We start from the raw sequence: 69,270 nt of genomic DNA on the forward strand, positions 1-69,270 counted from the left end.
GACTGGTGACGGAGGACAACCATTGGGCAGGACTGGCTGCTCCCTCAGAGCTGTGGCTCTCAGCAGAACCGTCTCATTGCTGAGGATGCACCTGTCCAGGAAGAGCATTGCAGAGGAGTAGGAGTCCAGCTCATTGCAGTAAGGGAATGGCTGAGGGATGTTTCCCAGGAGCAACTTTGCTGGAGGTGCCAGTTCCAGTCCGTGGCTCGCAGGATGCTGCAGCACTGCCATAGGAGAAGGGGTTTTGCATGGTGCTAGAGAAGATCCTCGAGCAGCAAAGGCAGGTGTTTGCAGCTCCAGGGAATACCCTGACGTCAGCAGTGGAGTAGCAGGATGAGGAAGATGTCCACGCTTGGGCTACTTGTGGCAAGAGCCTCCATCCCTGCCCTTGCCTGAGTGAGAGTTGCCGGAGCGCAGATGGAGGAAGGCCTTTGGACAGGTGCAAGGTAAGAATGATGCATGGTCGGCAGTCGTGGTGTAAACAGAAACATTTCTTGCAATCATCCTTACTGTTAGAGTAGTTTCACTTTCCGGTTTGAATAGCGAGAGCCTGGAAAGCCAATAGTCTAAATGTTCAGATGTCTGGTTCCCAGTAGTAGACATGAACTCAAGTCTCTCATAGAAACATGAGGTTTTTTCCTTAAGCCAAGTGCTGGGAAGGGAATTTCTTCTGCAAAACTACTGTGCTTCTGCTGCTTGTTCCATTTTAGAAAGTTTCCTCCCTTGGCCCTGCCTTGATTGAATAGTCCTTTGTCTTCTATCTAGGAGCTCCAGGTTTTCTTCTTACAAGTTGTCTTTGTTTTCTTTGTCCACAGACAGGAGTCCCTGCTCTCCCAGAGCCATGTCGATCATCAGAAGCTGCTTGTGGCTGCGGATGCAGATGGCCACGAAAGGCCTAGAAGTAAAAACTGGAGCAATGTCGTGTCCAAGAAGATTTTCCCAGAGAAAAGCATCCTAGGAGCAGAGAGTGTCCTGTAGCTGCCAGTTTCCAGTATATGACTCTCAGGATGCTGTGGCGCTGCCAAAGGCGAAGAGGCTCAGAGAGCTGCCAGACACGATCCTCGAGCAGGAAAGGCAGATTTTAGGAGCTCCAGGGAATTCCCTGACGTCAGCAGTGGAGGAGCAGGATGAGGAAGATGTCCACGCTTGGGCTACTTGTGGCAAGAGTGTCCAAGGCTCCCAGTGCCTCCGTGGGAGCTGCAGGAGTGGAGTCAGAGGAAGGCCTTTGGACAGGACTCGCTGCTCCCTCAGAGCCATGGCTCTCAGCAGAACCGTCTCATTGCTGAGGATGCACCTGTCCAGGAAGAGCCTTGCAGAGGAGTAGGAGTCCAGCTCATTGCAGTAAGGGAATGGCTGAATGATGTTTCCCAGGAGCAACTATGCTGAAGGTGCCAGTTCCAGTCCATGGCTCGCAGGATGCTGCAGCACTGCCATAGGAGAAGGGGTTTGGCATGGTGCTAGAGAAGGTCCTCGAGCAGCAAAGGCAGGTGTTTGCAGCTCCAGGGAATACCCTGACGTCAGCAGTGGAGTAGCAGGATGAGGAAGATGTGCACGCTTGGGCTACTTGTGGCAAGAGCCTCTATCCCTGCCCTTGCCTGGGTGAGAGTTGCCAGAGCGCAGACGGAGGAAGGCCTTTGGACAGGTGCAAGGTAAGAATGATGCATGGTCGGCAGTCGTTATGCGAGCAGAAACATTTCTTGCAATCATCCTTACTGTTAGAGTAGTTTCACTTTCCGGTTTGAATAGCGTGAGCCTGGAAAGCCAATAGTCTAAATGTTCAGATGTCTGGTACGCAGTAGTAGACATGAACTCAAGTCTCTCATAGAAACATGAGGTTTTTTCCTTAAGCCAAGTGCTGGGAAGGGAATTTCTTCTGCAAAACTACTGTGCTTCTGCTGCTTGTTCCATTTTAGAAAGTTTCCTCCCTTGGCCCTGCCTTGATTGAATAGTCCTTTCTCTTCTAACTAGAAGCTCCAGGTTTTCTTCTTACAAGTTGTCTTTGTTTTCTTTGTCCACAGACAGGGGTCCCTGCTCTCCCAGAGCCATGTTGATCATCAGAAGCTTCTTGTGGCTGAGAATGCAGATGGCCACGAAAGGCCTAGAAGTAAAAACTGGAGCAATGTCGTGTCCAAGAAGATTTTCCCAGAGAAAAGCATCCTAGGAGCAGCAAGTGTCCTGGAGGTGCCAGTTGCCAGTATATGACTCCTAGGATGCTGTGGCGCTGCCAAAGGCGAAGAGGCTCAGAGAGCTGCCAGACACGATCCTCGAGCAGGAAAGGCAGATTTTAGGAGCTCCAGGGAATTCCCTGCCGTCAGCAGTGGAGGAGCAGGATGAGGAAGATGTCCACGCTTGGGCTACTTGTGGCAAGAGTGTCCAAGGCTCCCAGTGCCTCCGTGGGAGCTGCAGGAGTGGAGTCAGAGGAAGGCCTTTGGACAGGACTCGCTGCTCCCTCAGAGCCATGGCTCTCAGCAGAACCGTCTCATTGCTGAGGATGCACCTGTCCAGGAAGAGCCTTGCAAAGGAGTAGGAGTCCAGCTCATTGCAGTAAGGGAATGGCTGAAGGATGTTTCCCAGGAGCAACTATGCTGAAGGTGCCAGTTCCAGTCCATGGCTCGCAGGATGCTGCAGCACTGCCATAGGAGAAGGCGTTTGGCATGGTGCTAGAGAAGGTCCTCGAGCAGCAAAGGCAGGTGTTTGCAGCTCCAGGGAATACCCTGACGTCAGCAGTGGAGTAGCAGGATGAGGAAGATGTCCACGTTTGGGCTACTTGTGGCAAGAGCCTCTATCCCTGCCCTTGCCTGTGTGAGAGTTGCTGGAGCGCAGACGGAGGAAGGCCTTTGGACAGGTGCAAGGTAAGAATGATGCATGGTCGGCAGTCGTGGTGTAAACAGAAACATTTCTTGCAATCATCCCTACTGTTAGAGTAGTTTCACTTTCCGGTTTGAATAGCATGAGCCTGGAAAGCCAATAGTCCAAATGTTCAGATGTCTGGTACCCAGTAGTAGACATGAACTCAAGTCTCTCATAGAAACATGAGGTTTTTTCCTTAAGCCAAGTGCTGGGAAGGGAATTTCTTCTGCAAAACTACTGTGCTTCTGCTGCTTGTTCCATTTTAGAAAGTTTCCTCCCTTGGCTCTGCCTTGATTGAATAGTCCTTTCTCTTCTAACTAGAAGCTCCAGGTTTTAATCTTACAAGTTGTCTTTGTTTTCTTTGTCCACAGACAGGAGTCCCTGCTCTCCCAGAGCCATGTCGATCATCAGAAGCTTCTTGTGGCTGCGGATGCAGATGGCCACAAAAGGCCTAGAAGTAAAATCTGCAGCAAGGTTGTGTGCAAGAAGATTTTCCCAGAGAAAAGCATCCTAGGAGCAGCAAGTGTCCTGGAGGTGCCAGTTGCCAGTATATGACTCCTAGGATGCTGTTGCGCTTCCAAAGTGTAAGAGGCTCAGAGATCTGCCAGACACGATCCTCGAGCAGGAAAGGCAGATGTTGGGAGCTCCAGGGAATTCCCTGATGTCAGCAGTGGAGGAGCAGGATGAGGAAGATCTCGACGCTTGGGCTACTTGTGGCAAGAGTGTCCAAGGCTCCCAGTGCCTCCGTGGGAGCTGCAGGACTGGTGACGGAGGAAGGCCTTTGGACAGGACTGGCTGCTCCCTCAGAGCCGTGGCTCTCAGCAGAACCGTCTCATTGCTGAGGATGCACCTATCCAGGAAGAGCCTTGCAAAGGTGTAGGAGTCCAGCTCATTGCAGTAAGGGAATGGCTGAATGATGTTTCCCAGGAGCAACTATGCTGAAGGTGCCAGTTCCAGTCCATGGCTCGCAGGATGCTGCAGCACTGCCATAGGAGAAGGCATTTGGCATGGTGCTAGAGAAGATCCTCGAGCAGCAAAGGCAGGTGTTTGCAGCTCCAGGGAATTCCTAGATGTCAGCAGTGGAAGATCAGGATGAGGAATATCTCCAGGCTTGGGCTACTTGTGGCAAGAGCCTCCATCCCTGCCCGAGCTTGGGTGAGAGTTGCCAGAGCGCAGACGGAGGAAGGCCTTTGGACAGGTGCAAGGTAAGAATGATGCATGGTCGGCAGTCGTGGTGTAAACAGAAACATTTCTTGCAATCATCCCTACTGTTAGAGTAGTTTCACTTTCCGGTTTGAATAGCGTGAGCCTGGAAAGCCAATAGTCTAAATGTTCAGATGTCTGGTACCCAATAGTAGACATGAACTCAAGTCTCTCATAGAAACATCAGGCTTTTTCCTTAAGCCAAGTGCTGGGAGGGGAATTTCTTCTGCAAAACTGCTCTGCTTCTGCTGCTTGTTCCATTTTAGAAAGTTTCCTCCCTTGGCCCTGCCTTGATTGAATAGTCCTTTCTCTTCTAACTAGAAGCTCCAGGTTTTAATCTTACAAGTTGTCTTTGTTTTCTTTGTCCACAGACAGGAGTCCCTGCTCTCCCAGAGCCATGTCGATCATCAGAAGCTGCTTGTGGCTGCGGATGCAGATGGCCACAAAAGGCCTAGAAGTAAAATCTGGAGCAAGGTCGTGTGCAAGAAGATTTTCCCAGAGAAAAGCATCCTAGGAGCAGCAAGTGTCCTGGAGGTGCCAGTTGCCAGTATATGACTCCAAGGATGCTGTGGCGCAGCCAAAGGTGAAGAGGCTCAGAGAGCTGCCAGACACGATCCTCGAGCAGCAAAGGCAGGTGTTTGCAGCTCCAGGGAATTCCCTGCCGTCAGCAGTGGAGGAGCAGGATGAGGAAGATCTCGACGCTTGGGCTACTTGTGGCAAGAGTGTCCAAGGCTCCCAGTGCCTCCGTGGGAGCTGCGGGACTGGAGGCGGAGGAAGGCCTTTGGGCAGGACTGGCTGCTCCCTCAGAGCCGCGGCTCTCAGCAGAACCGTCTCATTGCTGAGGATGCACCTGTCCAGGAAGAGCATTGCAGAGGAGTAGGAGTCCAGCTCATTGCAGTAAGGGAATGGCTGAGGGATGTTTCCCAGGAGCAACTTTGCTGGAGGTGCCAGTTCCAGTCCGTGACTTGCAGGATGCTGCAGCACTGCCATAGGAGAAGGCGTTTGGCATGGTGCTAGAGAAGATCCTCGAGCAGCAAAGGCAAGTGTTTGCAGCTCCAGGGAATTCCTAGATGTCAGCAGTGGAAGATCAGGATGAGGAATATCTCCAGGCTTGGGCTACTTGTGGCAAGAGCCTCCATCCCTGCCCGAGCTTGGGTGAGAGTTGCCAGAGCGCAGACGGAGGAAGGCCTTTGGACAGGTGCAAGGTAAGAATGATGCATGGTCGGCAGTCGTGGTGTAAACAGAAACATTTCTTGCAATCATCCCTACTGTTAGAGTAGTTTCACTTTCCGGTTTGAATAGCGTGAGCCTGGAAAGCCAATAGTCTAAGTGTTCAGATGTCTGGTACCCAATAGTAGACATGAACTCATGTCTCTCATAGAAACATCAGGCTTTTTCCTTAAGCCAAGTGCTGGGAGGGGAATTTCTTCTGCAAAACTACTGTGCTTCTGCTGCTTGTTCCATTTTAGAAAGTTTCCTCCCTTGGCCCTGCCTTGATTGAATAGTCCTTTCTCTTCTAACTAGAAGCTCCAGGTTTTCTTCTTACAAGTTGTCTTTGTTTTCTTTGTCCACAGACAGGAGTCCCTGCTCTCCCAGAGCCATGTCGATCATCAGAAGCTTCTTGTGGCTGAGAATGCAGATGGCCACGAAAGGCCTAGGAGTAAAAACTGGAGCAAGGACGTGTGCAAGAAGATTTTCCTAGAGGAAAGCATCCTAGGAGCAGCAAGTGTCCTGGAGGTGCCAGTTGCCAGTATATGACTCCTAGGATGCTGTGGCGCTGCCAAAGGCAAAGAGGCTCAGAGATCTGCCAGACACGATCCTCCAGCAGGAAAGGCAGATGTTGGGAGCACCAGGGAATTCCCTGACGTCAGCAGTGGAGGAGCAGGATGAGGAAGATGTCCACGCGTGGGCTACTTGTGGCAAGAGTGTCCGAGGCTCCCAGTGCCTCCGTGGGAGCTGCAGGACTGGTGACGGAGGACAACCATTGGGCAGGACTGGCTGCTCCCTCAGAGCTGTGGCTCTCAGCAGAACCGTCTCATTGCTGAGGATGCACCTGTCCAGGAAGAGCATTGCAGAGGAGTAGGAGTCCAGCTCATTGCAGTAAGGGAATGGCTGAGGGATGTTTCCCAGGAGCAACTTTGCTGGAGGTGCCAGTTCCAGTCCGTGGCTCGCAGGATGCTGCAGCACTGCCATAGGAGAAGGGGTTTTGCATGGTGCTAGAGAAGATCCTCGAGCAGCAAAGGCAGGTGTTTGCAGCTCCAGGGAATACCCTGACGTCAGCAGTGGAGTAGCAGGATGAGGAAGATGTCCACGCTTGGGCTACTTGTGGCAAGAGCCTCCATCCCTGCCCTTGCCTGGGTGAGAGTTGCCGGAGCGCAGATGGAGGAAGGCCTTTGGACAGGTGCAAGGTAAGAATGATGCATGGTCGGCAGTCGTGGTGTAAACAGAAACATTTCTTGCAATCATCCTTACTGTTAGAGTAGTTTCACTTTCCGGTTTGAATAGCGTGAGCCTGGAAAGCCAATAGTCTAAATGTTCAGATGTCTGGTTCCCAGTAGTAGACATGAACTCAAGTCTCTCATAGAAACATGAGGTTTTTTCCTTAAGCCAAGTGCTGGGAAGGGAATTTCTTCTGCAAAACTACTGTGCTTCTGCTGCTTGTTCCATTTTAGAAAGTTTCCTCCCTTGGCCCTGCCTTGATTGAATAGTCCTTTGTCTTCTATCTAGGAGCTCCAGGTTTTCTTCTTACAAGTTGTCTTTGTTTTCTTTGTCCACAGACAGGAGTCCCTGCTCTCCCAGAGCCATGTCGATCATCAGAAGCTGCTTGTGGCTGCGGATGCAGATGGCCACGAAAGGCCTAGAAGTAAAAACTGGAGCAATGTCGTGTCCAAGAAGATTTTCCCAGAGAAAAGCATCCTAGGAGCAGAGAGTGTCCTGTAGCTGCCAGTTTCCAGTATATGACTCTCAGGATGCTGTGGCGCTGCCAAAGGCGAAGAGGCTCAGAGAGCTGCCAGACACGATCCTCGAGCAGGAAAGGCAGATTTTAGGAGCTCCAGGGAATTCCCTGACGTCAGCAGTGGAGGAGCAGGATGAGGAAGATGTCCACGCTTGGGCTACTTGTGGCAAGAGTGTCCAAGGCTCCCAGTGCCTCCGTGGGAGCTGCAGGAGTGGAGTCAGAGGAAGGCCTTTGGACAGGACTGGCTGCTCCCTCAGAGCCATGGCTCTCAGCAGAACCGTCTCATTGCTGAGGATGCACCTGTCCAGGAAGAGCCTTGCAGAGGAGTAGGAGTCCAGCTCATTGCAGTAAGGGAATGGCTGAATGATGTTTCCCAGGAGCAACTATGCTGAAGGTGCCAGTTCCAGTCCATGGCTCGCAGGATGCTGCAGCACTGCCATAGGAGAAGGGGTTTGGCATGGTGCTAGAGAAGGTCCTCGAGCAGCAAAGGCAGGTGTTTGCAGCTCCAGGGAATACCCTGACGTCAGCAGTGGAGTAGCAGGATGAGGAAGATGTGCACGCTTGGGCTACTTGTGGCAAGAGCCTCTATCCCTGCCCTTGCCTGGGTGAGAGTTGCCAGAGCGCAGACGGAGGAAGGCCTTTGGACAGGTGCAAGGTAAGAATGATGCATGGTCGGCAGTCGTTATGCGAGCAGAAACATTTCTTGCAATCATCCTTACTGTTAGAGTAGTTTCACTTTCCGGTTTGAATAGCGTGAGCCTGGAAAGCCAATAGTCTAAATGTTCAGATGTCTGGTACGCAGTAGTAGACATGAACTCAAGTCTCTCATAGAAACATGAGGTTTTTTCCTTAAGCCAAGTGCTGGGAAGGGAATTTCTTCTGCAAAACTACTGTGCTTCTGCTGCTTGTTCCATTTTAGAAAGTTTCCTCCCTTGGCCCTGCCTTGATTGAATAGTCCTTTCTCTTCTAACTAGAAGCTCCAGGTTTTCTTCTTACAAGTTGTCTTTGTTTTCTTTGTCCACAGACAGGGGTCCCTGCTCTCCCAGAGCCATGTTGATCATCAGAAGCTTCTTGTGGCTGAGAATGCAGATGGCCACGAAAGGCCTAGAAGTAAAAACTGGAGCAATGTCGTGTCCAAGAAGATTTTCCCAGAGAAAAGCATCCTAGGAGCAGCAAGTGTCCTGGAGGTGCCAGTTGCCAGTATATGACTCCTAGGATGCTGTGGCGCTGCCAAAGGCGAAGAGGCTCAGAGAGCTGCCAGACACGATCCTCGAGCAGGAAAGGCAGATTTTAGGAGCTCCAGGGAATTCCCTGACGTCAGCAGTGGAGGAGCAGGATGAGGAAGATGTCCACGCTTGGGCTACTTGTGGCAAGAGTGTCCAAGGCTCCCAGTGCCTCCGTGGGAGCTGCAGGAGTGGAGTCAGAGGAAGGCCTTTGGACAGGACTCGCTGCTCCCTCAGAGCCATGGCTCTCAGCAGAACCGTCTCATTGCTGAGGATGCACCTGTCCAGGAAGAGCCTTGCAAAGGAGTAGGAGTCCAGCTCATTGCAGTAAGGGAATGGCTGAAGGATGTTTCCCAGGAGCAACTATGCTGAAGGTGCCAGTTCCAGTCCATGGCTCGCAGGATGCTGCAGCACTGCCATAGGAGAAGGCGTTTGGCATGGTGCTAGAGAAGGTCCTCGAGCAGCAAAGGCAGGTGTTTGCAGCTCCAGGGAATACCCTGACGTCAGCAGTGGAGTAGCAGGATGAGGAAGATGTCCACGTTTGGGCTACTTGTGGCAAGAGCCTCTATCCCTGCCCTTGCCTGTGTGAGAGTTGCTGGAGCGCAGACGGAGGAAGGCCTTTGGACAGGTGCAAGGTAAGAATGATGCATGGTCGGCAGTCGTGGTGTAAACAGAAACATTTCTTGCAATCATCCCTACTGTTAGAGTAGTTTCACTTTCCGGTTTGAATAGCATGAGCCTGGAAAGCCAATAGTCCAAATGTTCAGATGTCTGGTACCCAGTAGTAGACATGAACTCAAGTCTCTCATAGAAACATGAGGTTTTTTCCTTAAGCCAAGTGCTGGGAAGGGAATTTCTTCTGCAAAACTACTGTGCTTCTGCTGCTTGTTCCATTTTAGAAAGTTTCCTCCCTTGGCTCTGCCTTGATTGAATAGTCCTTTCTCTTCTAACTAGAAGCTCCAGGTTTTAATCTTACAAGTTGTCTTTGTTTTCTTTGTCCACAGACAGGAGTCCCTGCTCTCCCAGAGCCATGTCGATCATCAGAAGCTTCTTGTGGCTGCGGATGCAGATGGCCACAAAAGGCCTAGAAGTAAAATCTGCAGCAAGGTTGTGTGCAAGAAGATTTTCCCAGAGAAAAGCATCCTAGGAGCAGCAAGTGTCCTGGAGGTGCCAGTTGCCAGTATATGACTCCTAGGATGCTGTTGCGCTTCCAAAGTGTAAGAGGCTCAGAGAGCTGCCAGACACGATCCTCGAGCAGGAAAGGCAGATGTTGGGAGCTCCAGGGAATTCCCTGATGTCAGCAGTGGAGGAGCAGGATGAGGAAGATCTCGACGCTTGGGCTACTTGTGGCAAGAGTGTCCAAGGCTCCCAGTGCCTCCGTGGGAGCTGCAGGACTGGTGACGGAGGAAGGCCTTTGGACAGGACTGGCTGCTCCCTCAGAGCCGTGGCTCTCAGCAGAACCGTCTCATTGCTGAGGATGCACCTATCCAGGAAGAGCCTTGCAAAGGTGTAGGAGTCCAGCTCATTGCAGTAAGGGAATGGCTGAATGATGTTTCCCAGGAGCAACTATGCTGAAGGTGCCAGTTCCAGTCCATGGCTCGCAGGATGCTGCAGCACTGCCATAGGAGAAGGCATTTGGCATGGTGCTAGAGAAGATCCTCGAGCAGCAAAGGCAGGTGTTTGCAGCTCCAGGGAATTCCTAGATGTCAGCAGTGGAAGATCAGGATGAGGACTATCTCCAGGCTTGGGCTACTTGTGGCAAGAGCCTCCATCCCTGCCCGAGCTTGGGTGAGAGTTGCCAGAGCGCAGACGGAGGAAGGCCTTTGGACAGGTGCAAGGTAAGAATGATGCATGGTCGGCAGTCGTGGTGTAAACAGAAACATTTCTTGCAATCATCCCTACTGTTAGAGTAGTTTCACTTTCCGGTTTGAATAGCGTGAGCCTGGAAAGCCAATAGTCTAAATGTTCAGATGTCTGGTACCCAATAGTAGACATGAACTCAAGTCTCTCATAGAAACATCAGGCTTTTTCCTTAAGCCAAGTGCTGGGAGGGGAATTTCTTCTGCAAAACTGCTCTGCTTCTGCTGCTTGTTCCATTTTAGAAAGTTTCCTCCCTTGGCCCTGCCTTGATTGAATAGTCCTTTCTCTTCTAACTAGAAGCTCCAGGTTTTAATCTTACAAGTTGTCTTTGTTTTCTTTGTCCACAGACAGGAGTCCCTGCTCTCCCAGAGCCATGTCGATCATCAGAAGCTGCTTGTGGCTGCGGATGCAGATGGCCACAAAAGGCCTAGAAGTAAAATCTGGAGCAAGGTCGTGTGCAAGAAGATTTTCCCAGAGAAAAGCATCCTAGGAGCAGCAAGTGTCCTGGAGGTGCCAGTTGCCAGTATATGACTCCAAGGATGCTGTGGCGCAGCCAAAGGTGAAGAGGCTCAGAGAGCTGCCAGACACGATCCTCGAGCAGCAAAGGCAGGTGTTTGCAGCTCCAGGGAATTCCCTGCCGTCAGCAGTGGAGGAGCAGGATGAGGAAGATCTCGACGCTTGGGCTACTTGTGGCAAGAGTGTCCAAGGCTCCCAGTGCCTCCGTGGGAGCTGCGGGACTGGAGGCGGAGGAAGGCCTTTGGGCAGGACTGGCTGCTCCCTCAGAGCCGCGGCTCTCAGCAGAACCGTCTCATTGCTGAGGATGCACCTGTCCAGGAAGAGCATTGCAGAGGAGTAGGAGTCCAGCTCATTGCAGTAAGGGAATGGCTGAGGGATGTTTCCCAGGAGCAACTTTGCTGGAGGTGCCAGTTCCAGTCCGTGACTTGCAGGATGCTGCAGCACTGCCATAGGAGAAGGCGTTTGGCATGGTGCTAGAGAAGATCCTCGAGCAGCAAAGGCAAGTGTTTGCAGCTCCAGGGAATTCCTAGATGTCAGCAGTGGAAGATCAGGATGAGGACTATCTCCAGGCTTGGGCTACTTGTGGCAAGAGCCTCCATCCCTGCCCGAGCTTGGGTGAGAGTTGCCAGAGCGCAGACGGAGGAAGGCCTTTGGACAGGTGCAAGGTAAGAATGATGCATGGTCGGCAGTCGTGGTGTAAACAGAAACATTTCTTGCAATCATCCCTACTGTTAGAGTAGTTTCACTTTCCGGTTTGAATAGCGTGAGCCTGGAAAGCCAATAGTCTAAGTGTTCAGATGTCTGGTACCCAATAGTAGACATGAACTCATGTCTCTCATAGAAACATCAGGCTTTTTCCTTAAGCCAAGTGCTGGGAGGGGAATTTCTTCTGCAAAACTACTGTGCTTCTGCTGCTTGTTCCATTTTAGAAAGTTTCCTCCCTTGGCCCTGCCTTGATTGAATAGTCCTTTCTCTTCTAACTAGAAGCTCCAGGTTTTCTTCTTACAAGTTGTCTTTGTTTTCTTTGTCCACAGACAGGAGTCCCTGCTCTCCCAGAGCCATGTCGATCATCAGAAGCTTCTTGTGGCTGAGAATGCAGATGGCCACGAAAGGCCTAGGAGTAAAAACTGGAGCAAGGACGTGTGCAAGAAGATTTTCCTAGAGGAAAGCATCCTAGGAGCAGCAAGTGTCCTGGAGGTGCCAGTTGCCAGTATATGACTCCTAGGATGCTGTGGCGCTGCCAAAGGCAAAGAGGCTCAGAGATCTGCCAGACACGATCCTCCAGCAGGAAAGGCAGATGTTGGGAGCACCAGGGAATTCCCTGACGTCAGCAGTGGAGGAGCAGGATGAGGAAGATGTCCACGCGTGGGCTACTTGTGGCAAGAGTGTCCGAGGCTCCCAGTGCCTCCGTGGGAGCTGCAGGACTGGTGACGGAGGACAACCATTGGGCAGGACTGGCTGCTCCCTCAGAGCTGTGGCTCTCAGCAGAACCGTCTCATTGCTGAGGATGCACCTGTCCAGGAAGAGCATTGCAGAGGAGTAGGAGTCCAGCTCATTGCAGTAAGGGAATGGCTGAGGGATGTTTCCCAGGAGCAACTTTGCTGGAGGTGCCAGTTCCAGTCCGTGGCTCGCAGGATGCTGCAGCACTGCCATAGGAGAAGGGGTTTTGCATGGTGCTAGAGAAGATCCTCGAGCAGCAAAGGCAGGTGTTTGCAGCTCCAGGGAATACCCTGACGTCAGCAGTGGAGTAGCAGGATGAGGAAGATGTCCACGCTTGGGCTACTTGTGGCAAGAGCCTCCATCCCTGCCCTTGCCTGGGTGAGAGTTGCCGGAGCGCAGATGGAGGAAGGCCTTTGGACAGGTGCAAGGTAAGAATGATGCATGGTCGGCAGTCGTGGTGTAAACAGAAACATTTCTTGCAATCATCCTTACTGTTAGAGTAGTTTCACTTTCCGGTTTGAATAGCGTGAGCCTGGAAAGCCAATAGTCTAAATGTTCAGATGTCTGGTTCCCAGTAGTAGACATGAACTCAAGTCTCTCATAGAAACATGAGGTTTTTTCCTTAAGCCAAGTGCTGGGAAGGGAATTTCTTCTGCAAAACTACTGTGCTTCTGCTGCTTGTTCCATTTTAGAAAGTTTCCTCCCTTGGCCCTGCCTTGATTGAATAGTCCTTTGTCTTCTATCTAGGAGCTCCAGGTTTTCTTCTTACAAGTTGTCTTTGTTTTCTTTGTCCACAGACAGGAGTCCCTGCTCTCCCAGAGCCATGTCGATCATCAGAAGCTGCTTGTGGCTGCGGATGCAGATGGCCACGAAAGGCCTAGAAGTAAAAACTGGAGCAATGTCGTGTCCAAGAAGATTTTCCCAGAGAAAAGCATCCTAGGAGCAGAGAGTGTCCTGTAGCTGCCAGTTTCCAGTATATGACTCTCAGGATGCTGTGGCGCTGCCAAAGGCGAAGAGGCTCAGAGAGCTGCCAGACACGATCCTCGAGCAGGAAAGGCAGATTTTAGGAGCTCCAGGGAATTCCCTGACGTCAGCAGTGGAGGAGCAGGATGAGGAAGATGTCCACGCTTGGGCTACTTGTGGCAAGAGTGTCCAAGGCTCCCAGTGCCTCCGTGGGAGCTGCAGGAGTGGAGTCAGAGGAAGGCCTTTGGACAGGACTGGCTGCTCCCTCAGAGCCATGGCTCTCAGCAGAACCGTCTCATTGCTGAGGATGCACCTGTCCAGGAAGAGCCTTGCAGAGGAGTAGGAGTCCAGCTCATTGCAGTAAGGGAATGGCTGAATGATGTTTCCCAGGAGCAACTATGCTGAAGGTGCCAGTTCCAGTCCATGGCTCGCAGGATGCTGCAGCACTGCCATAGGAGAAGGGGTTTGGCATGGTGCTAGAGAAGGTCCTCGAGCAGCAAAGGCAGGTGTTTGCAGCTCCAGGGAATACCCTGACGTCAGCAGTGGAGTAGCAGGATGAGGAAGATGTGCACGCTTGGGCTACTTGTGGCAAGAGCCTCTATCCCTGCCCTTGCCTGGGTGAGAGTTGCCAGAGCGCAGACGGAGGAAGGCCTTTGGACAGGTGCAAGGTAAGAATGATGCATGGTCGGCAGTCGTTATGCGAGCAGAAACATTTCTTGCAATCATCCTTACTGTTAGAGTAGTTTCACTTTCCGGTTTGAATAGCGTGAGCCTGGAAAGCCAATAGTCTAAATGTTCAGATGTCTGGTACGCAGTAGTAGACATGAACTCAAGTCTCTCATAGAAACATGAGGTTTTTTCCTTAAGCCAAGTGCTGGGAAGGGAATTTCTTCTGCAAAACTACTGTGCTTCTGCTGCTTGTTCCATTTTAGAAAGTTTCCTCCCTTGGCCCTGCCTTGATTGAATAGTCCTTTCTCTTCTAACTAGAAGCTCCAGGTTTTCTTCTTACAAGTTGTCTTTGTTTTCTTTGTCCACAGACAGGGGTCCCTGCTCTCCCAGAGCCATGTTGATCATCAGAAGCTTCTTGTGGCTGAGAATGCAGATGGCCACGAAAGGCCTAGAAGTAAAAACTGGAGCAATGTCGTGTCCAAGAAGATTTTCCCAGAGAAAAGCATCCTAGGAGCAGCAAGTGTCCTGGAGGTGCCAGTTGCCAGTATATGACTCCTAGGATGCTGTGGCGCTGCCAAAGGCGAAGAGGCTCAGAGAGCTGCCAGACACGATCCTCGAGCAGGAAAGGCAGATTTTAGGAGCTCCAGGGAATTCCCTGACGTCAGCAGTGGAGGAGCAGGATGAGGAAGATGTCCACGCTTGGGCTACTTGTGGCAAGAGTGTCCAAGGCTCCCAGTGCCTCCGTGGGAGCTGCAGGAGTGGAGTCAGAGGAAGGCCTTTGGACAGGACTCGCTGCTCCCTCAGAGCCATGGCTCTCAGCAGAACCGTCTCATTGCTGAGGATGCACCTGTCCAGGAAGAGCCTTGCAAAGGAGTAGGAGTCCAGCTCATTGCAGTAAGGGAATGGCTGAAGGATGTTTCCCAGGAGCAACTATGCTGAAGGTGCCAGTTCCAGTCCATGGCTCGCAGGATGCTGCAGCACTGCCATAGGAGAAGGCGTTTGGCATGGTGCTAGAGAAGGTCCTCGAGCAGCAAAGGCAGGTGTTTGCAGCTCCAGGGAATACCCTGACGTCAGCAGTGGAGTAGCAGGATGAGGAAGATGTCCACGTTTGGGCTACTTGTGGCAAGAGCCTCTATCCCTGCCCTTGCCTGTGTGAGAGTTGCTGGAGCGCAGACGGAGGAAGGCCTTTGGACAGGTGCAAGGTAAGAATGATGCATGGTCGGCAGTCGTGGTGTAAACAGAAACATTTCTTGCAATCATCCCTACTGTTAGAGTAGTTTCACTTTCCGGTTTGAATAGCATGAGCCTGGAAAGCCAATAGTCCAAATGTTCAGATGTCTGGTACCCAGTAGTAGACATGAACTCAAGTCTCTCATAGAAACATGAGGTTTTTTCCTTAAGCCAAGTGCTGGGAAGGGAATTTCTTCTGCAAAACTACTGTGCTTCTGCTGCTTGTTCCATTTTAGAAAGTTTCCTCCCTTGGCTCTGCCTTGATTGAATAGTCCTTTCTCTTCTAACTAGAAGCTCCAGGTTTTAATCTTACAAGTTGTCTTTGTTTTCTTTGTCCACAGACAGGAGTCCCTGCTCTCCCAGAGCCATGTCGATCATCAGAAGCTTCTTGTGGCTGCGGATGCAGATGGCCACAAAAGGCCTAGAAGTAAAATCTGCAGCAAGGTTGTGTGCAAGAAGATTTTCCCAGAGAAAAGCATCCTAGGAGCAGCAAGTGTCCTGGAGGTGCCAGTTGCCAGTATATGACTCCTAGGATGCTGTTGCGCTTCCAAAGTGTAAGAGGCTCAGAGAGCTGCCAGACACGATCCTCGAGCAGGAAAGGCAGATGTTGGGAGCTCCAGGGAATTCCCTGATGTCAGCAGTGGAGGAGCAGGATGAGGAAGATCTCGACGCTTGGGCTACTTGTGGCAAGAGTGTCCAAGGCTCCCAGTGCCTCCGTGGGAGCTGCAGGACTGGTGACGGAGGAAGGCCTTTGGACAGGACTGGCTGCTCCCTCAGAGCCGTGGCTCTCAGCAGAACCGTCTCATTGCTGAGGATGCACCTATCCAGGAAGAGCCTTGCAAAGGTGTAGGAGTCCAGCTCATTGCAGTAAGGGAATGGCTGAATGATGTTTCCCAGGAGCAACTATGCTGAAGGTGCCAGTTCCAGTCCATGGCTCGCAGGATGCTGCAGCACTGCCATAGGAGAAGGCATTTGGCATGGTGCTAGAGAAGATCCTCGAGCAGCAAAGGCAGGTGTTTGCAGCTCCAGGGAATTCCTAGATGTCAGCAGTGGAAGATCAGGATGAGGACTATCTCCAGGCTTGGGCTACTTGTGGCAAGAGCCTCCATCCCTGCCCGAGCTTGGGTGAGAGTTGCCAGAGCGCAGACGGAGGAAGGCCTTTGGACAGGTGCAAGGTAAGAATGATGCATGGTCGGCAGTCGTGGTGTAAACAGAAACATTTCTTGCAATCATCCCTACTGTTAGAGTAGTTTCACTTTCCGGTTTGAATAGCGTGAGCCTGGAAAGCCAATAGTCTAAATGTTCAGATGTCTGGTACCCAATAGTAGACATGAACTCAAGTCTCTCATAGAAACATCAGGCTTTTTCCTTAAGCCAAGTGCTGGGAGGGGAATTTCTTCTGCAAAACTGCTCTGCTTCTGCTGCTTGTTCCATTTTAGAAAGTTTCCTCCCTTGGCCCTGCCTTGATTGAATAGTCCTTTCTCTTCTAACTAGAAGCTCCAGGTTTTAATCTTACAAGTTGTCTTTGTTTTCTTTGTCCACAGACAGGAGTCCCTGCTCTCCCAGAGCCATGTCGATCATCAGAAGCTGCTTGTGGCTGCGGATGCAGATGGCCACAAAAGGCCTAGAAGTAAAATCTGGAGCAAGGTCGTGTGCAAGAAGATTTTCCCAGAGAAAAGCATCCTAGGAGCAGCAAGTGTCCTGGAGGTGCCAGTTGCCAGTATATGACTCCAAGGATGCTGTGGCGCAGCCAAAGGTGAAGAGGCTCAGAGAGCTGCCAGACACGATCCTCGAGCAGCAAAGGCAGGTGTTTGCAGCTCCAGGGAATTCCCTGCCGTCAGCAGTGGAGGAGCAGGATGAGGAAGATCTCGACGCTTGGGCTACTTGTGGCAAGAGTGTCCAAGGCTCCCAGTGCCTCCGTGGGAGCTGCGGGACTGGAGGCGGAGGAAGGCCTTTGGGCAGGACTGGCTGCTCCCTCAGAGCCGCGGCTCTCAGCAGAACCGTCTCATTGCTGAGGATGCACCTGTCCAGGAAGAGCATTGCAGAGGAGTAGGAGTCCAGCTCATTGCAGTAAGGGAATGGCTGAGGGATGTTTCCCAGGAGCAACTTTGCTGGAGGTGCCAGTTCCAGTCCGTGACTTGCAGGATGCTGCAGCACTGCCATAGGAGAAGGCGTTTGGCATGGTGCTAGAGAAGATCCTCGAGCAGCAAAGGCAAGTGTTTGCAGCTCCAGGGAATTCCTAGATGTCAGCAGTGGAAGATCAGGATGAGGAATATCTCCAGGCTTGGGCTACTTGTGGCAAGAGCCTCCATCCCTGCCCGAGCTTGGGTGAGAGTTGCCAGAGCGCAGACGGAGGAAGGCCTTTGGACAGGTGCAAGGTAAGAATGATGCATGGTCGGCAGTCGTGGTGTAAACAGAAACATTTCTTGCAATCATCCCTACTGTTAGAGTAGTTTCACTTTCCGGTTTGAATAGCGTGAGCCTGGAAAGCCAATAGTCTAAGTGTTCAGATGTCTGGTACCCAATAGTAGACATGAACTCATGTCTCTCATAGAAACATCAGGCTTTTTCCTTAAGCCAAGTGCTGGGAGGGGAATTTCTTCTGCAAAACTACTGTGCTTCTGCTGCTTGTTCCATTTTAGAAAGTTTCCTCCCTTGGCCCTGCCTTGATTGAATAGTCCTTTCTCTTCTAACTAGAAGCTCCAGGTTTTCTTCTTACAAGTTGTCTTTGTTTTCTTTGTCCACAGACAGGAGTCCCTGCTCTCCCAGAGCCATGTCGATCATCAGAAGCTTCTTGTGGCTGAGAATGCAGATGGCCACGAAAGGCCTAGGAGTAAAAACTGGAGCAAGGACGTGTGCAAGAAGATTTTCCTAGAGGAAAGCATCCTAGGAGCAGCAAGTGTCCTGGAGGTGCCAGTTGCCAGTATATGACTCCTAGGATGCTGTGGCGCTGCCAAAGGCAAAGAGGCTCAGAGATCTGCCAGACACGATCCTCCAGCAGGAAAGGCAGATGTTGGGAGCACCAGGGAATTCCCTGACGTCAGCAGTGGAGGAGCAGGATGAGGAAGATGTCCACGCGTGGGCTACTTGTGGCAAGAGTGTCCGAGGCTCCCAGTGCCTCCGTGGGAGCTGCAGGACTGGTGACGGAGGACAACCATTGGGCAGGACTGGCTGCTCCCTCAGAGCTGTGGCTCTCAGCAGAACCGTCTCATTGCTGAGGATGCACCTGTCCAGGAAGAGCATTGCAGAGGAGTAGGAGTCCAGCTCATTGCAGTAAGGGAATGGCTGAGGGATGTTTCCCAGGAGCAACTTTGCTGGAGGTGCCAGTTCCAGTCCGTGGCTCGCAGGATGCTGCAGCACTGCCATAGGAGAAGGGGTTTTGCATGGTGCTAGAGAAGATCCTCGAGCAGCAAAGGCAGGTGTTTGCAGCTCCAGGGAATACCCTGACGTCAGCAGTGGAGTAGCAGGATGAGGAAGATGTCCACGCTTGGGCTACTTGTGGCAAGAGCCTCCATCCCTGCCCTTGCCTGTGTGAGAGTTGCTGGAGCGCAGATGGAGGAAGGCCTTTGGACAGGTGCAAGGTAAGAATGATGCATGGTCGGCAGTCGTGGTGTAAACAGAAACATTTCTTGCAATCATCCCTACTGTTAGAGTAGTTTCACTTTCCGGTTTGAATAGCGTGAGCATGGAAAGCCAATAGTCTAAATGTTCAGATGTCTGGTTCCCAGTAGTAGACATGAACTCAAGTCTCTCATAGAAACATGAGGTTTTTTCCTTAAGCCAAGTGCTGGGAAGGGAATTTCTTCTGCAAAACTACTGTGCTTCTGCTGCTTGTTCCATTTTAGAAAGTTTCCTCCCTTGGCCCTGCCTTGATTGAATAGTCCTTTGTCTTCTATCTAGGAGCTCCAGGTTTTCTTCTTACAAGTTGTCTTTGTTTTCTTTGTCCACAGACAGGAGTCCCTGCTCTCCCAGAGCCATGTCGATCATCAGAAGCTGCTTGTGGCTGCGGATGCAGATGGCCACGAAAGGCCTAGAAGTAAAAACTGGAGCAATGTCGTGTCCAAGAAGATTTTCCCAGAGAAAAGCATCCTAGGAGCAGCAAGTGTCCTGTAGCTGCCAGTTTCCAGTATATGACTCTCAGGATGCTGTGGCGCTGCCAAAGGCGAAGAGGCTCAGAGAGCTGCCAGACACGATCCTCGAGCAGGAAAGGCAGATTTTAGGAGCTCCAGGGAATTCCCTGATGTCAGCAGTGGAGGAGCAGGATGAGGAAGATCTCGACGCTTGGGCTACTTGTGGCAAGAGTGTCCAAGGCTCCCAGTGCCTCCGTGGGAGCTGCAGGAGTGGAGTCAGAGGAAGGCCTTTGGACAGGACTCGCTGCTCCCTCGGAGCCATGGCTCTCAGCAGAACCGTCTCATTGCTGAGGATGCACCTGTCCAGGAAGAGCCTTGCAGAGGAGTAGGAGTCCAGCTCATTGCAGTAAGGGAATGGCTGAGGGATGTTTCCCAGGAGCAACTTTGCTGGAGGTGCCAGTTCCAGTCCATGGCTCGCAGGATGCTGCAGCACTGCCATAGGAGAAGGCGTTTGGCATGGTGCTAGAGAAGATCCTCGAGCAGCAAAGGCAGGTGTTTGCAGCTCCAGGGAATTCCTAGATGTCAGCAGTGGAAGATCAGGATGAGGAATATCTCCAGGCTTGGGCTACTTGTGGCAAGAGCCTCCATCCCTGCCCTTGCCTGGGTGAGAGTTGCCGGAGCGCAGACGGAGGAAGGCCTTTGGACAGGTGCAAGGTAAGAATGATGCATGGTCGGCAGTCGTGGTGTAAACAGAAACATTTCTTGCAATCATCCCTACTGTTAGAGTAGTTTCACTTTCCGGTTTGAATAGCGTGAGCATGGAAAGCCAATAGTCTAAATGTTCAGATGTCTGGTACCCAATAGTAGACATGAACTCAAGTCTCTCATAGAAACATCAGGCTTTTTCCTTAAGCCAAGTGCTGGGAGGGGAATTTCTTCTGCAAAACTACTGTGCTTCTGCTGCTTGTTCCATTTTAGAAAGTTTCCTCCCTTGGCCCTGCCTTGATTGAATAGTCCTTTCTCTTCTAACTAGAAGCTCCAGGTTTTCTTCTTACAAGTTGTCTTTGTTTTCTTTGTCCACAGACAGGGGTCCCTGTTTTCCCAGAGCCATGTCGATCATCAGAAGCTGCTTGTGGCTGCGGATGCAGATGGCCACGAAAGGCCTAGAAGTAAAAACTGGAGCAATGTCGTGTCCAAGAAGATTTTCCCAGAGAAAAGCATCCTAGGAGCAGCAAGTGTCCTGGAGGTGCCAGTTGCCAGTATATGACTCCTAGGATGCTGTGGCGCTGCCAAAGGCGAAGAGGCTCAGAGAGCTGCCAGACACGATCCTCGAGCAGGAAAGGCAGATTTTAGGAGCTCCAGGGAATTCCCTGACGTCAGCAGTGGAGGAGCAGGATGAGGAAGATGTCCACGCTTGGGCTACTTGTGGCAAGAGTGTCCAAGGCTCCCAGTGCCTCCGTGGGAGCTGCAGGAGTGGAGTCAGAGGAAGGCCTTTGGACAGGACTCGCTGCTCCCTCAGAGCCATGGCTCTCAGCAGAACCGTCTCATTGCTGAGGATGCACCTGTCCAGGAAGAGCCTTGCAGAGGAGTAGGAGTCCAGCTCATTGCAGTAAGGGAATGGCTGAAGGATGTTTCCCAGGAGCAACTATGCTGAAGGTGCCAGTTCCAGTCCATGGCTCGCAGGATGCTGCAGCACTGCCATAGGAGAAGGCGTTTGGCATGGTGCTAGAGAAGGTCCTCGAGCAGCAAAGGCAGGTGTTTGCAGCTCCAGGGAATACCCTGACGTCAGCAGTGGAGTAGCAGGATGAGGAAGATGTCCACGTTTGGGCTACTTGTGGCAAGAGCCTCTATCCCTGCCCTTGCCTGTGTGAGAGTTGCTGGAGCGCAGACGGAGGAAGGCCTTTGGACAGGTGCAAGGTAAGAATGATGCATGGTCGGCAGTCGTGGTGTAAACAGAAACATTTCTTGCAATCATCCCTACTGTTAGAGTAGTTTCACTTTCCGGTTTGAATAGCGTGAGCCTGGAAAGCCAATAGTCCAAATGTTCAGATGTCTGGTACCCAATAGTAGACATGAACTCAAGTCTCTCATAGAAACATCAGACGTTTTCCTTAAGCCAAGTGCTGGGAGGGGAATTTCTTCTGCAATACTGCTGTGCTTCTGCTGCTTGTTCCATTTTAGAAAGTTTCCTCCCTTGGCTCTGCCTTGATTGAATAGTCCTTTCTCTTCTAACTAGAAGCTCCAGGTTTTAATCTTACAAGTTGTCTTTGTTTTCTTTGTCCACAGACAGGAGTCCCTGCTCTCCCAGAGCCATGTCGATCATCAGAAGCTTCTTGTGGCTGCGGATGCAGATGGCCACAAAAGGCCTAGAAGTAAAAACTGGAGCAATGTCGTGTCCAAGAAGATTTTCCCAGAGAAAAGCATCCTAGGAGCAGCAAGTGTCCTGGAGGTGCCAGTTGCCAGTATATGACTCCTAGGATGCTGTTGCGCTTCCAAAGTGTAAGAGGCTCAGAGAGCTGCCAGACACGATCCTCGAGCAGGAAAGGCAGATGTTGGGAGCTCCAGGGAATTCCCTGATGTCAGCAGTGGAGGAGCAGGATGAGGAAGATCTCGACGCTTGGGCTACTTGTGGCAAGAGTGTCCGAGGCTCCCAGTGCCTCCGTGGGAGCTGCAGGACTGGTGACGGAGGAAGGCCTTTGGGCAGGACTGGCTGCTCCCTCAGAGCCGTGGCTCTCAGCAGAACCGTCTCATTGCTGAGGATGCACCTATCCAGGAAGAGCCTTGCAAAGGTGTAGGAGTCCAGCTCATTGCAGTAAGGGAATGGCTGAAGGATGTTTCCCAGGAGCAACTATGCTGAAGGTGCCAGTTCCAGTCCATGGCTCGCAGGATGCTGCAGCACTGCCATAGGAGAAGGCATTTGGCATGGTGCTAGAGAAGATCCTCGAGCAGCAAAGGCAGGTGTTTGCAGCTCCAGGGAATTCCTAGATGTCAGCAGTGGAAGATCAGGATGAGGAATATCTCCAGGCTTGGGCTACTTGTGGCAAGAGCCTCCATCCCTGCCCGAGCTTGGGTGAGAGTTGCCAGAGCGCAGACGGAGGAAGGCCTTTGGACAGGTGCAAGGTAAGAATGATGCATGGTCGGCAGTCGTGGTGTAAACAGAAACATTTCTTGCAATCATCCCTACTGTTAGAGTAGTTTCACTTTCCGGTTTGAATAGCGTGAGCCTGGAAAGCCAATAGTCTAAATGTTCAGATGTCTGGTACCCAATAGTAGACATGAACTCAAGTCTCTCATAGAAACATCAGGCTTTTTCCTTAAGCCAAGTGCTGGGAGGGGAATTTCTTCTGCAAAACTGCTCTGCTTCTGCTGCTTGTTCCATTTTAGAAAGTTTCCTGCTTTGGCCCTGCCTTGATTGAATAGTCCTTTGTCTTCTAACTAGAAGCTCCAGGTTTTCTTCTTACAAGTTGTCTTTGTTTTCTTTGTCCACAGACAGGAGTCCCTGCTCTCCCAGAGCCCTGTTGATCATCAGAACCTGCTTGTGGCTGAGGATGCAGATGGCCACGAAAGGCCTAGAAGTAAAATCGGCAGCAAGGTCGTGTCCAAGAAGATTTTCCCAGAGAAAAGCATCCTAGGAGCAGCAAGTGTCCTGGAGGTGCCAGTTGCCAGTATATGACTCCTAGGATGCTGTGGCGCTGCCAAAGGTGAAGAGGCTCAGAGAGCTGCCAGACATGATCCTCCAGCTGGAAAGGCAGATGTTTGGAGCTCCAGGGAATTCCCTGACGTCAGCAGTGGAGGAGCAGGATGAGGAAGATGTCCACGCTTGGGCTACTTGTGGCAAGAGTGTCCAAGGCTCCCAGTGCCTCCGTGAGAGCGGCAGGACTGGAGACGGAGGAAGGCCTTTGGACAGGTGCAAGGTAAGAATGATGCATGGTCCCCAGTTGTGGTGAGTACAGAAACATTTCTTCGAAGCATCTCTAGCTTTTGAAATAGTTTGACATTCCGGTTTGAATTGCGTGAGCCTGGAAAGCCAGTAGTCTAAATGTTCAGATGTCTGCTATCCAATAGTAGACATGAACTCAAGTCTCTCATAGAAACATGAGGTTTTTTCCTTAAGCCAAGTGCTGGGAGGGGAATTTCTTCTGCAAAAGTACTGTGCTTCTGCTGCTTGTTCCATTTTAGAAAGTTTCCTCCCTTGGCCCTGCCTTGATTGAATAGTCCTTTCTCTTCTAACTAGAAGCTCCAGGTTTTAATCTTACAAGTTGTCTTTGTTTTCTTTGTCCACAGACAGGAGTCCCTGCTCTCCCAGAGCCATGTCGATCATCAGAAGCTGCTTGTGGCTGCGGATGCAGATGGCCACAAAAGGCCTAGAAGTAAAATCTGGAGCAAGGTCGTGTGCAAGAAGATTTTCCCAGAGAAAAGCATCCTAGGAGCAGCAAGTGTACTGGAGGTGCCAGTTGCCAGTATATGACTCCAAGGATGCTGTGGCGCAGCCAAAGGTGAAGAGGCTCAGAGAGCTGCCAGACGCGATCCTCGAGCAGCAAAGGCAGGTGTTTGCAGCTCCAGGGAATTCCCTGCCGTCAGCAGTGGAGGAGCAGGATGAGGAAGATCTCGACGCTTGGGCTACTTGTGGCAAGAGTGTCCAAGGCTCCCAGTGCCTCCGTGGGAGCTGCGGGACTGGAGGCGGAGGAAGGCCTTTGGGCAGGACTGGCTGCTCCCTCAGAGCCGCGGCTCTCAGCAGAACCGTCTCATTGCTGAGGATGCACCTGTCCAGGAAGAGCATTGCAGAGGAGTAGGAGTCCAGCTCATTGCAGTAAGGGAATGGCTGAGGGATGTTTCCCAGGAGCAACTTTGCTGGAGGTGCCAGTTCCAGTCCGTGACTTGCAGGATGCTGCAGCACTGCCATAGGAGAAGGCGTTTGGCATGGTGCTAGAGAAGATCCTCGAGCAGCAAAGGCAAGTGTTTGCAGCTCCAGGGAATTCCTAGATGTCAGCAGTGGAAGATCAGGATGAGGAATATCTCCAGGCTTGGGCTACTTGTGGCAAGAGCCTCCATCCCTGCCCGAGCTTGGGTGAGAGTTGCCAGAGCGCAGACGGAGGAAGGCCTTTGGACAGGTGCAAGGTAAGAATGATGCATGGTCGGCAGTCGTGGTGTAAACAGAAACATTTCTTGCAATCATCCTTACTGTTAGAGTAGTTTCACTTTCCGGTTTGAATAGCGTGAGCCTGGAAAGCCAATAGTCTAAGTGTTCAGATGTCTGGTAGCCAATAGTAGACATGAACTCATGTCTCTCATAGAAACATCAGGCTTTTTCCTTAAGCCAAGTGCTGGGAGGGGAATTTCTTCTGCAAAAGTACTGTGCTTCTGCTGCTTGTTCCATTTTAGAAAGTTTCCTCCCTTGGCCCTGCCTTGATTGAATAGTCCTTTCTCTTCTAACTAGAAGCTCCAGGTTTTCTTCTTACAAGTTGTCTTTGTTTTCTTTGTCCACAGACAGGAGTCCCTGCTCTCCCAGAGCCATGTCGATCATCAGAAGCTTCTTGTGGCTGAGAATGCAGATGGCCACGAAAGGCCTAGGAGTAAAAACTGGAGCAAGGACGTGTGCAAGAAGATTTTCCTAGAGGAAAGCATCCTAGGAGCAGCAAGTGTCCTGGAGGTGCCAGTTGCCAGTATATGACTCCTAGGATGCTGTGGCGCTGCCAAAGGCAAAGAGGCTCAGAGATCTGCCAGACACGATCCTCCAGCAGGAAAGGCAGATGTTGGGAGCACCAGGGAATTCCCTGACGTCAGCAGTGGAGGAGCAGGATGAGGAAGATGTCCACGCGTGGGCTACTTGTGGCAAGAGTGTCCGAGGCTCCCAGTGCCTCCGTGGGAGCTGCAGGACTGGTGACGGAGGACAACCATTGGGCAGGACTGGCTGCTCCCTCAGAGCTGTGGCTCTCAGCAGAACCGTCTCATTGCTGAGGATGCACCTGTCCAGGAAGAGCATTGCAGAGGAGTAGGAGTCCAGCTCATTGCAGTAAGGGAATGGCTGAGGGATGTTTCCCAGGAGCAACTTTGCTGGAGGTGCCAGTTCCAGTCCGTGGCTCGCAGGATGCTGCAGCACTGCCATAGGAGAAGGGGTTTTGCATGGTGCTAGAGAAGATCCTCGAGCAGCAAAGGCAGGTGTTTGCAGCTCCAGGGAATACCCTGACGTCAGCAGTGGAGTAGCAGGATGAGGAAGATGTCCACGCTTGGGCTACTTGTGGCAAGAGCCTCCATCCCTGCCCTTGCCTGGGTGAGAGTTGCCGGAGCGCAGATGGAGGAAGGCCTTTGGACAGGTGCAAGGTAAGAATGATGCATGGTCGGCAGTCGTGGTGTAAACAGAAACATTTCTTGCAATCATCCTTACTGTTAGAGTAGTTTCACTTTCCGGTTTGAATAGCGAGAGCCTGGAAAGCCAATAGTCTAAATGTTCAGATGTCTGGTTCCCAGTAGTAGACATGAACTCAAGTCTCTCATAGAAACATGAGGTTTTTTCCTTAAGCCAAGTGCTGGGAAGGGAATTTCTTCTGCAAAACTACTGTGCTTCTGCTGCTTGTTCCATTTTAGAAAGTTTCCTCCCTTGGCCCTGCCTTGATTGAATAGTCCTTTGTCTTCTATCTAGGAGCTCCAGGTTTTCTTCTTACAAGTTGTCTTTGTTTTCTTTGTCCACAGACAGGAGTCCCTGCTCTCCCAGAGCCATGTCGATCATCAGAAGCTGCTTGTGGCTGCGGATGCAGATGGCCACGAAAGGCCTAGAAGTAAAAACTGGAGCAATGTCGTGTCCAAGAAGATTTTCCCAGAGAAAAGCATCCTAGGAGCAGAGAGTGTCCTGTAGCTGCCAGTTTCCAGTATATGACTCTCAGGATGCTGTGGCGCTGCCAAAGGCGAAGAGGCTCAGAGAGCTGCCAGACACGATCCTCGAGCAGGAAAGGCAGATTTTAGGAGCTCCAGGGAATTCCCTGACGTCAGCAGTGGAGGAGCAGGATGAGGAAGATGTCCACGCTTGGGCTACTTGTGGCAAGAGTGTCCAAGGCTCCCAGTGCCTCCGTGGGAGCTGCAGGAGTGGAGTCAGAGGAAGGCCTTTGGACAGGACTCGCTGCTCCCTCAGAGCCATGGCTCTCAGCAGAACCGTCTCATTGCTGAGGATGCACCTGTCCAGGAAGAGCCTTGCAGAGGAGTAGGAGTCCAGCTCATTGCAGTAAGGGAATGGCTGAATGATGTTTCCCAGGAGCAACTATGCTGAAGGTGCCAGTTCCAGTCCATGGCTCGCAGGATGCTGCAGCACTGCCATAGGAGAAGGGGTTTGGCATGGTGCTAGAGAAGGTCCTCGAGCAGCAAAGGCAGGTGTTTGCAGCTCCAGGGAATACCCTGACGTCAGCAGTGGAGTAGCAGGATGAGGAAGATCTCGACGCTTGGGCTACTTGTGGCAAGAGTGTCCAAGGCTCCCAGTGCCTCCGTGGGAGCTGCGGGACTGGAGGCGGAGGAAGGCCTTTGGGCAGGACTGGCTGCTCCCTCAGAGCCGCGGCTCTCAGCAGAACCGTCTCATTGCTGAGGATGCACCTGTCCAGGAAGAGCATTGCAGAGGAGTAGGAGTCCAGCTCATTGCAGTAAGGGAATGGCTGAGGGATGTTTCCCAGGAGCAACTTTGCTGGAGGTGCCAGTTCCAGTCCGTGACTTGCAGGATGCTGCAGCACTGCCATAGGAGAAGGCGTTTGGCATGGTGCTAGAGAAGATCCTCGAGCAGCAAAGGCAGGTGTTTGCAGCTCCAGGGAATTCCTAGATGTCAGCAGTGGAAGATCAGGATGAGGAATATCTCCAGGCTTGGGCTACTTGTGGCAAGAGCCTCCATCCCTGCCCGAGCTTGGGTGAGAGTTGCCAGAGCGCAGACGGAGGAAGGCCTTTGGACAGGTGCAAGGTAAGTATGATGCATGGTCGGCAGTCGTGGTGTAAACAGAAACATTTCTTGCAATCATCCCTACTGTTAGAGTAGTTTCACTTTCCGGTTTGAATAGCGTGAGCCTGGAAAGCCAATAGTCTAAGTGTTCAGATGTCTGGTAGCCAATAGTAGACATGAACTCATGTCTCTCATAGAAACATCAGGCTTTTTCCTTAAGCCAAGTGCTGGGAGGGGAATTTCTTCTGCAAAACTACTGTGCTTCTGCTGCTTGTTCCATTTTAGAAAGTTTCCTCCCTTGGCCCTGCCTTGATTGAATAGTCCTTTTTCTTCTAACTAGAAGCTCCAGGTTTTCTTCTTACAAGTTGTCTTTGTTTTCTTTGTCCACAGACAGGAGTCCCTGCTCTCCCAGAGCCATGTCGATCATCAGAAGCTTCTTGTGGCTGAGAATGCAGATGGCCACGAAAGGCCTAGGAGTAAAAACTGGAGCAAGGACGTGTGCAAGAAGATTTTCCTAGAGGAAAGCATCCTAGGAGCAGCAAGTGTCCTGGAGGTGCCAGTTGCCAGTATATGACTCCTAGGATGCTGTGGCGCTGCCAAAGGCAAAGAGGCTCAGAGATCTGCCAGACACGATCCTCCAGCAGGAAAGGCAGATGTTGGGAGCACCAGGGAATTCCCTGACGTCAGCAGTGGAGGAGCAGGATGAGGAAGATGTCCACGCTTGGGCTACTTGTGGCAAGAGTGTCCAAGGCTCCCAGTGCCTCCGTGGGAGCTGCAGGACTGGTGACAGAGGACAACCATTGGGCAGGACTGGCTGCTCCCTCAGAGCTGTGGCTCTCAGCAGAACCGTCTCATTGCTGAGGATGCACCTGTCCAGGAAGAGCATTGCAGAGGAGTAGGAGTCCAGCTCATTGCAGTAAGGGAATGGCTGAGGGATGTTTCCCAGGAGCAACTTTGCTGGAGGTGCCAGTTCCAGTCCGTGGCTCGCAGGATGCTGCAGCACTGCCATAGGAGAAGGGGTTTGGCATGGTGCTAGAGAAGATCCTCGAGCAGCAAAGGCAGGTGTTTGCAGCTCCAGGGAATACCCTGACGTCAGCAGTGGAGTAGCAGGATGAGGAAGATGTCCACGCTTGGGCTACTTGTGGCAAGAGCCTCCATCCCTGCCCTTGCCTGGGTGAGAGTTGCCGGAGCGCAGACGGAGGAAGGCCTTTGGACAGGTGCAAGGTAAGAATGATGCATGGTCGGCAGTCGTGGTGTAAACAGAAACATTTCTTGCAATCATCCCTACTGTTAGAGTAGTTTCACTTTCCGGTTTGAATAGCGTGAGCATGGAAGGCCAATAGTCTAAATGTTCAGATGTCTGGTACCCAATAGTAGACATGAACTCAAGTCTCTCATAGAAACATCAGGCTTTTTCCTTAAGCCAAGTGCTGGGAGGGGAATTTCTTCTGCAAAACTACTGTGCTTCTGCTGCTTGTTCCATTTTAGAAAGTTTCCTCCCTTGGCCCTGCCTTGATTGAATAGTCCTTTCTCTTCTAACTAGAAGCTCCAGGTTTTCTTCTTACAAGTTGTCTTTGTTTTCTTTGTCCACAGACAGGGGTCCCTGTTTTCCCAGAGCCATGTCGATCATCAGAAGCTGCTTGTGGCTGCGGATGCAGATGGCCACGAAAGGCCTAGAAGTAAAAACTGGAGCAATGTCGTGTCCAAGAAGATTTTCCCAGAGAAAAGCATCCTAGGAGCAGAGAGTGTCCTGTAGCTGCCAGTTTCCAGTATATGACTCTCAGGATGCTGTGGCGCTGCCAAAGGCGAAGAGGCTCAGAGAGCTGCCAGACACGATCCTCGAGCAGGAAAGGCAGATTTTAGGAGCTCCAGGGAATTCCCTGACGTCAGCAGTGGAGGAGCAGGATGAGGAAGATGTCCACGCTTGGGCTACTTGTGGCAAGAGTGTCCAAGGCTCCCAGTGCCTCCGTGGGAGCTGCAGGAGTGGAGTCAGAGGAAGGCCTTTGGACAGGACTCGCTGCTCCCTCAGAGCCATGGCTCTCAGCAGAACCGTCTCATTGCTGAGGATGCACCTGTCCAGGAAGAGCCTTGCAAAGGAGTAGGAGTCCAGCTCATTGCAGTAAGGGAATGGCTGAGGGATGTTTCCCAGGAGCAACTATGCTGAAGGTGCCAGTTCCAGTCCATGGCTCGCAGGATGCTGCAGCACTGCCATAGGAGAAGGGGTTTGGCATGGTGCTAGAGAAGGTCCTCGAGCAGCAAAGGCAGGTGTTTGCAGCTCCAGGGAATTCCTAGATGTCAGCAGTGGAAGATCAGGATGAGGAATATCTCCAGGCTTGGGCTACTTGTGGCAAGAGCCTCCATCCCTGCCCGAGCTTGGGTGAGAGTTGCCAGAGCGCAGACGGAGGAAGGCCTTTGGACAGGTGCAAGGTAAGTATGATGCATGGTCGGCAGTCGTGGTGTAAACAGAAACATTTCTTGCAATCATCCCTACTGTTAGAGTAGTTTCACTTTCCGGTTTGAATAGCGTGAGCCTGGAAAGCCAATAGTCTAAATGTTCAGATGTCTGGTACCCAATAGTAGACATGAACTCAAGTCTCTCATAGAAACATCAGACGTTTTCCTTAAGCCAAGTGCTGGGAGGGGAATTTCTTCTGCAATACTGCTGTGCTTCTGCTGCTTGTTCCATTTTAGAAAGTTTCCTCCCTTGGCTCTGCCTTGATTGAATAGTCCTTTCTCTTCTAACTAGAAGCTCCAGGTTTTAATCTTACAAGTTGTCTTTGTTTTCTTTGTCCACAGACAGGAGTCCCTGCTCTCCCAGAGCCATGTCGATCATCAGAAGCTTCTTGTGGCTGAGAATGCAGATGGCCACAAAAGGCCTAGAAGTAAAATCTGCAGCAAGGTTGTGTGCAAGAAGATTTTCCCAGAGAAAAGCATCCTAGGAGCAGCAAGTGTCCTGGAGGTGCCAGTTGCCAGTATATGACTCCTAGGATGCTGTTGCGCTTCCAAAGTGTAAGAGGCTCAGAGAGCTGCCAGACACGATCCTCGAGCAGGAAAGGCAGATGTTGGGAGCTCCAGGGAATTCCCTGATGTCAGCAGTGGAGGAGCAGGATGAGGAAGATCTCGACGCTTGGGCTACTTGTGGCAAGAGTGTCCGAGGCTCCCAGTGCCTCCGTGGGAGCTGCAGGACTGGTGACGGAGGAAGGCCTTTGGGCAGGACTGGCTGCTCCCTCAGAGCCGTGGCTCTCAGCAGAACCGTCTCATTGCTGAGGATGCACCTATCCAGGAAGAGCCTTGCAAAGGTGTAGGAGTCCAGCTCATTGCAGTAAGGGAATGGCTGAATGATGTTTCCCAGGAGCAACTATGCTGAAGGTGCCAGTTCCAGTCCATGGCTCGCAGGATGCTGCAGCACTGCCATAGGAGAAGGCATTTGGCATGGTGCTAGAGAAGATCCTCGAGCAGCAAAGGCAGGTGTTTGCAGCTCCAGGGAATTCCTAGATGTCAGCAGTGGAAGATCAGGATGAGGAATATCTCCAGGCTTGGGCTACTTGTGGCAAGAGCCTCCATCCCTGCCCGAGCTTGGGTGAGAGTTGCCAGAGCGCAGATGGAGGAAGGCCTTTGGACAGGTGCAAGGTAAGAATGATGCATGGTCGGCAGTCGTGGTGTAAACAGAAACATTTCTTGCAATCATCCCTACTGTTAGAGTAGTTTCACTTTCCGGTTTGAATAGCGTGAGCCTGGAAAGCCAATAGTCTAAATGTTCAGATGTCTGGTACCCAATAGTAGACATGAACTCAAGTCTCTCATAGAAACATCAGGCTTTTTCCTTAAGCCAAGTGCTGGGAGGGGAATTTCTTCTGCAAAACTGCTCTGCTTCTGCTGCTTGTTCCATTTTAGAAAGTTTCCTGCTTTGGCCCTGCCTTGATTGAATAGTCCTTTGTCTTCTAACTAGAAGCTCCAGGTTTTCTTCTTACAAGTTGTCTTTGTTTTCTTTGTCCACAGACAGGAGTCCCTGCTCTCCCAGAGCCCTGTTGATCATCAGAACCTGCTTGTGGCTGAGGATGCAGATGGCCACGAAAGGCCTAGAAGTAAAATCGGCAGCAAGGTCGTGTGCAAGAAGATTTTCCCAGAGAAAAGCATCCTAGGAGCAGCAAGTGTCCTGGAGGTGCCAGTTGCCAGTATATGACTCCTAGGATGCTGTGGCGCTGCCAAAGGCAAAGAGGCTCAGAGAGCTGCCAGACATGATCCTCCAGCTGGAAAGGCAGATGTTTGGAGCTCCAGGGAATTCCCTGTCGTCAGCAGTGGAGGAGCAGGATGAGGAAGATGTCCACGCTTGGGCTACTTGTGGCAAGAGTGTCCAAGGCTCCCAGTGCCTCCGTGAGAGCGGCAGGACTGGAGACGGAGGAAGGCCTTTGGACAGGTGCAAGGTAAGAATGATGCATGGTCCCCAGTTGTGGTGAGTACAGAAACATTTCTTCGAAGCATCTCTAGCTTTTGAAATAGTTTGACATTCCGGTTTGAATTGCGTGAGCCTGGAAAGCCAGTAGTCTAAATGTTCAGATGTCTGCTATCCAATAGTAGACATGAACTCAAGTCTCTCATAGAAACATCAGGCTTTTTCCTTAAGCCAAGTGCTGGGAGGGGAATTTCTTCTGCAAAACTACTGTGCTTCTGCTGCTTGTTCCATTTTAGAAAGTTTCCTCCCTTGGCCCTGCCTTGATTGAATAGTCCTTTCTCTTCTAACTAGAAGCTCCAGGTTTTAATCTTACAAGTTGTCTTTGTTTTCTTTGTCCACAGACAGGAGTCCCTGCTCTCCCAGAGCCATGTCGATCATCAGAAGCTGCTTGTGGCTGCGGATGCAGATGGCCACAAAAGGCCTAGAAGTAAAATCTGGAGCAAGGTCGTGTGCAAGAAGATTTTCCCAGAGAAAAGCATCCTAGGAGCAGCAAGTGTCCTGGAGGTGCCAGTTGCCAGTATATGACTCCAAGGATGCTGTGGCGCAGCCAAAGGTGAAGAGGCTCAGAGAGCTGCCAGACACGATCCTCGAGCAGGAAAGGCAGGTGTTTGCAGCTCCAGGGAATTCCCTGCCGTCAGCAGTGGAGGAGCAGGATGAGGAAGATCTCGACGCTTGGGCTACTTGTGGCAAGAGTGTCCAAGGCTCCCAGTGCCTCCGTGGGAGCTGCGGGACTGGAGGCGGAGGAAGGCCTTTGGGCAGGACTGGCTGCTCCCTCAGAGCCGCGGCTCTCAGCAGAACCGTCTCATTGCTGAGGATGCACCTGTCCAGGAAGAGCATTGCAGAGGAGTAGGAGTCCAGCTCATTGCAGTAAGGGAATGGCTGAGGGATGTTTCCCAGGAGCAACTTTGCTGGAGGTGCCAGTTCCAGTCCGTGACTTGCAGGATGCTGCAGCACTGCCATAGGAGAAGGCGTTTGGCATGGTGCTAGAGAAGATCCTCGAGCAGCAAAGGCAGGTGTTTGCAGCTCCAGGGAATTCCTAGATGTCAGCAGTGGAAGATCAGGATGAGGAATATCTCCAGGCTTGGGCTACTTGTGGCAAGAGCCTCCATCCCTGCCCGAGCTTGGGTGAGAGTTGCCAGAGCGCAGACGGAGGAAGGCCTTTGGACAGGTGCAAGGTAAGTATGATGCATGGTCGGCAGTCGTGGTGTAAACAGAAACATTTCTTGCAATCATCCCTACTGTTAGAGTAGTTTCACTTTCCGGTTTGAATAGCGTGAGCCTGGAAAGCCAATAGTCTAAATGTTCAGATGTCTGGTACCCAATAGTAGACATGAACTCATGTCTCTCATAGAAACATCAGGTTTTTTCCTTAAGCCAAGTGCTGGGAGGGGAATTTCTTCTGCAAAACTACTGTGCTTCTGCTGCTTGTTCCATTTTAGAAAGTTTCCTCCCTTGGCCCTGCCTTGATTGAATAGTCCTTTTTCTTCTAACTAGAAGCTCCAGGTTTTCTTCTTACAAGTTGTCTTTGTTTTCTTTGTCCACAGACAGGAGTCCCTGCTCTCCCAGAGCCATGTCGATCATCAGAAGCTTCTTGTGGCTGAGAATGCAGATGGCCACGAAAGGCCTAGGAGTAAAAACTGGAGCAAGGACGTGTGCAAGAAGATTTTCCTAGAGGAAAGCATCCTAGGAGCAGCAAGTGTCCTGGAGGTGCCAGTTGCCAGTATATGACTCCTAGGATGCTGTGGCGCTGCCAAAGGCAAAGAGGCTCAGAGATCTGCCAGACACGATCCTCCAGCAGGAAAGGCAGATGTTGGGAGCACCAGGGAATTCCCTGACGTCAGCAGTGGAGGAGCAGGATGAGGAAGATGTCCACGCTTGGGCTACTTGTGGCAAGAGTGTCCAAGGCTCCCAGTGCCTCCGTGGGAGCTGCAGGACTGGTGACAGAGGACAACCATTGGGCAGGACTGGCTGCTCCCTCAGAGCTGTGGCTCTCAGCAGAACCGTCTCATTGCTGAGGATGCACCTGTCCAGGAAGAGCATTGCAGAGGAGTAGGAGTCCAGCTCATTGCAGTAAGGGAATGGCTGAGGGATGTTTCCCAGGAGCAACTTTGCTGGAGGTGCCAGTTCCAGTCCGTGGCTCGCAGGATGCTGCAGCACTGCCATAGGAGAAGGGGTTTGGCATGGTGCTAGAGAAGATCCTCGAGCAGCAAAGGCAGGTGTTTGCAGCTCCAGGGAATACCCTGACGTCAGCAGTGGAGTAGCAGGATGAGGAAGATGTCCACGCTTGGGCTACTTGTGGCAAGAGCCTCCATCCCTGCCCTTGCCTGGGTGAGAGTTGCCGGAGCGCAGATGGAGGAAGGCCTTTGGACAGGTGCAAGGTAAGAATGATGCATGGTCGGCAGTCGTGGTGTAAACAGAAACATTTCTTGCAATCATCCCTACTGTTAGAGTAGTTTCACTTTCCGGTTTGAATAGCGTGAGCATGGAAAGCCAATAGTCTAAATGTTCAGATGTCTGGTACCCAATAGTAGACATGAACTCAAGTCACTCATAGAAACATCAGGCTTTTTCCTTAAGCCAAGTGCTGGGAGGGGAATTTCTTCTGCAAAACTACTGTGCTTCTGCTGCTTGTTCCATTTTAGAAAGTTTCCTCCCTTGGCCCTGCCTTGATTGAATAGTCCTTTCTCTTCTAACTAGAAGCTCCAGGTTTTCTTCTTACAAGTTGTCTTTGTTTTCTTTGTCCACAGACAGGGGTCCCTGTTTTCCCAGAGCCATGTCGATCATCAGAAGCTGCTTGTGGCTGCGGATGCAGATGGCCACGAAAGGCCTAGAAGTAAAAACTGGAGCAATGTCGTGTCCAAGAAGATTTTCCCAGAGAAAAGCATCCTAGGAGCAGAGAGTGTCCTGTAGCTGCCAGTTTCCAGTATATGACTCTCAGGATGCTGTGGCGCTGCCAAAGGCGAAGAGGCTCAGAGAGCTGCCAGACACGATCCTCGAGCAGGAAAGGCAGATTTTAGGAGCTCCAGGGAATTCCCTGACGTCAGCAGTGGAGGAGCAGGATGAGGAAGATGTCCACGCTTGGGCTACTTGTGGCAAGAGTGTCCAAGGCTCCCAGTGCCTCCGTGGGAGCTGCAGGAGTGGAGTCAGAGGAAGGCCTTTGGACAGGACTCGCTGCTCCCTCAGAGCCATGGCTCTCAGCAGAACCGTCTCATTGCTGAGGATGCACCTGTCCAGGAAGAGCCTTGCAGAGGAGTAGGAGTCCAGCTCATTGCAGTAAGGGAATGGCTGAATGATGTTTCCCAGGAGCAACTATGCTGAAGGTGCCAGTTCCAGTCCATGGCTCGCAGGATGCTGCAGCACTGCCATAGGAGAAGGGGTTTGGCATGGTGCTAGAGAAGGTCCTCGAGCAGCAAAGGCAGGTGTTTGCAGCTCCAGGGAATACCCTGACGTCAGCAGTGGAGTAGCAGGATGAGGAAGATGTGCACGCTTGGGCTACTTGTGGCAAGAGCCTCTATCCCTGCCCTTGCCTGGGTGAGAGTTGCCAGAGCGCAGACGGAGGAAGGCCTTTGGACAGGTGCAAGGTAAGAATGATGCATGGTCGGCAGTCGTTATGCGAGCAGAAACATTTCTTGCAATCATCCCTACTGTTAGAGTAGTTTCACTTTCCGGTTTGAATAGCGTGAGCCTGGAAAGCCAATAGTCTAAATGTTCAGATGTCTGGTACGCAGTAGTAGACATGAACTCAAGTCTCTCATAGAAACATGAGGTTTTTTCCTTAAGCCAAGTGCTGGGAAGGGAATTTCTTCTGCAAAACTACTGTGCTTCTGCTGCTTGTTCCATTTTAGAAAGTTTCCTCCCTTGGCCCTGCCTTGATTGAATAGTCCTTTCTCTTCTAACTAGAAGCTCCAGGTTTTCTTCTTACAAGTTGTCTTTGTTTTCTTTGTCCACAGACAGGGGTCCCTGCTCTCCCAGAGCCATGTCGATCATCAGAAGCTTCTTGTGGCTGAGAATGCAGATGGCCACGAAAGGCCTAGAAGTAAAAACTGGAGCAATGTCGTGTCCAAGAAGATTTTCCCAGAGAAAAGCATCCTAGGAGCAGCAAGTGTCCTGGAGGTACCAGTTGCCAGTATATGACTCCTAGGATGCTGTGGCGCTGCCAAAGGCGAAGAGGCTCAGAGAGCTGCCAGACACGATCCTCGAGCAGGAAAGGCAGATTTTAGGAGCTCCAGGGAATTCCCTGACGTCAGCAGTGGAGGAGCAGGATGAGGAAGATGTCCACGCTTGGGCTACTTGTGGCAAGAGTGTCCAAGGCTCCCAGTGCCTCCGTGGGAGCTGCAGGAGTGGAGTCAGAGGAAGGCCTTTGGACAGGACTCGCTGCTCCCTCAGAGCCATGGCTCTCAGCAGAACCGTCTCATTGCTGAGGATGCACCTGTCCAGGAAGAGCCTTGCAAAGGAGTAGGAGTCCAGCTCATTGCAGTAAGGGAATGGCTGAAGGATGTTTCCCAGGAGCAACTATGCTGAAGGTGCCAGTTCCAGTCCATGGCTCGCAGGATGCTGCAGCACTGCCATAGGAGAAGGCGTTTGGCATGGTGCTAGAGAAGGTCCTCGAGCAGCAAAGGCAGGTGTTTGCAGCTCCAGGGAATACCCTGACGTCAGCAGTGGAGTAGCAGGATGAGGAAGATGTCCACGTTTGGGCTACTTGTGGCAAGAGCCTCTATCCCTGCCCTTGCCTGTGTGAGAGTTGCCAGAGCGCAGACGGAGGAAGGCCTTTGGACAGGTGCAAGGTAAGAATGATGCATGGTCGGCAGTCGTGGTGTAAACAGAAACATTTCTTGCAATCATCCCTACTGTTAGAGTAGTTTCACTTTCCGGTTTGAATAGCGTGAGCCTGGAAAGCCAATAGTCTAAATGTTCAGATGTCTGGTACCCAATAGTAGACATGAACTCAAGTCTCTCATAGAAACATCAGGCTTTTTCCTTAAGCCAAGTGCTGGGAGGGGAATTTCTTCTGCAAAACTGCTCTGCTTCTGCTGCTTGTTCCATTTTAGAAAGTTTCCTGCTTTGGCCCTGCCTTGATTGAATAGTCCTTTGTCTTCTAACTAGAAGCTCCAGGTTTTCTTCTTACAAGTTGTCTTTGTTTTCTTTGTCCACAGACAGGAGTCCCTGCTCTCCCAGAGCCCTGTTGATCATCAGAACCTGCTTGTGGCTGAGGATGCAGATGGCCACGAAAGGCCTAGAAGTAAAATCGGCAGCAATGTCGTGTCCAAGAAGATTTTCCCAGAGAAAAGCATCCTAGGAGCAGCAAGTGTCCTGGAGGTGCCAGTTGCCAGTATATGACTCCTAGGATGCTGTGGCGCTGCCAAAGGTGAAGAGGCTCAGAGAGCTGCCAGACATGATCCTCCAGCTGGAAAGGCAGATGTTTGGAGCTCCAGGGAATTCCCTGACGTCAGCAGTGGAGGAGCAGGATGAGGAAGATGTCCACGCTTGGGCTACTTGTGGCAAGAGTGTCCAAGGCTCCCAGTGCCTCCGTGAGAGCGGCAGGACTGGAGGCGGAGGAAGGCCTTTGGGCAGGACTCGCTGCTCCCTCAGAGCCGCGGCTCTCAGCAGAACCGTCTCATTGCTGAGGATGCACCTGTCCAGGAAGAGCATTGCAGAGGAGTAGGAGTCCAGCTCATTGCAGTAAGGGAATGGCTGAGGGATGTTTCCCAGGAGCAACTTTGCTGGAGGTGCCAGTTCCAGTCCGTGACTTGCAGGATGCTGCAGCACTGCCATAGGAGAAGGCGTTTGGCATGGTGCTAGAGAAGATCCTCGAGCAGCAAAGGCAGGTGTTTGCAGCTCCAGGGAATTCCTAGATGTCAGCAGTGGAAGATCAGGATGAGGAATATCTCCAGGCTTGGGCTACTTGTGGCAAGAGCCTCCATCCCTGCCCGAGCTTGGGTGAGAGTTGCCAGAGCGCAGACGGAGGAAGGCCTTTGGACAGGTGCAAGGTAAGTATGATGCATGGTCGGCAGTCGTGGTGTAAACAGAAACATTTCTTGCAATCATCCCTACTGTTAGAGTAGTTTCACTTTCCGGTTTGAATAGCGTGAGCCTGGAAAGCCAATAGTCTAAGTGTTCAGATGTCTGGTAGCCAATAGTAGACATGAACTCATGTCTCTCATAGAAACATCAGGCTTTTTCCTTAAGCCAAGTGCTGGGAGGGGAATTTCTTCTGCAAAACTACTGTGCTTCTGCTGCTTGTTCCATTTTAGAAAGTTTCCTCCCTTGGCCCTGCCTTGATTGAATAGTCCTTTTTCTTCTAACTAGAAGCTCCAGGTTTTCTTCTTACAAGTTGTCTTTGTTTTCTTTGTCCACAGACAGGAGTCCCTGCTCTCCCAGAGCCATGTCGATCATCAGAAGCTTCTTGTGGCTGAGAATGCAGATGGCCACGAAAGGCCTAGGAGTAAAAACTGGAGCAAGGACGTGTGCAAGAAGATTTTCCTAGAGGAAAGCATCCTAGGAGCAGCAAGTGTCCTGGAGGTGCCAGTTGCCAGTATATGACTCCTAGGATGCTGTGGCGCTGCCAAAGGCAAAGAGGCTCAGAGATCTGCCAGACACGATCCTCCAGCAGGAAAGGCAGATGTTGGGAGCACCAGGGAATTCCCTGACGTCAGCAGTGGAGGAGCAGGATGAGGAAGATGTCCACGCTTGGGCTACTTGTGGCAAGAGTGTCCAAGGCTCCCAGTGCCTCCGTGGGAGCTGCAGGACTGGTGACAGAGGACAACCATTGGGCAGGACTGGCTGCTCCCTCAGAGCTGTGGCTCTCAGCAGAACCGTCTCATTGCTGAGGATGCACCTGTCCAGGAAGAGCATTGCAGAGGAGTAGGAGTCCAGCTCATTGCAGTAAGGGAATGGCTGAGGGATGTTTCCCAGGAGCAACTTTGCTGGAGGTGCCAGTTCCAGTCCGTGGCTCGCAGGATGCTGCAGCACTGCCATAGGAGAAGGGGTTTGGCATGGTGCTAGAGAAGATCCTCGAGCAGCAAAGGCAGGTGTTTGCAGCTCCAGGGAATACCCTGACGTCAGCAGTGGAGTAGCAGGATGAGGAAGATGTCCACGCTTGGGCTACTTGTGGCAAGAGCCTCCATCCCTGCCCTTGCCTGGGTGAGAGTTGCCGGAGCGCAGACGGAGGAAGGCCTTTGGACAGGTGCAAGGTAAGAATGATGCATGGTCGGCAGTCGTGGTGTAAACAGAAACATTTCTTGCAATCATCCCTACTGTTAGAGTAGTTTCACTTTCCGGTTTGAATAGCGTGAGCATGGAAGGCCAATAGTCTAAATGTTCAGATGTCTGGTACCCAATAGTAGACATGAACTCAAGTCTCTCATAGAAACATCAGGCTTTTTCCTTAAGCCAAGTGCTGGGAGGGGAATTTCTTCTGCAAAACTACTGTGCTTCTGCTGCTTGTTCCATTTTAGAAAGTTTCCTCCCTTGGCCCTGCCTTGATTGAATAGTCCTTTCTCTTCTAACTAGAAGCTCCAGGTTTTCTTCTTACAAGTTGTCTTTGTTTTCTTTGTCCACAGACAGGGGTCCCTGTTTTCCCAGAGCCATGTCGATCATCAGAAGCTGCTTGTGGCTGCGGATGCAGATGGCCACGAAAGGCCTAGAAGTAAAAACTGGAGCAATGTCGTGTCCAAGAAGATTTTCCCAGAGAAAAGCATCCTAGGAGCAGAGAGTGTCCTGTAGCTGCCAGTTTCCAGTATATGACTCTCAGGATGCTGTGGCGCTGCCAAAGGCGAAGAGGCTCAGAGAGCTGCCAGACACGATCCTCGAGCAGGAAAGGCAGATTTTAGGAGCTCCAGGGAATTCCCTGACGTCAGCAGTGGAGGAGCAGGATGAGGAAGATGTCCACGCTTGGGCTACTTGTGGCAAGAGTGTCCAAGGCTCCCAGTGCCTCCGTGGGAGCTGCAGGAGTGGAGTCAGAGGAAGGCCTTTGGACAGGACTCGCTGCTCCCTCAGAGCCATGGCTCTCAGCAGAACCGTCTCATTGCTGAGGATGCACCTGTCCAGGAAGAGCCTTGCAGAGGAGTAGGAGTCCAGCTCATTGCAGTAAGGGAATGGCTGAATGATGTTTCCCAGGAGCAACTATGCTGAAGGTGCCAGTTCCAGTCCATGGCTCGCAGGATGCTGCAGCACTGCCATAGGAGAAGGGGTTTGGCATGGTGCTAGAGAAGGTCCTCGAGCAGCAAAGGCAGGTGTTTGCAGCTCCAGGGAATACCCTGACGTCAGCAGTGGAGTAGCAGGATGAGGAAGATGTCCACGCTTGGGCTACTTGTGGCAAGAGCCTCTATCCCTGCCCTTGCCTGGGTGAGAGTTGCCAGAGCGCAGACGGAGGAAGGCCTTTGGACAGGTGCAAGGTAAGAATGATGCATGGTCGGCAGTCGTTATGCGAGCAGAAACATTTCTTGCAATCATCCCTACTGTTAGAGTAGTTTCACTTTCCGGTTTGAATAGCGTGAGCCTGGAAAGCCAATAGTCTAAATGTTCAGATGTCTGGTACCCAATAGTAGACATGAACTCAAGTCTCTCATAGAAACATCAGACGTTTTCCTTAAGCCAAGTGCTGGGAGGGGAATTTCTTCTGCAATACTGCTGTGCTTCTGCTGCTTGTTCCATTTTAGAAAGTTTCCTCCCTTGGCTCTGCCTTGATTGAATAGTCCTTTCTCTTCTAACTAGAAGCTCCAGGTTTTAATCTTACAAGTTGTCTTTGTTTTCTTTGTCCACAGACAGGAGTCCCTGCTCTCCCAGAGCCATGTCGATCATCAGAAGCTTCTTGTGGCTGAGAATGCAGATGGCCACAAAAGGCCTAGAAGTAAAATCTGCAGCAAGGTTGTGTGCAAGAAGATTTTCCCAGAGAAAAGCATCCTAGGAGCAGCAAGTGTCCTGGAGGTGCCAGTTGCCAGTATATGACTCCTAGGATGCTGTTGCGCTTCCAAAGTGTAAGAGGCTCAGAGAGCTGCCAGACACGATCCTCGAGCAGGAAAGGCAGATGTTGGGAGCTCCAGGGAATTCCCTGATGTCAGCAGTGGAGGAGCAGGATGAGGAAGATCTCGACGCTTGGGCTACTTGTGGCAAGAGTGTCCGAGGCTCCCAGTGCCTCCGTGGGAGCTGCAGGACTGGTGACGGAGGAAGGCCTTTGGGCAGGACTGGCTGCTCCCTCAGAGCCGTGGCTCTCAGCAGAACCGTCTCATTGCTGAGGATGCACCTATCCAGGAAGAGCCTTGCAAAGGTGTAGGAGTCCAGCTCATTGCAGTAAGGGAATGGCTGAATGATGTTTCCCAGGAGCAACTATGCTGAAGGTGCCAGTTCCAGTCCATGGCTCGCAGGATGCTGCAGCACTGCCATAGGAGAAGGCATTTGGCATGGTGCTAGAGAAGATCCTCGAGCAGCAAAGGCAGGTGTTTGCAGCTCCAGGGAATTCCTAGATGTCAGCAGTGGAAGATCAGGATGAGGAATATCTCCAGGCTTGGGCTACTTGTGGCAAGAGCCTCCATCCCTGCCCGAGCTTGGGTGAGAGTTGCCAGAGCGCAGATGGAGGAAGGCCTTTGGACAGGTGCAAGGTAAGAATGATGCATGGTCGGCAGTCGTGGTGTAAACAGAAACATTTCTTGCAATCATCCCTACTGTTAGAGTAGTTTCACTTTCCGGTTTGAATAGCGTGAGCCTGGAAAGCCAATAGTCTAAATGTTCAGATGTCTGGTACCCAATAGTAGACATGAACTCAAGTCTCTCATAGAAACATCAGGCTTTTTCCTTAAGCCAAGTGCTGGGAGGGGAATTTCTTCTGCAAAACTGCTCTGCTTCTGCTGCTTGTTCCATTTTAGAAAGTTTCCTGCTTTGGCCCTGCCTTGATTGAATAGTCCTTTGTCTTCTAACTAGAAGCTCCAGGTTTTCTTCTTACAAGTTGTCTTTGTTTTCTTTGTCCACAGACAGGAGTCCCTGCTCTCCCAGAGCCCTGTTGATCATCAGAACCTGCTTGTGGCTGAGGATGCAGATGGCCACGAAAGGCCTAGAAGTAAAATCGGCAGCAAGGTCGTGTGCAAGAAGATTTTCCCAGAGAAAAGCATCCTAGGAGCAGCAAGTGTCCTGGAGGTGCCAGTTGCCAGTATATGACTCCTAGGATGCTGTGGCGCTGCCAAAGGCAAAGAGGCTCAGAGAGCTGCCAGACATGATCCTCCAGCTGGAAAGGCAGATGTTTGGAGCTCCAGGGAATTCCCTGTCGTCAGCAGTGGAGGAGCAGGATGAGGAAGATGTCCACGCTTGGGCTACTTGTGGCAAGAGTGTCCAAGGCTCCCAGTGCCTCCGTGAGAGCGGCAGGACTGGAGACGGAGGAAGGCCTTTGGACAGGTGCAAGGTAAGAATGATGCATGGTCCCCAGTTGTGGTGAGTACAGAAACATTTCTTCGAAGCATCTCTAGCTTTTGAAATAGTTTGACATTCCGGTTTGAATTGCGTGAGCCTGGAAAGCCAGTAGTCTAAATGTTCAGATGTCTGCTATCCAATAGTAGACATGAACTCAAGTCTCTCATAGAAACATCAGGCTTTTTCCTTAAGCCAAGTGCTGGGAGGGGAATTTCTTCTGCAAAACTACTGTGCTTCTGCTGCTTGTTCCATTTTAGAAAGTTTCCTCCCTTGGCCCTGCCTTGATTGAATAGTCCTTTCTCTTCTAACTAGAAGCTCCAGGTTTTAATCTTACAAGTTGTCTTTGTTTTCTTTGTCCACAGACAGGAGTCCCTGCTCTCCCAGAGCCATGTCGATCATCAGAAGCTGCTTGTGGCTGCGGATGCAGATGGCCACAAAAGGCCTAGAAGTAAAATCTGGAGCAAGGTCGTGTGCAAGAAGATTTTCCCAGAGAAAAGCATCCTAGGAGCAGCAAGTGTCCTGGAGGTGCCAGTTGCCAGTATATGACTCCAAGGATGCTGTGGCGCAGCCAAAGGTGAAGAGGCTCAGAGAGCTGCCAGACACGATCCTCGAGCAGGAAAGGCAGGTGTTTGCAGCTCCAGGGAATTCCCTGCCGTCAGCAGTGGAGGAGCAGGATGAGGAAGATCTCGACGCTTGGGCTACTTGTGGCAAGAGTGTCCAAGGCTCCCAGTGCCTCCGTGGGAGCTGCGGGACTGGAGGCGGAGGAAGGCCTTTGGGCAGGACTGGCTGCTCCCTCAGAGCCGCGGCTCTCAGCAGAACCGTCTCATTGCTGAGGATGCACCTGTCCAGGAAGAGCATTGCAGAGGAGTAGGAGTCCAGCTCATTGCAGTAAGGGAATGGCTGAGGGATGTTTCCCAGGAGCAACTTTGCTGGAGGTGCCAGTTCCAGTCCGTGACTTGCAGGATGCTGCAGCACTGCCATAGGAGAAGGCGTTTGGCATGGTGCTAGAGAAGATCCTCGAGCAGCAAAGGCAGGTGTTTGCAGCTCCAGGGAATTCCTAGATGTCAGCAGTGGAAGATCAGGATGAGGAATATCTCCAGGCTTGGGCTACTTGTGGCAAGAGCCTCCATCCCTGCCCGAGCTTGGGTGAGAGTTGCCAGAGCGCAGACGGAGGAAGGCCTTTGGACAGGTGCAAGGTAAGTATGATGCATGGTCGGCAGTCGTGGTGTAAACAGAAACATTTCTTGCAATCATCCCTACTGTTAGAGTAGTTTCACTTTCCGGTTTGAATAGCGTGAGCCTGGAAAGCCAATAGTCTAAATGTTCAGATGTCTGGTACCCAATAGTAGACATGAACTCATGTCTCTCATAGAAACATCAGGTTTTTTCCTTAAGCCAAGTGCTGGGAGGGGAATTTCTTCTGCAAAACTACTGTGCTTCTGCTGCTTGTTCCATTTTAGAAAGTTTCCTCCCTTGGCCCTGCCTTGATTGAATAGTCCTTTTTCTTCTAACTAGAAGCTCCAGGTTTTCTTCTTACAAGTTGTCTTTGTTTTCTTTGTCCACAGACAGGAGTCCCTGCTCTCCCAGAGCCATGTCGATCATCAGAAGCTTCTTGTGGCTGAGAATGCAGATGGCCACGAAAGGCCTAGGAGTAAAAACTGGAGCAAGGACGTGTGCAAGAAGATTTTCCTAGAGGAAAGCATCCTAGGAGCAGCAAGTGTCCTGGAGGTGCCAGTTGCCAGTATATGACTCCTAGGATGCTGTGGCGCTGCCAAAGGCAAAGAGGCTCAGAGATCTGCCAGACACGATCCTCCAGCAGGAAAGGCAGATGTTGGGAGCACCAGGGAATTCCCTGACGTCAGCAGTGGAGGAGCAGGATGAGGAAGATGTCCACGCTTGGGCTACTTGTGGCAAGAGTGTCCAAGGCTCCCAGTGCCTCCGTGGGAGCTGCAGGACTGGTGACAGAGGACAACCATTGGGCAGGACTGGCTGCTCCCTCAGAGCTGTGGCTCTCAGCAGAACCGTCTCATTGCTGAGGATGCACCTGTCCAGGAAGAGCATTGCAGAGGAGTAGGAGTCCAGCTCATTGCAGTAAGGGAATGGCTGAGGGATGTTTCCCAGGAGCAACTTTGCTGGAGGTGCCAGTTCCAGTCCGTGGCTCGCAGGATGCTGCAGCACTGCCATAGGAGAAGGGGTTTGGCATGGTGCTAGAGAAGATCCTCGAGCAGCAAAGGCAGGTGTTTGCAGCTCCAGGGAATACCCTGACGTCAGCAGTGGAGTAGCAGGATGAGGAAGATGTCCACGCTTGGGCTACTTGTGGCAAGAGCCTCCATCCCTGCCCTTGCCTGGGTGAGAGTTGCCGGAGCGCAGATGGAGGAAGGCCTTTGGACAGGTGCAAGGTAAGAATGATGCATGGTCGGCAGTCGTGGTGTAAACAGAAACATTTCTTGCAATCATCCCTACTGTTAGAGTAGTTTCACTTTCCGGTTTGAATAGCGTGAGCATGGAAAGCCAATAGTCTAAATGTTCAGATGTCTGGTACCCAATAGTAGACATGAACTCAAGTCACTCATAGAAACATCAGGCTTTTTCCTTAAGCCAAGTGCTGGGAGGGGAATTTCTTCTGCAAAACTACTGTGCTTCTGCTGCTTGTTCCATTTTAGAAAGTTTCCTCCCTTGGCCCTGCCTTGATTGAATAGTCCTTTCTCTTCTAACTAGAAGCTCCAGGTTTTCTTCTTACAAGTTGTCTTTGTTTTCTTTGTCCACAGACAGGGGTCCCTGTTTTCCCAGAGCCATGTCGATCATCAGAAGCTGCTTGTGGCTGCGGATGCAGATGGCCACGAAAGGCCTAGAAGTAAAAACTGGAGCAATGTCGTGTCCAAGAAGATTTTCCCAGAGAAAAGCATCCTAGGAGCAGAGAGTGTCCTGTAGCTGCCAGTTTCCAGTATATGACTCTCAGGATGCTGTGGCGCTGCCAAAGGCGAAGAGGCTCAGAGAGCTGCCAGACACGATCCTCGAGCAGGAAAGGCAGATTTTAGGAGCTCCAGGGAATTCCCTGACGTCAGCAGTGGAGGAGCAGGATGAGGAAGATGTCCACGCTTGGGCTACTTGTGGCAAGAGTGTCCAAGGCTCCCAGTGCCTCCGTGGGAGCTGCAGGAGTGGAGTCAGAGGAAGGCCTTTGGACAGGACTCGCTGCTCCCTCAGAGCCATGGCTCTCAGCAGAACCGTCTCATTGCTGAGGATGCACCTGTCCAGGAAGAGCCTTGCAGAGGAGTAGGAGTCCAGCTCATTGCAGTAAGGGAATGGCTGAATGATGTTTCCCAGGAGCAACTATGCTGAAGGTGCCAGTTCCAGTCCATGGCTCGCAGGATGCTGCAGCACTGCCATAGGAGAAGGGGTTTGGCATGGTGCTAGAGAAGGTCCTCGAGCAGCAAAGGCAGGTGTTTGCAGCTCCAGGGAATACCCTGACGTCAGCAGTGGAGTAGCAGGATGAGGAAGATGTGCACGCTTGGGCTACTTGTGGCAAGAGCCTCTATCCCTGCCCTTGCCTGGGTGAGAGTTGCCAGAGCGCAGACGGAGGAAGGCCTTTGGACAGGTGCAAGGTAAGAATGATGCATGGTCGGCAGTCGTTATGCGAGCAGAAACATTTCTTGCAATCATCCCTACTGTTAGAGTAGTTTCACTTTCCGGTTTGAATAGCGTGAGCCTGGAAAGCCAATAGTCTAAATGTTCAGATGTCTGGTACGCAGTAGTAGACATGAACTCAAGTCTCTCATAGAAACATGAGGTTTTTTCCTTAAGCCAAGTGCTGGGAAGGGAATTTCTTCTGCAAAACTACTGTGCTTCTGCTGCTTGTTCCATTTTAGAAAGTTTCCTCCCTTGGCCCTGCCTTGATTGAATAGTCCTTTCTCTTCTAACTAGAAGCTCCAGGTTTTCTTCTTACAAGTTGTCTTTGTTTTCTTTGTCCACAGACAGGGGTCCCTGCTCTCCCAGAGCCATGTCGATCATCAGAAGCTTCTTGTGGCTGAGAATGCAGATGGCCACGAAAGGCCTAGAAGTAAAAACTGGAGCAATGTCGTGTCCAAGAAGATTTTCCCAGAGAAAAGCATCCTAGGAGCAGCAAGTGTCCTGGAGGTACCAGTTGCCAGTATATGACTCCTAGGATGCTGTGGCGCTGCCAAAGGCGAAGAGGCTCAGAGAGCTGCCAGACACGATCCTCGAGCAGGAAAGGCAGATTTTAGGAGCTCCAGGGAATTCCCTGACGTCAGCAGTGGAGGAGCAGGATGAGGAAGATGTCCACGCTTGGGCTACTTGTGGCAAGAGTGTCCAAGGCTCCCAGTGCCTCCGTGGGAGCTGCAGGAGTGGAGTCAGAGGAAGGCCTTTGGACAGGACTCGCTGCTCCCTCAGAGCCATGGCTCTCAGCAGAACCGTCTCATTGCTGAGGATGCACCTGTCCAGGAAGAGCCTTGCAAAGGAGTAGGAGTCCAGCTCATTGCAGTAAGGGAATGGCTGAAGGATGTTTCCCAGGAGCAACTATGCTGAAGGTGCCAGTTCCAGTCCATGGCTCGCAGGATGCTGCAGCACTGCCATAGGAGAAGGGGTTTGGCATGGTGCTAGAGAAGGTCCTCGAGCAGCAAAGGCAGGTGTTTGCAGCTCCAGGGAATACCCTGACGTCAGCAGTGGAGTAGCAGGATGAGGAAGATGTCCACGTTTGGGCTACTTGTGGCAAGAGCCTCTATCCCTGCCCTTGCCTGTGTGAGAGTTGCTGGAGCGCAGACGGAGGAAGGCCTTTGGACAGGTGCAAGGTAAGAATGATGCATGGTCGGCAGTCGTGGTGTAAACAGAAACATTTCTTGCAATCATCCCTACTGTTAGAGTAGTTTCACTTTCCGGTTTGAATAGCGTGAGCCTGGAAAGCCAATAGTCTAAATGTTCAGATGTCTGGTACCCAATAGTAGACATGAACTCAAGTCTCTCATAGAAACATCAGGCTTTTTCCTTAAGCCAAGTGCTGGGAGGGGAATTTCTTCTGCAAAACTGCTCTGCTTCTGCTGCTTGTTCCATTTTAGAAAGTTTCCTGCTTTGGCCCTGCCTTGATTGAATAGTCCTTTGTCTTCTAACTAGAAGCTCCAGGTTTTCTTCTTACAAGTTGTCTTTGTTTTCTTTGTCCACAGACAGGAGTCCCTGCTCTCCCAGAGCCCTGTTGATCATCAGAACCTGCTTGTGGCTGAGGATGCAGATGGCCACGAAAGGCCTAGAAGTAAAATCGGCAGCAAGGTCGTGTCCAAGAAGATTTTCCCAGAGAAAAGCATCCTAGGAGCAGCAAGTGTCCTGGAGGTGCCAGTTGCCAGTATATGACTCCTAGGATGCTGTGGCGCTGCCAAAGGCAAAGAGGCTCAGAGAGCTGCCAGACATGATCCTCCAGCTGGAAAGGCAGATGTTTGGAGCTCCAGGGAATTCCCTGACGTCAGCAGTGGAGGAGCAGGATGAGGAAGATCTCGACGCTTGGGCTACTTGTGGCAAGAGTGTCCAAGGCTCCCAGTGCCTCCGTGAGAGCGGCAGGACTGGAGACGGAGGAAGGCCTTTGGACAGGTGCAAGGTAAGAATGATGCATGGTCCCCAGTTGTGGTGAGTACAGAAACATTTCTTCGAAGCATCTCTAGCTTTTGAAATAGTTTGACATTCCGGTTTGAATTGCGTGAGCCTGGAAAGCCAGTAGTCTAAATGTTCAGATGTCTGCTATCCAATAGTAGACATGAACTCAAGTCTCTCATAGAAACATCAGGCTTTTTCCTTAAGCCAAGTGCTGGGAGGGGAATTTCTTCTGTAAAACTACTGTGCTTCTGCTGCTTGTTCCATTTTAGAAAGTTTCCTCCCTTGGCCCTGCCTTGATTGAATAGTCCTTTCTCTTCTAACTAGAAGCTCCAGGTTTTAATCTTACAAGTTGTCTTTGTTTTCTTTGTCCACAGACAGGAGTCCCTGCTCTCCCAGAGCCATGTCGATCATCAGAAGCTGCTTGTGGCTGCGGATGCAGATGGCCACAAAAGGCCTAGAAGTAAAATCTGGAGCAAGGTCGTGTGCAAGAAGATTTTCCCAGAGAAAAGCATCCTAGGAGCAGCAAGTGTCCTGGAGGTGCCAGTTGCCAGTATATGACTCCAAGGATGCTGTGGCGCAGCCAAAGGTGAAGAGGCTCAGAGAGCTGCCAGACACGATCCTCGAGCAGCAAAGGCAGGTGTTTGCAGCTCCAGGGAATTCCCTGCCGTCAGCAGTGGAGGAGCAGGATGAGGAAGATCTCGACGCTTGGGCTACTTGTGGCAAGAGTGTCCAAGGCTCCCAGTGCCTCCGTGGGAGCTGCGGGACTGGAGGCGGAGGAAGGCCTTTGGGCAGGACTGGCTGCTCCCTCAGAGCCGCGGCTCTCAGCAGAACCGTCTCATTGCTGAGGATGCACCTGTCCAGGAAGAGCATTGCAGAGGAGTAGGAGTCCAGCTCATTGCAGTAAGGGAATGGCTGAGGGATGTTTCCCAGGAGCAACTTTGCTGGAGGTGCCAGTTCCAGTCCGTGACTTGCAGGATGCTGCAGCACTGCCATAGGAGAAGGCGTTTGGCATGGTGCTAGAGAAGATCCTCGAGCAGCAAAGGCAAGTGTTTGCAGCTCCAGGGAATTCCTAGATGTCAGCAGTGGAAGATCAGGATGAGGAATATCTCCAGGCTTGGGCTACTTGTGGCAAGAGCCTCCATCCCTGCCCGAGCTTGGGTGAGAGTTGCCAGAGCGCAGACGGAGGAAGGCCTTTGGACAGGTGCAAGGTAAGAATGATGCATGGTCGGCAGTCGTGGTGTAAACAGAAACATTTCTTGCAATCATCCCTACTGTTAGAGTAGTTTCACTTTCCGGTTTGAATAGCGTGAGCCTGGAAAGCCAATAGTCTAAGTGTTCAGATGTCTGGTACCCAATAGTAGACATGAACTCATGTCTCTCATAGAAACATCAGGCTTTTTCCTTAAGCCAAGTGCTGGGAGGGGAATTTCTTCTGCAAAAGTACTGTGCTTCTGCTGCTTGTTCCATTTTAGAAAGTTTCCTCCCTTGGCCCTGCCTTGATTGAATAGTCCTTTCTCTTCTAACTAGAAGCTCCAGGTTTTCTTCTTACAAGTTGTCTTTGTTTTCTTTGTCCACAGACAGGAGTCCCTGCTCTCCCAGAGCCATGTCGATCATCAGAAGCTTCTTGTGGCTGAGAATGCAGATGGCCACGAAAGGCCTAGGAGTAAAAACTGGAGCAAGGACGTGTGCAAGAAGATTTTCCTAGAGGAAAGCATCCTAGGAGCAGCAAGTGTCCTGGAGGTGCCAGTTGCCAGTATATGACTCCTAGGATGCTGTGGCGCTGCCAAAGGCAAAGAGGCTCAGAGATCTGCCAGACACGATCCTCCAGCTGGAAAGGCAGATGTTGGGAGCACCAGGGAATTCCCTGACGTCAGCAGTGGAGGAGCAGGATGAGGAAGATGTCCACGCTTGGGCTACTTGTGGCAAGAGTGTCCAAGGCTCCCAGTGCCTCCGTGGGAGCTGCAGGACTGGTGACAGAGGACAACCATTGGGCAGGACTGGCTGCTCCCTCAGAGCTGTGGCTCTCAGCAGAACCGTCTCATTGCTGAGGATGCACCTGTCCAGGAAGAGCATTGCAGAGGAGTAGGAGTCCAGCTCATTGCAGTAAGGGAATGGCTGAGGGATGTTTCCCAGGAGCAACTTTGCTGGAGGTGCCAGTTCCAGTCCGTGGCTCGCAGGATGCTGCAGCACTGCCATAGGAGAAGGGGTTTGGCATGGTGCTAGAGAAGATCCTCGAGCAGCAAAGGCAGGTGTTTGCAGCTCCAGGGAATACCCTGACGTCAGCAGTGGAGTAGCAGGATGAGGAAGATGTCCACGCTTGGGCTACTTGTGGCAAGAGCCTCCATCCCTGCCCTTGCCTGGGTGAGAGTTGCCGGAGCGCAGATGGAGGAAGGCCTTTGGACAGGTGCAAGGTAAGAATGATGCATGGTCGGCAGTCGTGGTGTAAACAGAAACATTTCTTGCAATCATCCCTACTGTTAGAGTAGTTTCACTTTCCGGTTTGAATAGCGTGAGCATGGAAAGCCAATAGTCTAAATGTTCAGATGTCTGGTACCCAATAGTAGACATGAACTCAAGTCACTCATAGAAACATCAGGCTTTTTCCTTAAGCCAAGTGCTGGGAGGGGAATTTCTTCTGCAAAACTACTGTGCTTCTGCTGCTTGTTCCATTTTAGAAAGTTTCCTCCCTTGGCCCTGCCTTGATTGAATAGTCCTTTCTCTTCTAACTAGAAGCTCCAGGTTTTCTTCTTACAAGTTGTCTTTGTTTTCTTTGTCCACAGACAGGGGTCCCTGTTTTCCCAGAGCCATGTCGATCATCAGAAGCTGCTTGTGGCTGCGGATGCAGATGGCCACGAAAGGCCTAGAAGTAAAAACTGGAGCAATGTCGTGTCCAAGAAGATTTTCCCAGAGAAAAGCATCCTAGGAGCAGAGAGTGTCCTGTAGCTGCCAGTTTCCAGTATATGACTCTCAGGATGCTGTGGCGCTGCCAAAGGCGAAGAGGCTCAGAGAGCTGCCAGACACGATCCTCGAGCAGGAAAGGCAGATTTTAGGAGCTCCAGGGAATTCCCTGACGTCAGCAGTGGAGGAGCAGGATGAGGAAGATGTCCACGCTTGGGCTACTTGTGGCAAGAGTGTCCAAGGCTCCCAGTGCCTCCGTGGGAGCTGCAGGAGTGGAGTCAGAGGAAGGCCTTTGGACAGGACTCGCTGCTCCCTCAGAGCCATGGCTCTCAGCAGAACCGTCTCATTGCTGAGGATGCACCTGTCCAGGAAGAGCCTTGCAGAGGAGTAGGAGTCCAGCTCATTGCAGTAAGGGAATGGCTGAATGATGTTTCCCAGGAGCAACTATGCTGAAGGTGCCAGTTCCAGTCCATGGCTCGCAGGATGCTGCAGCACTGCCATAGGAGAAGGGGTTTGGCATGGTGCTAGAGAAGGTCCTCGAGCAGCAAAGGCAGGTGTTTGCAGCTCCAGGGAATACCCTGACGTCAGCAGTGGAGTAGCAGGATGAGGAAGATGTGCACGCTTGGGCTACTTGTGGCAAGAGCCTCTATCCCTGCCCTTGCCTGGGTGAGAGTTGCCAGAGCGCAGACGGAGGAAGGCCTTTGGACAGGTGCAAGGTAAGAATGATGCATGGTCGGCAGTCGTTATGCGAGCAGAAACATTTCTTGCAATCATCCCTACTGTTAGAGTAGTTTCACTTTCCGGTTTGAATAGCGTGAGCCTGGAAAGCCAATAGTCTAAATGTTCAGATGTCTGGTACGCAGTAGTAGACATGAACTCAAGTCTCTCATAGAAACATGAGGTTTTTTCCTTAAGCCAAGTGCTGGGAAGGGAATTTCTTCTGCAAAACTACTGTGCTTCTGCTGCTTGTTCCATTTTAGAAAGTTTCCTCCCTTGGCCCTGCCTTGATTGAATAGTCCTTTCTCTTCTAACTAGAAGCTCCAGGTTTTCTTCTTACAAGTTGTCTTTGTTTTCTTTGTCCACAGACAGGGGTCCCTGCTCTCCCAGAGCCATGTCGATCATCAGAAGCTTCTTGTGGCTGAGAATGCAGATGGCCACGAAAGGCCTAGAAGTAAAAACTGGAGCAATGTCGTGTCCAAGAAGATTTTCCCAGAGAAAAGCATCCTAGGAGCAGCAAGTGTCCTGGAGGTACCAGTTGCCAGTATATGACTCCTAGGATGCTGTGGCGCTGCCAAAGGCGAAGAGGCTCAGAGAGCTGCCAGACACGATCCTCGAGCAGGAAAGGCAGATTTTAGGAGCTCCAGGGAATTCCCTGACGTCAGCAGTGGAGGAGCAGGATGAGGAAGATGTCCACGCTTGGGCTACTTGTGGCAAGAGTGTCCAAGGCTCCCAGTGCCTCCGTGGGAGCTGCAGGAGTGGAGTCAGAGGAAGGCCTTTGGACAGGACTCGCTGCTCCCTCAGAGCCATGGCTCTCAGCAGAACCGTCTCATTGCTGAGGATGCACCTGTCCAGGAAGAGCCTTGCAAAGGAGTAGGAGTCCAGCTCATTGCAGTAAGGGAATGGCTGAAGGATGTTTCCCAGGAGCAACTATGCTGAAGGTGCCAGTTCCAGTCCATGGCTCGCAGGATGCTGCAGCACTGCCATAGGAGAAGGCGTTTGGCATGGTGCTAGAGAAGGTCCTCGAGCAGCAAAGGCAGGTGTTTGCAGCTCCAGGGAATACCCTGACGTCAGCAGTGGAGTAGCAGGATGAGGAAGATGTCCACGTTTGGGCTACTTGTGGCAAGAGCCTCTATCCCTGCCCTTGCCTGGGTGAGAGTTGCTGGAGCGCAGACGGAGGAAGGCCTTTGGACAGGTGCAAGGTAAGAATGATGCATGGTCGGCAGTCGTGGTGTAAACAGAAACATTTCTTGCAATCATCCCTACTGTTAGAGTAGTTTCACTTTCCGGTTTGAATAGCGTGAGCCTGGAAAGCCAATAGTCTAAATGTTCAGATGTCTGGTACCCAATAGTAGACATGAACTCAAGTCTCTCATAGAAACATCAGGCTTTTTCCTTAAGCCAAGTGCTGGGAGGGGAATTTCTTCTGCAAAACTGCTCTGCTTCTGCTGCTTGTTCCATTTTAGAAAGTTTCCTGCTTTGGCCCTGCCTTGATTGAATAGTCCTTTGTCTTCTAACTAGAAGCTCCAGGTTTTCTTCTTACAAGTTGTCTTTGTTTTCTTTGTCCACAGACAGGAGTCCCTGCTCTCCCAGAGCCCTGTTGATCATCAGAACCTGCTAGTGGCTGAGGATGCAGATGGCCACGAAAGGCCTAGAAGTAAAATCGGCAGCAAGGTCGTGTCCAAGAAGATTTTCCCAGAGAAAAGCATCCTAGGAGCAGCAAGTGTCCTGGAGGTGCCAGTTGCCAGTATATGACTCCTAGGATGCTGTGGCGCTGCCAAAGGTGAAGAGGCTCAGAGAGCTGCCAGACATGATCCTCCAGCTGGAAAGGCAGATGTTTGGAGCTCCAGGGAATTCCCTGACGTCAGCAGTGGAGGAGAGGGATGAGGAAGATGTCCACGCTTGGGCTACTTGTGGCAAGAGTGTCCAAGGCTCCCAGTGCCTCCGTGAGAGCGGCAGGACTGGAGACGGAGGAAGGCCTTTGGACAGGTGCAAGGTAAGAATGATGCATGGTCCCCAGTTGTGGTGAGTACAGAAACATTTCTTCGAAGCATCTCTAGCTTTTGAAATAGTTTGACATTCCGGTTTGAATTGCGTGAGCCTGGAAAGCCAGTAGTCTAAATGTTCAGATGTCTGCTATCCAATAGTAGACATGAACTCAAGTCTCTCATAGAAACATCAGGCTTTTTCCTTAAGCCAAGTGCTGGGAGGGGAATTTCTTCTGTAAAACTACTGTGCTTCTGCTGCTTGTTCCATTTTAGAAAGTTTCCTCCCTTGGCCCTGCCTTGATTGAATAGTCCTTTCTCTTCTAACTAGAAGCTCCAGGTTTTAATCTTACAAGTTGTCTTTGTTTTCTTTGTCCACAGACAGGAGTCCCTGCTCTCCCAGAGCCATGTCGATCATCAGAAGCTGCTTGTGGCTGCGGATGCAGATGGCCACAAAAGGCCTAGAAGTAAAATCTGGAGCAAGGTCGTGTGCAAGAAGATTTTCCCAGAGAAAAGCATCCTAGGAGCAGCAAGTGTCCTGGAGGTGCCAGTTGCCAGTATATGACTCCAAGGATGCTGTGGCGCAGCCAAAGGTGAAGAGGCTCAGAGAGCTGCCAGACACGATCCTCGAGCAGCAAAGGCAGGTGTTTGCAGCTCCAGGGAATTCCCTGCCGTCAGCAGTGGAGGAGCAGGATGAGGAAGATCTCGACGCTTGGGCTACTTGTGGCAAGAGTGTCCAAGGCTCCCAGTGCCTCCGTGGGAGCTGCGGGACTGGAGGCGGAGGAAGGCCTTTGGGCAGGACTGGCTGCTCCCTCAGAGCCGCGGCTCTCAGCAGAACCGTCTCATTGCTGAGGATGCACCTGTCCAGGAAGAGCATTGCAGAGGAGTAGGAGTCCAGCTCATTGCAGTAAGGGAATGGCTGAGGGATGTTTCCCAGGAGCAACTTTGCTGGAGGTGCCAGTTCCAGTCCGTGACTTGCAGGATGCTGCAGCACTGCCATAGGAGAAGGCGTTTGGCATGGTGCTAGAGAAGATCCTCGAGCAGCAAAGGCAAGTGTTTGCAGCTCCAGGGAATTCCTAGATGTCAGCAGTGGAAGATCAGGATGAGGAATATCTCCAGGCTTGGGCTACTTGTGGCAAGAGCCTCCATCCCTGCCCGAGCTTGGGTGAGAGTTGCCAGAGCGCAGACGGAGGAAGGCCTTTGGACAGGTGCAAGGTAAGAATGATGCATGGTCGGCAGTCGTGGTGTAAACAGAAACATTTCTTGCAATCATCCCTACTGTTAGAGTAGTTTCACTTTCCGGTTTGAATAGCGTGAGCCTGGAAAGCCAATAGTCTAAGTGTTCAGATGTCTGGTAGCCAATAGTAGACATGAACTCATGTCTCTCATAGAAACATCAGGCTTTTTCCTTAAGCCAAGTGCTGGGAGGGGAATTTCTTCTGCAAAAGTACTGTGCTTCTGCTGCTTGTTCCATTTTAGAAAGTTTCCTCCCTTGGCCCTGCCTTGATTGAATAGTCCTTTCTCTTCTAACTAGAAGCTCCAGGTTTTCTTCTTACAAGTTGTCTTTGTTTTCTTTGTCCACAGACAGGAGTCCCTGCTCTCCCAGAGCCATGTCGATCATCAGAAGCTTCTTGTGGCTGAGAATGCAGATGGCCACGAAAGGCCTAGGAGTAAAAACTGGAGCAAGGACGTGTGCAAGAAGATTTTCCTAGAGGAAAGCATCCTAGGAGCAGCAAGTGTCCTGGAGGTGCCAGTTGCCAGTATATGACTCCTAGGATGCTGTGGCGCTGCCAAAGGCAAAGAGGCTCAGAGATCTGCCAGACACGATCCTCCAGCTGGAAAGGCAGATGTTGGGAGCACCAGGGAATTCCCTGACGTCAGCAGTGGAGGAGCAGGATGAGGAAGATGTCCACGCTTGGGCTACTTGTGGCAAGAGTGTCCGAGGCTCCCAGTGCCTCCGTGGGAGCTGCAGGACTGGTGACGGAGGACAACCATTGGGCAGGACTGGCTGCTCCCTCAGAGCTGTGGCTCTCAGCAGAACCGTCTCATTGCTGAGGATGCACCTGTCCAGGAAGAGCCTTGCAGAGGAGTAGGAGTCCAGCTCATTGCAGTAAGGGAATGGCTGAGGGATGTTTCCCAGGAGCAACTTTGCTGGAGGTGCCAGTTCCAGTCCGTGGCTCGCAGGATGCTGCAGCACTGCCATAGGAGAAGGGGTTTTGCATGGTGCTAGAGAAGATCCTCGAGCAGCAAAGGCAGGTGTTTGCAGCTCCAGGGAATACCCTGACGTCAGCAGTGGAGTAGCAGGATGAGGAAGATGTCCACGCTTGGGCTACTTGTGGCAAGAGCCTCCATCCCTGCCCTTGCCTGGGTGAGAGTTGCCGGAGCGCAGATGGAGGAAGGCCTTTGGACAGGTGCAAGGTAAGAATGATGCATGGTCGGCAGTCGTGGTGTAAACAGAAACATTTCTTGCAATCATCCCTACTGTTAGAGTAGTTTCACTTTCCGGTTTGAATAGCATGAGCCTGGAAAGCCAATAGTCTAAATGTTCAGATGTCTGGTACCCAGTAGTAGACATGAACTCAAGTCTCTCATAGAAACATGAGGTTTTTTCCTTAAGCCAAGTGCTGGGAAGGGAATTTCTTCTGCAAAACTACTGTGCTTCTGCTGCTTGTTCCATTTTAGAAAGTTTCCTCCCTTGGCTCTGCCTTGATTGAATAGTCCTTTCTCTTCTAACTAGAAGCTCCAGGTTTTAATCTTACAAGTTGTCTTTGTTTTCTTTGTCCACAGACAGGAGTCCCTGCTCTCCCAGAGCCCTGTTGATCATCAGAACCTGCTTGTGGCTGAGGATGCAGATGGCCACGAAAGGCCTAGAAGTAAAATCGGCAGCAAGGTCGTGTCCAAGAAGATTTTCCCAGAGAAAAGCATCCTAGGAGCAGCAAGTGTCCTGGAGGTGCCAGTTGCCAGTATATGACTCCTAGGATGCTGTGGCGCTGCCAAAGGTGAAGAGGCTCAGAGAGCTGCCAGACATGATCCTCCAGCTGGAAAGGCAGATGTTTGGAGCTCCAGGGAATTCCCTGACGTCAGCAGTGGAGGAGAGGGATGAGGAAGATGTCCACGCTTGGGCTACTTGTGGCAAGAGTGTCCAAGGCTCCCAGTGCCTCCGTGAGAGCGGCAGGACTGGAGACGGAGGAAGGCCTTTGGACAGGTGCAAGGTAAGAATGATGCATGGTCCCCAGTTGTGGTGAGTACAGAAACATTTCTTCGAAGCATCTCTAGCTTTTGAAATAGTTTGACATTCCGGTTTGAATTGCGTGAGCCTGGAAAGCCAGTAGTCTAAATGTTCAGATGTCTGCTATCCAATAGTAGACATGAACTCAAGTCTCTCATAGAAACATCAGGCTTTTTCCTTAAGCCAAGTGCTGGGAGGGGAATTTCTTCTGTAAAACTACTGTGCTTCTGCTGCTTGTTCCATTTTAGAAAGTTTCCTCCCTTGGCCCTGCCTTGATTGAATAGTCCTTTCTCTTCTAACTAGAAGCTCCAGGTTTTAATCTTACAAGTTGTCTTTGTTTTCTTTGTCCACAGACAGGAGTCCCTGCTCTCCCAGAGCCATGTCGATCATCAGAAGCTGCTTGTGGCTGCGGATGCAGATGGCCACAAAAGGCCTAGAAGTAAAATCTGGAGCAAGGTCGTGTGCAAGAAGATTTTCCCAGAGAAAAGCATCCTAGGAGCAGCAAGTGTCCTGGAGGTGCCAGTTGCCAGTATATGACTCCAAGGATGCTGTGGCGCAGCCAAAGGTGAAGAGGCTCAGAGAGCTGCCAGACACGATCCTCGAGCAGCAAAGGCAGGTGTTTGCAGCTCCAGGGAATTCCCTGCCGTCAGCAGTGGAGGAGCAGGATGAGGAAGATCTCGACGCTTGGGCTACTTGTGGCAAGAGTGTCCAAGGCTCCCAGTGCCTCCGTGGGAGCTGCGGGACTGGAGGCGGAGGAAGGCCTTTGGGCAGGACTGGCTGCTCCCTCAGAGCCGCGGCTCTCAGCAGAACCGTCTCATTGCTGAGGATGCACCTGTCCAGGAAGAGCATTGCAGAGGAGTAGGAGTCCAGCTCATTGCAGTAAGGGAATGGCTGAGGGATGTTTCCCAGGAGCAACTTTGCTGGAGGTGCCAGTTCCAGTCCGTGACTTGCAGGATGCTGCAGCACTGCCATAGGAGAAGGCGTTTGGCATGGTGCTAGAGAAGATCCTCGAGCAGCAAAGGCAAGTGTTTGCAGCTCCAGGGAATTCCTAGATGTCAGCAGTGGAAGATCAGGATGAGGAATATCTCCAGGCTTGGGCTACTTGTGGCAAGAGCCTCCATCGCTGCCCGAGCTTGGGTGAGAGTTGCCAGAGCGCAGACGGAGGAAGGCCTTTGGACAGGTGCAAGGTAAGAATGATGCATGGTCGGCAGTCGTGGTGTAAACAGAAACATTTCTTGCAATCATCCCTACTGTTAGAGTAGTTTCACTTTCCGGTTTGAATAGCGTGAGCCTGGAAAGCCAATAGTCTAAGTGTTCAGATGTCTGGTACCCAGTAATAGACATGAACTCATGTCTCTCATAGAAACATCAGGCTTTTTCCTTAAGCCAAGTGCTGGGAGGGGAATTTCTTCTGCAAAACTACTGTGCTTCTGCTGCTTGTTCCATTTTAGAAAGTTTCCTCCCTTGGCCCTGCCTTGATTGAATAGTCCTTTCTCTTCTAACTAGAAGCTCCAGGTTTTCTTCTTACAAGTTGTCTTTGTTTTCTTTGTCCACAGACAAGAGTCCCTGCTCTCCCAGAGCCATGTCGATCATCAGAAGCTTCTTGTGGCTGAGAATGCAGATGGCCACGAAAGGCCTAGGAGTAAAAACTGGAGCAAGGACGTGTGCAAGAAGATTTTCCTAGAGGAAAGCATCCTAGGAGCAGCAAGTGTCCTGGAGGTGCCAGTTGCCAGTATATGACTCCTAGGATGCTGTGGCGCTGCCAAAGGCAAAGAGGCTCAGAGATCTGCCAGACACGATCCTTCAGCTGGAAAGGCAGATGTTGGGAGCACCAGGGAATTCCCTGATGTCAGCAGTGGAGGAGCAGGATGAGGAAGATGTCCACGCTTGGGCTACTTGTGGCAAGAGTGTCCGAGGCTCCCAGTGCCTCCGTGGGAGCTGCAGGACTGGTGACGGAGGACAACCATTGGGCAGGACTGGCTGCTCCCTCAGAGCTGTGGCTCTCAGCAGAACCGTCTCATTGCTGAGGATGCACCTGTCCAGGAAGAGCATTGCAGAGGAGTAGGAGTCCAGCTCATTGCAGTAAGGGAATGGCTGAGGGATGTTTCCCAGGAGCAACTTTGCTGGAGGTGCCAGTTCCAGTCCGTGGCTCGCAGGATGCTGCAGCACTGCCATAGGAGAAGGGGTTTTGCATGGTGCTAGAGAAGATCCTCGAGCAGCAAAGGCAGGTGTTTGCAGCTCCAGGGAATACCCTGACGTCAGCAGTGGAGTAGCAGGATGAGGAAGATGTCCACGCTTGGGCTACTTGTGGCAAGAGCCTCCATCCCTGCCCTTGCCTGGGTGAGAGTTGCCGGAGCGCAGATGGAGGAAGGCCTTTGGACAGGTGCAAGGTAAGAATGATGCATGGTCGGCAGTCGTGGTGTAAACAGAAACATTTCTTGCAATCATCCCTACTGTTAGAGTAGTTTCACTTTCCGGTTTGAATAGCGTGAGCATGGAAAGCCAATAGTCTAAATGTTCAGATGTCTGGTACCCAGTAGTAGACATGAACTCAAGTCTCTCATAGAAACATGAGGTTTTTTCCTTAAGCCAAGTGCTGGGAAGGGAATTTCTTCTGCAAAACTACTGTGCTTCTGCTGCTTGTTCCATTTTAGAAAGTTTCCTCCCTTGGCTCTGCCTTGATTGAATAGTCCTTTCTCTTCTAACTAGAAGCTCCAGGTTTTAATCTTACAAGTTGTCTTTGTTTTCTTTGTCCACAGACAGGAGTCCCTGCTCTCCCAGAGCCATGTCGATCATCAGAAGCTTCTTGTGGCTGCGGATGCAGATGGCCACAAAAGGCCTAGAAGTAAAATCTGCAGCAAGGTTGTGTGCAAGAAGATTTTCCCAGAGAAAAGCATCCTAGGAGCAGCAAGTGTCCTGGAGGTGCCAGTTGCCAGTATATGACTCCTAGGATGCTGTTGCGCTTCCAAAGTGTAAGAGGCTCAGAGAGCTGCCAGACACGATCCTCGAGCAGGAAAGGCAGATGTTGGGAGCTCCAGGGAATTCCCTGATGTCAGCAGTGGAGGAGCAGGATGAGGAAGATCTCGACGCTTGGGCTACTTGTGGCAAGAGTGTCCAAGGCTCCCAGTGCCTCCGTGGGAGCTGCAGGACTGGTGACGGAGGAAGGCCTTTGGGCAGGACTGGCTGCTCCCTCAGAGCCGTGGCTCTCAGCAGAACCGTCTCATTGCTGAGGATGCACCTATCCAGGAAGAGCCTTGCAAAGGTGTAGGAGTCCAGCTCATTGCAGTAAGGGAATGGCTGAATGATGTTTCCCAGGAGCAACTATGCTGAAGGTGCCAGTTCCAGTCCATGGCTCGCAGGATGCTGCAGCACTGCCATAGGAGAAGGCATTTGGCATGGTGCTAGAGAAGATCCTCGAGCAGCAAAGGCAGGTGTTTGCAGCTCCAGGGAATTCCTAGATGTCAGCAGTGGAAGATCAGGATGAGGAATATCTCCAGGCTTGGGCTACTTGTGGCAAGAGCCTCCATCCCTGCCCGAGCTTGGGTGAGAGTTGCCAGAGCGCAGACGGAGGAAGGCCTTTGGACAGGTGCAAGGTAAGAATGATGCATGGTCGGCAGTCGTGGTGTAAACAGAAACATTTCTTGCAATCATCCCTACTGTTAGAGTAGTTTCACTTTCCGGTTTGAATAGCATGAGCCTGGAAAGCCAATAGTCTAAATGTTCAGATGTCTGGTACCCAATAGTAGACATGAACTCAAGTCTCTCATAGAAACATCAGGCTTTTTCCTTAAGCCAAGTGCTGGGAGGGGAATTTCTTCTGCAAAACTGCTCTGCTTCTGCTGCTTGTTCCATTTTAGAAAGTTTCCTCCCTTGGCCCTGCCTTGATTGAATAGTCCTTTCTCTTCTAACTAGAAGCTCCAGGTTTTAATCTTACAAGTTGTCTTTGTTTTCTTTGTCCACAGACAGGAGTCCCTGCTCTCCCAGAGCCATGTCGATCATCAGAAGCTGCTTGTGGCTGCGGATGCAGATGGCCACAAAAGGCCTAGAAGTAAAATCTGGAGCAAGGTCGTGTGCAAGAAGATTTTCCCAGAGAAAAGCATCCTAGGAGCAGCAAGTGTACTGGAGGTGCCAGTTGCCAGTATATGACTCCAAGGATGCTGTGGCGCAGCCAAAGGTGAAGAGGCTCAGAGAGCTGCCAGACACGATCCTCGAGCAGCAAAGGCAGGTGTTTGCAGCTCCAGGGAATTCCCTGCCGTCAGCAGTGGAGGAGCAGGATGAGGAAGATCTCGACGCTTGGGCTACTTGTGGCAAGAGTGTCCAAGGCTCCCAGTGCCTCCGTGGGAGCTGCGGGACTGGAGGCGGAGGAAGGCCTTTGGGCAGGACTGGCTGCTCCCTCAGAGCCGCGGCTCTCAGCAGAACCGTCTCATTGCTGAGGATGCACCTGTCCAGGAAGAGCATTGCAGAGGAGTAGGAGTCCAGCTCATTGCAGTAAGGGAATGGCTGAGGGATGTTTCCCAGGAGCAACTTTGCTGGAGGTGCCAGTTCCAGTCCGTGACTTGCAGGATGCTGCAGCACTGCCATAGGAGAAGGCGTTTGGCATGGTGCTAGAGAAGATCCTCGAGCAGCAAAGGCAAGTGTTTGCAGCTCCAGGGAATTCCTAGATGTCAGCAGTGGAAGATCAGGATGAGGAATATCTCCAGGCTTGGGCTACTTGTGGCAAGAGCCTCCATCCCTGCCCGAGCTTGGGTGAGAGTTGCCAGAGCGCAGACGGAGGAAGGCCTTTGGACAGGTGCAAGGTAAGAATGATGCATGGTCGGCAGTCGTGGTGTAAACAGAAACATTTCTTGCAATCATCCCTACTGTTAGAGTAGTTTCACTTTCCGGTTTGAATAGCGTGAGCCTGGAAAGCCAATAGTCTAAGTGTTCAGATGTCTGGTACCCAATAGTAGACATGAACTCATGTCTCTCATAGAAACATCAGGCTTTTTCCTTAAGCCAAGTGCTGGGAGGGGAATTTCTTCTGCAAAACTACTGTGCTTCTGCTGCTTGTTCCATTTTAGAAAGTTTCCTCCCTTGGCCCTGCCTTGATTGAATAGTCCTTTCTCTTCTAACTAGAAGCTCCAGGTTTTCTTCTTACAAGTTGTCTTTGTTTTGTTTGTCCACAGACAGGAGTCCCTGCTCTCCCAGAGCCATGTCGATCATCAGAAGCTTCTTGTGGCTGAGAATGCAGATGGCCACGAAAGGCCTAGGAGTAAAAACTGGAGCAAGGACGTGTGCAAGAAGATTTTCCTAGAGGAAAGCATCCTAGGAGCAGCAAGTGTCCTGGAGGTGCCAGTTGCCAGTATATGACTCCTAGGATGCTGTGGCGCTGCCAAAGGCAAAGAGGCTCAGAGATCTGCCAGACACGATCCTCCAGCAGGAAAGGCAGATGTTGGGAGCACCAGGGAATACCCTGACGTCAGCAGTGGAGGAGCAGGATGAGGAAGATGTCCACGCTTGGGCTACTTGTGGCAAGAGTGTCCGAGGCTCCCAGTGCCTCCGTGGGAGCTGCAGGACTGGTGACGGAGGACAACCATTGGGCAGGACTGGCTGCTCCCTCAGAGCTGTGGCTCTCAGCAGAACCGTCTCATTGCTGAGGATGCACCTGTCCAGGAAGAGCATTGCAGAGGAGTAGGAGTCCAGCTCATTGCAGTAAGGGAATGGCTGAGGGATGTTTCCCAGGAGCAACTTTGCTGGAGGTGCCAGTTCCAGTCCGTGGCTCGCAGGATGCTGCAGCACTGCCATAGGAGAAGGGGTTTTGCATGGTGCTAGAGAAGATCCTCGAGCAGCAAAGGCAGGTGTTTGCAGCTCCAGGGAATACCCTGACGTCAGCAGTGGAGTAGCAGGATGAGGAAGATGTCCACGCTTGGGCTACTTGTGGCAAGAGCCTCCATCCCTGCCCTTGCCTGGGTGAGAGTTGCCGGAGCGCAGATGGAGGAAGGCCTTTGGACAGGTGCAAGGTAAGAATGATGCATGGTCGGCAGTCGTGGTGTAAACAGAAACATTTCTTGCAATCATCCCTACTGTTAGAGTAGTTTCACTTTCCGGTTTGAATAGCGTGAGCCTGGAAAGCCAATAGTCTAAGTGTTCAGATGTCTGGTACCCAGTAGTAGACATGAACTCATGTCTCTCATAGAAACATCAGGCTTTTTCCTTAAGCCAAGTGCTGGGAGGGGAATTTCTTCTGCAAAAGTACTGTGCTTCTGCTGCTTGTTCCATTTTAGAAAGTTTCCTCCCTTGGCCCTGCCTTGATTGAATAGTCCTTTCTCTTCTAACTAGAAGCTCCAGGTTTTCTTCTTACAAGTTGTCTTTGTTTTCTTTGTCCACAGACAGGAGTCCCTGCTCTCCCAGAGCCATGTCGATCATCAGAAGCTTCTTGTGGCTGAGAATGCAGATGGCCACGAAAGGCCTAGGAGTAAAAACTGGAGCAAGGACGTGTGCAAGAAGATTTTCCTAGAGGAAAGCATCCTAGGAGCAGCAAGTGTCCTGGAGGTGCCAGTTGCCAGTATATGACTCCTAGGATGCTGTGGCGCTGCCAAAGGCAAAGAGGCTCAGAGATCTGCCAGACACGATCCTTCAGCTGGAAAGGCAGATGTTGGGAGCACCAGGGAATTCCCTGATGTCAGCAGTGGAGGAGCAGGATGAGGAAGATGTCCACGCTTGGGCTACTTGTGGCAAGAGTGTCCGAGGCTCCCAGTGCCTCCGTGGGAGCTGCAGGACTGGTGACGGAGGACAACCATTGGGCAGGACTGGCTGCTCCCTCAGAGCTGTGGCTCTCAGCAGAACCGTCTCATTGCTGAGGATGCACCTGTCCAGGAAGAGCATTGCAGAGGAGTAGGAGTCCAGCTCATTGCAGTAAGGGAATGGCTGAGGGATGTTTCCCAGGAGCAACTTTGCTGGAGGTGCCAGTTCCAGTCCGTGGCTCGCAGGATGCTGCAGCACTGCCATAGGAGAAGGGGTTTTGCATGGTGCTAGAGAAGATCCTCGAGCAGCAAAGGCAGGTGTTTGCAGCTCCAGGGAATACCCTGACGTCAGCAGTGGAGTAGCAGGATGAGGAAGATGTCCACGCTTGGGCTACTTGTGGCAAGAGCCTCCATCCCTGCCCTTGCCTGGGTGAGAGTTGCCGGAGCGCAGATGGAGGAAGGCCTTTGGACAGGTGCAAGGTAAGAATGATGCATGGTCGGCAGTCGTGGTGTAAACAGAAACATTTCTTGCAATCATCCCTACTGTTAGAGTAGTTTCACTTTCCGGTTTGAATAGCGTGAGCATGGAAAGCCAATAGTCTAAATGTTCAGATGTCTGGTACCCAGTAGTAGACATGAACTCAAGTCTCTCATAGAAACATGAGGTTTTTTCCTTAAGCCAAGTGCTGGGAAGGGAATTTCTTCTGCAAAACTACTGTGCTTCTGCTGCTTGTTCCATTTTAGAAAGTTTCCTCCCTTGGCTCTGCCTTGATTGAATAGTCCTTTCTCTTCTAACTAGAAGCTCCAGGTTTTAATCTTACAAGTTGTCTTTGTTTTCTTTGTCCACAGACAGGAGTCCCTGCTCTCCCAGAGCCATGTCGATCATCAGAAGCTTCTTGTGGCTGCGGATGCAGATGGCCACAAAAGGCCTAGAAGTAAAATCTGCAGCAAGGTTGTGTGCAAGAAGATTTTCCCAGAGAAAAGCATCCTAGGAGCAGCAAGTGTCCTGGAGGTGCCAGTTGCCAGTATATGACTCCTAGGATGCTGTTGCGCTTCCAAAGTGTAAGAGGCTCAGAGAGCTGCCAGACACGATCCTCGAGCAGGAAAGGCAGATGTTGGGAGCTCCAGGGAATTCCCTGATGTCAGCAGTGGAGGAGCAGGATGAGGAAGATCTCGACGCTTGGGCTACTTGTGGCAAGAGTGTCCAAGGCTCCCAGTGCCTCCGTGGGAGCTGCAGGACTGGTGACGGAGGAAGGCCTTTGGGCAGGACTGGCTGCTCCCTCAGAGCCGTGGCTCTCAGCAGAACCGTCTCATTGCTGAGGATGCACCTATCCAGGAAGAGCCTTGCAAAGGTGTAGGAGTCCAGCTCATTGCAGTAAGGGAATGGCTGAATGATGTTTCCCAGGAGCAACTATGCTGAAGGTGCCAGTTCCAGTCCATGGCTCGCAGGATGCTGCAGCACTGCCATAGGAGAAGGCATTTGGCATGGTGCTAGAGAAGATCCTCGAGCAGCAAAGGCAGGTGTTTGCAGCTCCAGGGAATTCCTAGATGTCAGCAGTGGAAGATCAGGATGAGGAATATCTCCAGGCTTGGGCTACTTGTGGCAAGAGCCTCCATCCCTGCCCGAGCTTGGGTGAGAGTTGCCAGAGCGCAGACGGAGGAAGGCCTTTGGACAGGTGCAAGGTAAGAATGATGCATGGTCGGCAGTCGTGGTGTAAACAGAAACATTTCTTGCAATCATCCCTACTGTTAGAGTAGTTTCACTTTCCGGTTTGAATAGCATGAGCCTGGAAAGCCAATAGTCTAAATGTTCAGATGTCTGGTACCCAATAGTAGACATGAACTCAAGTCTCTCATAGAAACATCAGGCTTTTTCCTTAAGCCAAGTGCTGGGAGGGGAATTTCTTCTGCAAAACTGCTCTGCTTCTGCTGCTTGTTCCATTTTAGAAAGTTTCCTCCCTTGGCCCTGCCTTGATTGAATAGTCCTTTCTCTTCTAACTAGAAGCTCCAGGTTTTAATCTTACAAGTTGTCTTTGTTTTCTTTGTCCACAGACAGGAGTCCCTGCTCTCCCAGAGCCATGTCGATCATCAGAAGCTGCTTGTGGCTGCGGATGCAGATGGCCACAAAAGGCCTAGAAGTAAAATCTGGAGCAAGGTCGTGTGCAAGAAGATTTTCCCAGAGAAAAGCATCCTAGGAGCAGCAAGTGTACTGGAGGTGCCAGTTGCCAGTATATGACTCCAAGGATGCTGTGGCGCAGCCAAAGGTGAAGAGGCTCAGAGAGCTGCCAGACACGATCCTCGAGCAGCAAAGGCAGGTGTTTGCAGCTCCAGGGAATTCCCTGCCGTCAGCAGTGGAGGAGCAGGATGAGGAAGATCTCGACGCTTGGGCTACTTGTGGCAAGAGTGTCCAAGGCTCCCAGTGCCTCCGTGGGAGCTGCGGGACTGGAGGCGGAGGAAGGCCTTTGGGCAGGACTGGCTGCTCCCTCAGAGCCGCGGCTCTCAGCAGAACCGTCTCATTGCTGAGGATGCACCTGTCCAGGAAGAGCATTGCAGAGGAGTAGGAGTCCAGCTCATTGCAGTAAGGGAATGGCTGAGGGATGTTTCCCAGGAGCAACTTTGCTGGAGGTGCCAGTTCCAGTCCGTGACTTGCAGGATGCTGCAGCACTGCCATAGGAGAAGGCGTTTGGCATGGTGCTAGAGAAGATCCTCGAGCAGCAAAGGCAAGTGTTTGCAGCTCCAGGGAATTCCTAGATGTCAGCAGTGGAAGATCAGGATGAGGAATATCTCCAGGCTTGGGCTACTTGTGGCAAGAGCCTCCATCCCTGCCCGAGCTTGGGTGAGAGTTGCCAGAGCGCAGACGGAGGAAGGCCTTTGGACAGGTGCAAGGTAAGAATGATGCATGGTCGGCAGTCGTGGTGTAAACAGAAACATTTCTTGCAATCATCCCTACTGTTAGAGTAGTTTCACTTTCCGGTTTGAATAGCGTGAGCCTGGAAAGCCAATAGTCTAAGTGTTCAGATGTCTGGTACCCAATAGTAGACATGAACTCATGTCTCTCATAGAAACATCAGGCTTTTTCCTTAAGCCAAGTGCTGGGAGGGGAATTTCTTCTGCAAAACTACTGTGCTTCTGCTGCTTGTTCCATTTTAGAAAGTTTCCTCCCTTGGCCCTGCCTTGATTGAATAGTCCTTTCTCTTCTAACTAGAAGCTCCAGGTTTTCTTCTTACAAGTTGTCTTTGTTTTCTTTGTCCACAGACAGGAGTCCCTGCTCTCCCAGAGCCATGTCGATCATCAGAAGCTTCTTGTGGCTGAGAATGCAGATGGCCACGAAAGGCCTAGGAGTAAAAACTGGAGCAAGGACGTGTGCAAGAAGATTTTCCTAGAGGAAAGCATCCTAGGAGCAGCAAGTGTCCTGGAGGTGCCAGTTGCCAGTATATGACTCCTAGGATGCTGTGGCGCTGCCAAAGGCAAAGAGGCTCAGAGATCTGCCAGACACGATCCTCCAGCAGGAAAGGCAGATGTTGGGAGCACCAGGGAATTCCCTGACGTCAGCAGTGGAGGAGCAGGATGAGGAAGATGTCCACGCTTGGGCTACTTGTGGCAAGAGTGTCCGAGGCTCCCAGTGCCTCCGTGGGAGCTGCAGGACTGGTGACGGAGGACAACCATTGGGCAGGACTGGCTGCTCCCTCAGAGCTGTGGCTCTCAGCAGAACCGTCTCATTGCTGAGGATGCACCTGTCCAGGAAGAGCATTGCAGAGGAGTAGGAGTCCAGCTCATTGCAGTAAGGGAATGGCTGAGGGATGTTTCCCAGGAGCAACTTTGCTGGAGGTGCCAGTTCCAGTCCGTGGCTCGCAGGATGCTGCAGCACTGCCATAGGAGAAGGGGTTTTGCATGGTGCTAGAGAAGATCCTCGAGCAGCAAAGGCAGGTGTTTGCAGCTCCAGGGAATACCCTGACGTCAGCAGTGGAGTAGCAGGATGAGGAAGATGTCCACGCTTGGGCTACTTGTGGCAAGAGCCTCCATCCCTGCCCTTGCCTGGGTGAGAGTTGCCGGAGCGCAGATGGAGGAAGGCCTTTGGACAGGTTCAAGGTAAGAATGATGCATGGTCGGCAGTCGTGGTGTAAACAGAAACATTTCTTGCAATCATCCTTACTGTTAGAGTAGTTTCACTTTCCGGTTTGAATAGCGTGAGCCTGGAAAGCCAATAGTCTAAATGTTCAGATGTCTGGTTCCCAGTAGTAGACATGAACTCAAGTCTCTCATAGAAACATGAGGTTTTTTCCTTAAGCCAAGTGCTGGGAAGGGAATTTCTTCTGCAAAACTACTGTGCTTCTGCTGCTTGTTCCATTTTAGAAAGTTTCCTCCCTTGGCCCTGCCTTGATTGAATAGTCCTTTGTCTTCTATCTAGGAGCTCCAGGTTTTCTTCTTACAAGTTGTCTTTGTTTTCTTTGTCCACAGACAGGAGTCCCTGCTCTCCCAGAGCCATGTCGATCATCAGAAGCTGCTTGTGGCTGCGGATGCAGATGGCCACGAAAGGCCTAGAAGTAAAAACTGGAGCAATGTCGTGTCCAAGAAGATTTTCCCAGAGAAAAGCATCCTAGGAGCAGCAAGTGTCCTGGAGGTGCCAGTTTCCAGTATATGACTCTCAGGATGCTGTGGCGCTGCCAAAGGCGAAGAGGCTCAGAGAGCTGCCAGACACGATCCTCGAGCAGGAAAGGCAGATTTTAGGAGCTCCAGGGAATTCCCTGATGTCAGCAGTGGAGGAGCAGGATGAGGAAGATCTCGACGCTTGGGCTACTTGTGGCAAGAGTGTCCAAGGCTCCCAGTGCCTCCGTGGGAGCTGCAGGAGTGGAGTCAGAGGAAGGCCTTTGGACAGGACTCGCTGCTCCCTCAGAGCCATGGCTCTCAGCAGAACCGTCTCATTGCTGAGGATGCACCTGTCCAGGAAGAGCCTTGCAAAGGAGTAGGAGTCCAGCTCATTGCAGTAAGGGAATGGCTGAAGGATGTTTCCCAGGAGCAACTATGCTGAAGGTGCCAGTTCCAGTCCATGGCTCGCAGGATGCTGCAGCACTGCCATAGGAGAAGGGGTTTGGCATGGTGCTAGAGAAGATCCTCGAGCAGCAAAGGCAGGTGTTTGCAGCTCCAGGGAATACCCTGACGTCAGCAGTGGAGTAGCAGGATGAGGAAGATGTCCACGCTTGGGCTACTTGTGGCAAGAGCCTCCATCCCTGCCCTTGCCTGGGTGAGAGTTGCCGGAGCGCAGATGGAGGAAGGCCTTTGGACAGGTGCAAGGTAAGAATGATGCATGGTCGGCAGTCGTGGTGTAAACAGAAACATTTCTTGCAATCATCCCTACTGTTAGAGTAGTTTCACTTTCCGGTTTGAATAGCGTGAGCATGGAAAGCCAATAGTCTAAATGTTCAGATGTCTGGTACCCAGTAGTAGACATGAACTCAAGTCTCTCATAGAAACATGAGGTTTTTTCCTTAAGCCAAGTGCTGGGAAGGGAATTTCTTCTGCAAAACTACTGTGCTTCTGCTGCTTGTTCCATTTTAGAAAGTTTCCTCCCTTGGCTCTGCCTTGATTGAATAGTCCTTTCTCTTCTAACTAGAAGCTCCAGGTTTTAATCTTACAAGTTGTCTTTGTTTTCTTTGTCCACAGACAGGAGTCCCTGCTCTCCCAGAGCCATGTCGATCATCAGAAGCTTCTTGTGGCTGCGGATGCAGATGGCCACAAAAGGCCTAGAAGTAAAATCTGCAGCAAGGTTGTGTGCAAGAAGATTTTCCCAGAGAAAAGCATCCTAGGAGCAGCAAGTGTCCTGGAGGTGCCAGTTGCCAGTATATGACTCCTAGGATGCTGTTGCGCTTCCAAAGTGTAAGAGGCTCAGAGAGCTGCCAGACACGATCCTCGAGCAGGAAAGGCAGATGTTGGGAGCTCCAGGGAATTCCCTGATGTCAGCAGTGGAGGAGCAGGATGAGGAAGATCTCGACGCTTGGGCTACTTGTGGCAAGAGTGTCCAAGGCTCCCAGTGCCTCCGTGGGAGCTGCAGGACTGGTGACGGAGGAAGGCCTTTGGGCAGGACTGGCTGCTCCCTCAGAGCCGTGGCTCTCAGCAGAACCGTCTCATTGCTGAGGATGCACCTATCCAGGAAGAGCCTTGCAAAGGTGTAGGAGTCCAGCTCATTGCAGTAAGGGAATGGCTGAATGATGTTTCCCAGGAGCAACTATGCTGAAGGTGCCAGTTCCAGTCCATGGCTCGCAGGATGCTGCAGCACTGCCATAGGAGAAGGCATTTGGCATGGTGCTAGAGAAGATCCTCGAGCAGCAAAGGCAGGTGTTTGCAGCTCCAGGGAATTCCTAGATGTCAGCAGTGGAAGATCAG

This window comes from Aphelocoma coerulescens, unplaced genomic scaffold (assembly GCF_041296385.1).
Source record: "Aphelocoma coerulescens isolate FSJ_1873_10779 unplaced genomic scaffold, UR_Acoe_1.0 HiC_scaffold_76, whole genome shotgun sequence".
Classification (NCBI taxonomy): domain Eukaryota; kingdom Metazoa; phylum Chordata; class Aves; order Passeriformes; family Corvidae; genus Aphelocoma; species Aphelocoma coerulescens.